Genomic DNA, 59,819 nt, shown 5'->3' with positions numbered 1-59,819 from the left:
AATTAACTAAGTACAAACTACATGAGAATGGAGAAAGCGATATAATAGGAAGAGCCAAAAAATACTTGGAGACAATCAAATACTGGACAAATTTGTGACCAGTTGACGAGCACATGACTCTTTATTTTACCTTTTTTTCTTTGGTAAAGCTATATGTTTTAATTTACTCATTTTATTGTTGGATTCAAAAGAATAGAAGACTGCCTTCTGTCAAGCAGTTTTTGACTTTTCTGCAATCTTTTATATAGTTTTTCTCTTTATTTTTTCACAATAGATAGATAGGTGTGCGTAGCGTCTGTGATAAAAAGAAAGGCCTCTCGCATGCGCGTGAGCACGTGCGGAGATGCTAGTATCGTATAAATAAGTGTTTGCTCATATTTAAAAAATACATATTTTCATTTAGAATTATAAATTAATCAAAATTTAACATTAAATAATGTTTTTTTTAGGTGAGAGTTTTAGGGGGGTATATTCAATTAGAATTCTCAGAAAGTTTCAGGGAATTAATAATTTCAGGGGTATTCAATTAGGAATTTAAAAGATTTTATAAAAATCTTGGTGTATTCGATTGAGATTCTTAAAGACTTCTTACAATTCCCTATAAATTTAGGTGTATTCAATCATAACTTTTTGAAAGTCTCTAAAAATTTAGGTGTATTGAAAAAGGAATTGGATTTGAGCGGATTTGTGATTTGGTGGATTTTGGAGGATTTCAAGGTGATATGTATAAATACCAAAGAGCTTGGCAAATCTCACCTCAACCCTAGAAACTTTGAGAGATTTTGAGTGTGCTGCTCTCTCCTCCAGAGAGCGTCTTCTCTAGTCTCTCCGAGCGAAGGTACAATCTTTCTTCCTCTGCAACTTCTTCCCATTATTCTTCTGCTTCGATTTTGTCCTTGTTGTGAACGCTGCGAATTTGTTTCTTTTACCATTCATATAACCCTATTAATAATATAATCAATCTGTTGTCCCAATCCTTTTTATAGTCATCTTCTCCATATACCAGAACCCTGCAACCTAACCAATGGTTCTTCGCCATTGCCGGCCCAAACTTTGATGCCCACGATTTCTTCACGGTGAAGTTGACATATTATTAATAGGGTTCCTTGCATAACTAGCCATCTTCTTAATAGGGTTTTCAAATGAAGGGAAAAATCTAACTTCACCGTGAAACCTATTAATAACAATTTGTTGTCCCAATCTTTTTTACTTTCCCTTCTCCAGAAGCTTTAGGGTTAATAATATGCCATGGTACCTCCTCGTATTTTCCCTTCTCAAGAGTCTTTTTTACTTTCATGAACATATTGTTAGCTATGTATTAACTCTTATAATTATTTTAGGATTGTGTTGGAGCTATTGATGGAACACATATACCAGCAATGGTATCAGGACCCGAAGTAGCTAGCTATCGTGATCGTCATGGTAAAATAATCACAAAATGTATTAGCTGCTTGTAACTTTGATTTGGAATTCATATATATTCTTAGCGGATGGGAGGGTTTAGCTCATGACTCCAAACTGTTACATGATGCTGTATCAAGGAGGAACGGACTTAAAGTGCCAGAAGGTTTGTATTAATTCATTGATTTATTTACACTAGGACGTACCATAAATAATAACTTTATGTGTTTTATTTTTAGGTAAATTTTTTCTAGTGGATTGTGGATTTGCAAATCGTCGTCAATTTTTAACTCCGTTTCGAGGTGTTCGATATCATCTCCAAGATTTTGCTGGTGACGATCGTGACCCCGTAAATGCGAATGAGTTGTTCAATCTTCTACATGCTTCCTTGAGAAACGTAGTGGAGAGGATATTTGGTGTATTTAAATCTCGATTTACAATTTTTAAGTCCGCACCTCCATTTCCAATTAAAACACAAGCAAAGTTAGTGTTAGCTTTTGCAGGGTTGCACAACTTTCTTCGCAAAGAGTGCCGTTCTGATGAATTTCCAATCGAACAAGAAGATGATGAATTTGAAGATGAAGAAAATGATGGTGAACTAGGTAATCAAACTCAAGAGCAACAACGACAGATTGCTAATGCATGGAGAGCTGGCATAGCTACAAATATGTGGACAGATGCTATGAGTGATAGCATTCAAAGATGAGAAATATAATTAATTATTTTTACGGATTGGAGTATGCAATTTGTGTTTGAAAAACTTTGATAGCTAGTTTATTTTGTAAGCCTTAACTTTCAAGATTTTGGATGCCAATGTTTAATTTCACTTTGATAGCTACTTGAAAACATTGCATTTGAACTTGGTATTGCGATTTGGTATTAGTAAGATGAAACTGATTTTGGCTTGTAAAGGGAAGGAAATTGTTGATCAAATTCTCTACAATTCTCTAACCTCATGTAAAAAATTCTCTCATAATTCATGTGAGTTCTCTGGAAGTTATAATTAATTCACTCAAAATCTCTGGGAATTCTTTTTTTCTTTCTCTCAAACTCTCTCAAATTCCATAGATTTAAACTCTCTGAGACTCTCTCAAAATCCTAATTGAATACACCCCCCTTAGCCTTTTAAGTACATAATAAAGTGTGATCTTAAAAAAAAAAGGATAATAAAACATTACAAAAAATGAAAAGAAGAAGAAGAAGTAATAATGGGGTTAAGAGAGGAAAAATAAAAGAGTATAAAAAGTAATAAAAACAACGGTGGGGACCATTTCAAAGAAGATGTGCAGGTTGCTACTATAGAGAAAAGATGATGGGACCATCTTAATTGAAATTGTGGGAATTAGATCCTTAACGGATCTCCTCACTGGGGATCCGAGGGATCAATGAATACCAATTGTTCATCAAATATTGTGTGATCACAATTACATGCTTTTTATATTTTCAAAAGTAAATCAGCATCGTTTTACGTGAAAAATATAAAAAGACAAAAATTGTGGCCGCATGATTTTTGATGAACAGTTTGTATTCATTGATACCCAGTGGGGGGATCTAGAGAGGATCTAATTCTGAAATCGTGCAATTAAAGTTAGGTTTGGAGAACAAAGTTATCTTTCTCTTCATGGAGATTGACTCTGCAACAAAATTTTTTGAAGATTCTAGCATATTCGTACATGCGCGATTAGTCTTCGCCCAGCTCCGCCCAGACTTGCATGTCTTCGCCTAGTCCCGCCTAATCCCGTCTAGCGCGCCGCCTAATGTCCTTTTCAATTTTGTAGTTGAGTATGAGTTAATCATGGTGGTCTATTGCCGTCCAGCGCCTAGAAGGCCGCCTAGGCCCATTTTTAGAACACTGATTTTTGCAGAATCAGTTCAAACAGTCTTCAACTATTTTTGCAGAATCAGTTCAATCCATCATCGACCATTCTTACAGAATTAGTTCAACCCGTCCATTTTTGCAGAATCAGTTCAACCCGTCCTCAACCATTTTTGCAGAATCAGTTTAACCCGTCTTTGACCATTTTTGCAGAATCAGTTCAACCCGTCTTCTACCATTTTTGTAGAATCAGTTCAACCGCGTCAACGTCTGCTACTTTAAGGTCAAGGACTCAGCCGAGAAGTTTGCCATGCTTCAGTTCAGTGTTTGCCTCTTTCACTGGTACTCCTTCAAGGGCTTCTTCATTGCTCCATATGTGCCTTTTGCTTTTCCTTTCCGGTTTGTTGTTTGTGCTCTGTGTAGTTGCCGAAAAAGTGAGGAAGAAAGTAAAGTAAAAAAAAATTAGGAATTTGCGCTTGTAACACGACCCAGACATCGAATCAATGAAAAAAAAGAGAGAAATTGGAATGAAATTGAACTGGATCTAAAAGGTTTCTTGCCAATATGTGAAGAAGAAGGTTATCTTCGATGAATTGTTTTTTATTTGAATATCATATAATATAAAGCAGCAACAAAAAGCTTTGATCCAATTTCAAGACACATTGAACTTGAAAAGGGGAAAAGAAGGGAATTTACCGATCTAAAAAATAGTTAAAACTAGATGGAAACTTTAATTGTCCAACTGAGAATGAAAATGGGATGGTACGCTGGGTAGAGGTCGCAGATTTGCAAGTCATTCATTCATTAAGAAACCATTTACTAGTTTGGTGCATTCGCCCTTCATTCAAATGGTGCCCCACTGAATCATTATTATAGTGATCAAGATATGAATTAACCAATAAACCTTGTTGGAAGTCCAAACTGAAAAAGATTGGCAATAATGTCAATTATAATAATAAATCTTGTTGCAAATGCAATTGCCTTATTCGAATCCTAAAATTTATAAATCCAAACATTTTTGAAAAAAAAAAACTAGATAAATGTGGGACCACATATTTAGATATAAATATCCGATTAGATTGATATTTTTTTCAAATATAATCCAATGTTAGTTCAAATAGAAATTAGCTCAATGAATAATTAAATTGAACCAATATTTCTTGAATAGAGAAAGAGAGAGAAATGAGCAACAGTTGAAGAGATAGAACTGTGGAAGAAACTTTTCCATTATAAAAGGTAATTTTATAACTTGCACTCCAGAGAAAAAAAAAGACAATGATGTCATTTTCACATGTTTTAACTTTTGTCTCTCATTGAAATGTTTAAAAAGTCTTATCTCAATATACAATTAAGTATTAAAAGTATACTTTATGTGTAATTTTTCTTAAAAGGAATCCCTTCTAATAATGTTTAATGCATTTATGAAACTGGATCATCAACTGAAATTATAAATAAATTTATTATTAAATTTGTGGTAATATCCTCTATAAGTTTTCTACTAATTTAATTAAATTAGTACAATGTCCTTGTTCAAATACATTATTTTATATTTTACTTAATAGTGCTCCTAGGGAAGGTTTTCTTTTAGTCTTCACCTTCTTTAGTGATTAAAAAAAGGCCTAAGGGTAAGTATTTTTTTTTTTTTAGAAGTGGACTAGCTGATGGTTTTGGCATGACAGTTTATTTTTTCTAAAAGTAAGTTTTAAGAAGAATTATTTTGGTGGATTACCTATAGGGTCTTCAAATTCACTCCAAAGGTGTGTATTCTTCATCTTCTTTTTTACTTTGTTGTGAAAATATTTGGTGTCGCATCAACCAACCTTGCCTATGATATTGAAAGAGATTTTGTTTCTATTAACTTGTTTATTAACCTTTTATTGCCATTTTGTTAAATGCATGTTAAGTTGAGGCTTTTTAGCAAAAATGGTCATTGAGATTTGAAATCAATATAATTGGTCCTTGAGTTTGTCTACAATCAATAATTTTGACCATTTCTTGAAAAATCTCTATAAAATAAGGGTAAAATGACAAAAATACCCTCAATTTTTGTCAAATCATTTTGGCTTATTGTTTATTATATTACGGGTAATTTTGTCATTTGGATCCTTATTTAACATAATTTTTCACTGAAGGACCAAAATGATTGATGGTGGACAATCTCATGGACCACTTCTATTGATTTCAAATCTCAGAGACCAAAGTGAGGAGTTAGACAATTTTCAATGACCATTTTAACTAAAAAGTCTTAAGTTAATGAACCCTAAAGCTAGAAATCTCATAGTTTTCCTTTAACCACCATATTTTCCACCATTTGCACTGCATCACCAATGTCGCCGCCACCACCACCTTTACCATGGTTGTTGCCACCACCCTGCAATCAACTATTTCCACAACCACATAAACGACAAGTGTCACCATTACCCTTAACAACCCTCTATGACCATTTCCGCCACCACGCCACCCCTACACCATTGTCACTTTCACCGCCACCCACATACCTTCCACTACGTCTACCACCCACCCCACAATCACAAAAACAAGTCAAATTCCAACCAAATGTTATGACACTGCTTTCCACACTCCCAACACTTTTACAAATATCATTTACCAAACGTCTAACTCACTTGTATACTTGTTTGGGCCCAAATTTACATCATCGGCCTGTGCAATCAAGGTCGTTGAGTGAGCATAGCTCTCAACCGTTGGATGGAAAAGTGAAGATAGTTTTGTTGTTGTTAAAAGATAATATTATGGTTTTTATCATAATAATTATCTTTTAATTATCTTGACAGATGCGAATTATATCTCTAAGCAAGTGGTACAGTTCAAATTAAGTTGAGATGTGTGTAGATGTGTGGAATAGTCAAAGTAAAGTGATGTGATGGGATTAGGGTGGTTTTGCAGATAATGCAAAACTACCAGCCATGATTTTTTATGCATGCATGTGATAATTTCATTAAATGCCATGCAAAAGTTGGAAATGGTTTGGATGGATAAAGATGGCATGAAAAAGGGTTTATTTTGATGGTTTCCACGTGGAATGCAAATGACCACCAAATGGCATGTATCCTTGGATTTTGGCGGGTTTTTTACCGAGTCTTGTGGAAGTGAATGGCTAGGCTTGCATGTTAATTATCAACATGCTTTGGTTCCAGAGTCGTTGAGGCCATTATGCATGTTAATTATTTGCATAAAATAAGGAGATAATGATGACATCTAGAAGATAGGCTGTTGCTTACCTTGAGAAGTGTTTGACTGGGACTTTGGCTGATGAGTGTGAATTGAAATCAAATCCTACACTAGTGTGAAGTCGTACCACACATCTGTGTCTATAAATACAAGGTTGCGAACACCATTGAAACCCTTCCAATTCAACACACAACTGCCCTGCCCAAACTCTCTTAACAACTTGAGACTTTTATTTTCTCTTTTCGCTGACACATCTTCCGTTGGCATCAACAGCACTATGAAAGCAACCGATGATATCTTCAGTCGGCATAGATAGCTTTGTCGCCGTAGAATCAGCCGATCTCGCAACATCTTCCGTTGGCATCAACAACACTACGGCGAGGATGACTGGTTACCTATCCAAGTCTCGGTTGAGAAGGGTTTCCGAATCCTTATTGATCGAGGTCATCTCATTAGCCTTCTCGGCGAAGTGAGGTGTTACAGCTTACTGAGCTCGACGCATTGCACGTCGAGTTATTTTATGATTGGATACTCTCAAGTAGGATTTAGAGTTCGGCATTCAGACGGCTGAACCACGTTCACTATTAAGACTCATATCTGCTTTGAGTATTTGTGCCCTTACACTTTTGTGTCGATTCGGCGTGAGTTTACTCTGACGAATACCATCATTGTGACCGAATTCGACGACGACGATTCGTGAACTTTGTAAGAATAGTAGCATTGTCTTCAGGTTCGAGGACCCAAGAGGCCGAGACGTGTTCCTTTCTCGGCCGCAATCGCAAGATGCAGAAGTCAGCCGCGTACCCAACGCAACATCAACAAATTTACTCCTCGGCCGAGCTCGGCCGACGAGTTGGCATGCCCCGCATTCACCGAAGGACGTAGTTAGCTTATAGATTACTCGGCCTGCGCGCCACGTAGGCTTGGTAGTTTTTTAAGGTCAATACTTTACAACTCATTATTTTCTGCAACAACAACAACAACAACAACAAAACCTTTTCTCACTAAGTGGGTCGGCTGTATAAATCCTAGAATGCTATTGCGCTTGGTTATATACCACGCCTTCCATTAGATCTAAGTACCCTATGTCATTTCTTAGAGTCTCTTCCAAAGTCTTCCTAGGTCTTCCTCTACCCTTTCGGCCTTGAACCTTTGTCCCGTAATTGTATCTTCTAACCAAAGCATCAGTAGGTCTTCGCTTCACATGTCCAAACCACCGTAACCGATTTTCTCTCATATTTCCTTTCAATTTCGGCTACTCCTACTTTACCTTGAATATCCTCATTCCTAATATTATCCTTTTTCGTGTGCCCACACATTCAAAGAAGCATTCTCATATCCGTTACACCTATTTTATGTATGTGTTGACGCTTCATCGCCCAACATTCCGTGCTATAAAGCATTGTTGGCCTTATTTCCATCCTATAAAATTTTCCCTTGAGCTTTAGTGGCATACGATGGTCACACAACACGTTAGATGCACTCTTCTACTTCATCCATCTAGCTTGTATGGTTGAGGTCTCCATTCAACTCTCTGTTCTTTTGCAAGATAAATCCTAGGTAGTAAAAGCGATCGCTCTTTGATACTTTATGATCTCCAATCCTTATCCTAACTCATTTGAGCATCCGTTTGCACTGAAGTTGCATTCCATATACTTTATTTTTGACCAACTTAGACCAAGTCCGTTGTATACAAAGCTATCAAATACCAAATAGCCTACCATTACAAGTTAAAACCAAAGCCACCGTATACGGACTCCCTCGTAAAGTTGTGTGTCTTTTGCGATCAAACCAAACCAAACCATCAACTTTTTGAGTGAGGTTTGAATGCTGACCAAACCAATCTTCCCTTCTGCTACTTCTTCAACAACCAACATCAACTGCTTGTTTCACTGACGTACGCACCAACACTGCCACCCATTAATACGCTCCACCTAAATATGCGGTCGACCGCGCCATTTAATCTCCTCAACCAACAATTTTTGAGCACACTCTGCTCCTCGTCCTACCCACCTTCTCTCAGACGCACCCACGCTTTGCTCTGGTCGTCGCACTCTCCGCACTTCTCCTGTAAGTTCGTTCCTCATGTTGTTTGATTAATTAGTTCCAATGTGCTTGTTTGGTTGCTGAGAAAGTTGGAGAGAACGCAAGAGAATGAGAGAAAGAGGGAAAATGTTGTAATTTTTTTTGGGGTTTTGAGAAAAACTGGAGGGAAGGAAAGGTCTGGATGAGATTGGGGTTTCTGGGTTTCCTGGATTGTGGTCCATTGTGAAGGGTTTTCATATAAAAATGTTTTCAGTGGGTAATCAAACAGAGGATTCATATTTGTTCTATGTGAATAATTAGGACGAAACGTTTGTGGGAAACTTATGTTTTAATTCTCTTCCAGCCGGACCAATTCCTTTTCTTTTCGATGTTTTCGTAGCAACACAAACAAGATTTTGCCACTGTTTTTCCTATGAAAATGCAGTTGGATGCTTCTAGTTGATCAAATTTACCGCATTCCTTTGAGCAGGATATTTGATTGTTGATATCTTCTATCAGATGCACCGGTCACTTGGAATTTTTACTTGACCCCATCGAAACTGTAATTTTGTCTTTGGATTTGCGGATGAACACGATATGCTCCTTCAAATGTCCTTCACTCTTTCTCCAAATTTTGTTTCTGCTATGAGCTTACTTGTGAATATGATGTAGAATTCAGTACTGTCTGCGGAATTAAGTTTGGCGATACATGTTATACTGCAATTTGTAAAGAATCCTATTTATATGTCTCTGTCAAAGTTGCAGGTGCAATGTTTGCCTAGTGATAGTTTTCTTGCAAGGGCTGAAGTGAATCATTGTGCTATATGAAGCTAGAAGTTAGATGTTTATTTATTTATTTTTTGGTTAAAAGTTAGATTTCTATTTAATTAACTGTTTCTTTTTTTGCATTTTCAATCCATTACAGCATTGCAATCTGGTTCATCCATGGAGGAGTCAAAGGTAGTTAATCAAGGGTCTGCTACGCGTGATAGCATTGCTATTCGATCTGATCACAAGAGTTACAGTTACAACCAACTAATCTCATCTGCATCAAGGATATCCAGATTGTTATCTACCGGTGAATTGAATGATGTGAGTTTTAGTTTTTACTTTTCCCTTAAATATTTCCCCCCTCCTCTCCTTCCCAACAATATTTTAGCTTATTCTTAGTGTCTTTGGTGTACAGACTTCTTCAGCATCGATTGATGGTGGGAAAGGACAAGAGAACCTTGGAGGGGCTAGAATAGGAATTGTGGCTAAGCCCTCAGCTGAGTTTGTTGCCGGTATACTTGGGACATGGCTAAGTGGAGGTGTTGCAGTTCCACTTGCTCTCAGCTATCCTGAAGTGGAGCTCTTGCATGTCATAAATGACTCAGTAAGTTCCCAAATCTCCATCATTTTGCTTTTCCGTCTCAACGACTTTTGTTTTCCTCAGCACTACTAATTGAATTAGCTTCTTATTAAATATTAACATATTTTTCATAATCTCTAAATTAGAAATCTAAAATTTAAACCTGTTGAAGTGGACATGGATCATGAGCAATAATGTTGTTGTTCATATTCAAACAGAATTATGTCAGCCCAATACCGTACTATTGTTTTCATAGGTTTCTACCATGTTTTGTTTCCAAATTTTCATTAAAGTGTAGATTCAGAAAGCTTGCTGTATAGATTAACTTGTTATGATCTCTGAAAAAACATGTCCTAAGTTGGAAATAGAGAAGGCCTATATATACACTAACTAGTCTTAATCCGTGCCGCCATACCTTATCTTCATCCTGTCTTTTTGTCTTTTATTATGGGCATAAATCTACTGGCCCTTAATCATTATCTACATTTACAGGATGTCTCAATGATACTGAGTACTGAAGAGCACATGCAACTCATGGAAAATGTTGCTGCTAAATGTGCTGCCCAAACTTCTCTTATTCCACCAGTTCCCAGTAGTTCTTCACCAGAAAGTGGAGCTGGTTGTTTACAAGCAGGAGGAATAGATGCAGATGCAATTTTTCACCGGAATATAAAACAATCAAGTAAGAGAGATCTTTTGTCTTTAAGAATACGTAAATTTATCTTCTGTATTGGGATGCTGTCATTTTTATTGTCATGCTGTCATTTTTTGTTGTGCAGGTGAGGATCCTGCATTAGTCATATACACTAGTGGCACAACGGGAAAACCGAAGGGAGTTGTTCACACACACAAAAGCATTAGTGCACAAGTATGCACTTTATCTATCCTTGCAAGCAAAGATTGAGCTATATTTCGTTTCACCAATAGAATGGTTGTCTGGTTAGGCGTAGGATGTCGATTGGTGTTACTTAAGGTTCTAAAATTTTCCCTGATGTTAACTCAATTTCAGGTCCAAACCTTGGCAGAAGCTTGGGGGTATACATTTGCTGATCAATTTTTGAATTGTCTACCTCTACATCATATCCTTCAATTTTTGTGCATTCGCTTGCAAAATTGTAAAGTTTTCAAATGCAGCTTACTTTTAGCTAATGTCTTCAGTGTCTTCCGTTTCTGTTAGAAATTCGATTCGAAATTTTAGTTGTGCATCTAATTGGTATGTGGCTTGGATAAGTGGTCTGAAACATGCTTTAATGGATCCTTAACCTATAAAATACATGTGCATGGGCTTTTCAATGCTGTACTTGCCCCTCTCTATGCAGATTCCACGGTAGTATTTTTGTTTTCTTTGGTTGCTTTGTGAACTGTAGGCTTTTGCCATTGTCTTCTGTGGAGCGTGCATGTTTTTGTGCATGTGTCTTGTTGAGCTATTCATGACAGTTCTGGTTGTAATATCTGTTTGTGCTGTTGAAGGTTGAGTTTATGCCAAAATTTAGCGTGAGGGGTATTTGGCAGAGGTGGCGAGAAGCATATCCAATTAATGGATCTAATGCAGATGATGGCATAACGGTCTTTACTGGAGTAAGTGCACTTTGTATGTCAAGGATTTTAATGCTAAAGAAGCTCACTATCTATGCAACATGAAGATCTATTGCAGGGTGTAACATATTATAATTTCACTGGAATTTAAAACTTTGGGAAATGTCGTCTTATTTTAAACATCAGTTATCTGCTGGCTGTTCATTTGTTTATTGGTTTTATAATCTTCAAGGCATAAATTGAGTGGTAAACTTGGTATGCATCCTTGCATTGCATGTCTCAGCATACTGATTTAGTTGCAAAATAATTATCTTTATTTAGTTGGGCTGCAAGTTATAGCTATTTTTGTGTAGGTTCCAACCATGTATGCTCGATTGATACAAGCTCATGAAGCAATGGATCCAGAGCTAAAAGCCACCTCTGCCAATGCCGCAAAACAGTTGCGTCTAATGGTAAGTAGCCTGAAAGCTGTTTCTTGACCCAGTAACATTTTTGTTTTTAATTTGTAGTATGAAGTAAGATGCTTTTTTTTTTTAAAAAAAAAAAAAAAAAAAAAAAAAAAAATTTTATTGGATCTTTACCGGAAATGCATATGACAGTCTATAACTTAGATATATCAGCTATAGCCCCTGCAGTGAACTACCCTATTGTTGTGCAAAAGGTTCCTTAAATTCAGATTTGGTCGTTCCTCTGTTTATGAGTCTTTGGTGAATGCCCATAACTAAGAACCTTATTTATTTGTCATAGATGTGTGGTTCCTCTGCACTCCCTCTTCCTGTAATGCAACAATGGGAAACCATCACAGGACATCGTCTTTTGGAACGATATGGCATGACAGAGGTAAGTGATATCCAGTTTCATTACTTTCAATTTACTATTATCACTTTTTGAAGAGGCCGATGCAGTTTAATATTTTCCAAAACTGAAAAGATGAGTTAAGCTTATACATATATGGTTTCCGATGTTTTTAGTTTGTCATGGCAATATCAAACCCCTTAAGAGGTGAGCGGAAAGCAGGCACGGTTGGAAAACCATTTCCGGGTGTGGAGGTGAGTGAGCTACAGGTTGCAAAATATACTTCCGGTAGCAGTTTAACTTTTAAAAGCCTTGTGAAGGAAGCTTTTGCTTATGCAGAATTTTTAGTTGCTTGCCCTCGAACTGAAGGGAGCCACTGATAATAGCAAAATCATTAGCATTTAATTGGTGGACTTTTTGTTGCTTATTCACAAAGACTAATTAGTGGTCTTTGAAACAATTAGTAAATTGTTGATAGAATGTGGTGTGATGTCTCACAATTGAGATTGGAGATTATACTATCTTAATAAGAAGTAACTACAAATTATATACATATATATTTATGTTGGACTTTCTCAATATAAATCATCATCTGTTATAGGTAAAGATTGTTGCTGAAGATGAAAGTGGAAGTGATACTACAGGCGTGGGTGAGCTGTGTGTCAAAAGTCCGTCATTATTTAAGGAATATTGGAAGCTTCCTGAGGTAATTTCTGATATCATAAAGTTGATGCTACATGCGATAAAATACCCATACTCCACATGCCCACTCACTCGCACACACCTTGCGCGTATATGTTTGTGAGATGTCCAATAGTATTAACTTCTGATTTAAGAATGTAAAATGGAGTATATACATTATCCATATATGGCATAATTATATTTTGAAGAATCTCAACAAATTTGTCACCGTTATGGTCGTTGTCTAGGTAACAAAGCAATCATTTACAAGTGATGGATACTTCAGAACTGGAGATGCTGGTACAGTGGACGAAGATGGGTACTACATCATATTAGGACGTAAGGATATCTATCAATAACTCGCATTCCTGTGATTTTGATGCTTGTGGTTAACAATGCAGATATGTAAAGGACTTTTCGCTTATGAATTCATTTTTCTTCTTCTCTCCTTTTTTATGACATTTATCAGGTACCAGTGCTGATATCATGAAGGTTGGTGGATACAAGTTATCTGCGTTAGAAATTGAATCAGTTCTTTTACAGGTGGGTTTTTGTACCTCCATTCCTGTTTTGTTATAGACGTGCAACAATTTCTCTCTTTGCGAGTCAATCTATAGAAACAAAAAACAGCAATTAAAGTGCTGAATGAAGTATTGAATCTTTCTAACTAAAACCACCCGTTTTTGTGTAGCACCCAGCTGTGGAGGAGTGTTGTGTGTTGGGTTTACCAGACAGAGACTATGGAGAAGTTGTTTGTGCAATAATTGTGCCAGGGGCGGAAACAAAGAGGAAGCAGAAGGAAGAACTGAAACCTGCTATAAGCTTGGAGGAACTATCCTCTTGGGCCAAAGACAAACTTGCACCATACAAGGTATTATTCATCATCATTCACATTTTGTTTTTCTTCGTCCAATTAGAGCTGTAAGACCACTCTAGTTTTGTCGATAGAAGCCTTCGGCAATTCTACTATGCCTTTTGAAGTTGCTAGGTCAAGTTTCCCCGTGTTCATCCATAGCTTGCTGGTATCGGTGTTTGCCATTGTAGCTATATATACTCCACCTTTATTCCTTTTTGTGATTGTGGGAGGGGATGGAAGGTGGTCAAATTCTTGATGAAAAAGTATATAACGTATCCTTTAAAAACACATATTGCAAGTAATGAAACCATATTCGCACTACAAATAACTACGTTACATGTTTCCAGATACCAACGCGACTGATTCTGTGGGATTCACTACCTCGGAATGCTATGGGAAAGGTATTTTACTTTTTCATTTCCATATTTTCTATAAAAGCATTGCACTTTCGTATTTATTTACTCATGGACTTGTAAGGATCCGATCGCAGGTGAACAAGAAAGAGTTGAAGAAAACTCTGGCTCCTGACCAATCGACTTGATAGGAAACCGGAAAAGGAAAGGAAGAATATCTGTCTGTTCATTCCCTTCTTGTGTATATATCTGAATAAAGAACAAAGGATGAAAATGTACGAGTGATTCAGTAAAACGTAAAGACGGTATGTCATCCTTGAAAAAACATATTACAATTGAAATTCGTTTGTTCATTCAAATTTATAGAACACGGAAAATTGGGCAAGAAAATTATTTTTAAAAAAATAAAATGAGGCGCCACCACCCAAGAAAACAGCACCTATTTTTGTTCTCCGTTTATTTTTTGGTAAAATCTGTACTTTAACTTTAAATAACTAAAAAGTTGACGAAATTAACAAAACTAATCATAAAGACAATATATAATGGGGTGTGATATCTACACATTCTATTTTACTTTTCATATATCTTTTTAATTTTCGGCCTTCAGATCAGATGAATAGAAGAAGATCAACGGACAGAAATTATCAAGAATGTGTGAGAAGTAAAATATGGTGTGTAGATATCACACCCCTATATAATATAATTTGAAAAAGCTGACGAAATTAACCATAAAGACTAGACCTGGCATTCGTGTCGTGTTTTTCGTGTTCGTGTAGTTTTCGTGTCATACTCGATATCTTAACAGGTCGTGTCGTGTAACACCTGTTAAAATAATCGGATAAAATGATCTGACCCGAAATCGACCTGATAATATTAACAGGTAATATGACCCGACCCGTTACCTGTTAAGGAAAATATATTTTAAACCAATAAATAATCAAATGAAAAACATAATACTAAATAAGTATATACATATCATATTGTCACATCCAAAACATAAAAACGCATTTTTCTTTTAAGTATATATTTACATACCCAAAATAAAAGCATAATAAAACAAACATTAGAACATTACAAAATATCAAATGTTCAAAATATTTGCAAAATTAAAGACATTGGAACATTAGAACATTGGAACCTTGCACATTTTCTTCCAATCAAACCCTTCAATTTTCCTCAATCACCATGGGAAACATGTTAAGTAAATTTATCTTAGTAATGATAATAATGAACTCTCATAATAAAAATAAATAATGATTATTTAAAAAAAAAACTTATATAGAATAATAATACAAAACTATATATTTAATATAGAATATATTGTATATATTAATATGGCTATTGTATTTTATAATAAATCTTTTAGTAATTAAATTTTAAAATTATCAAAATAATTTTTTTCTTAACGGGTTATCCATGTATTACCCGCATGTATACCTGTTAAGAACTTGTTATTAACGGGTCATCCGATAATGACTCGATTAGTTATCGTATTGATAAAAAATCCGTTATTTTCATGTCTTTTTCATGTCTTATTACCGTATCGTGTCAGAAACCGCAGGGTCTAATAAACAGGATGCACAACATAATTGAGAACTAGAGCCGGTTAAAGGACAAAAACTAAGCGCGTTACAATTAAGCCTCTTTGTGTTAAATTTATGAAGAGAAACGACATCGGTTAGGAGTCGAAGGCGAGGGTGTTTTTGGTAAATTAACTTTTGCTGGCGGTTGAAGAAAGGTCGGCCGGCCTGAGATTTTAAACTACTGCGAGACTGACTCTTGAGTGGAATCCTCAACAAGGAAGAAGAAGAAGACGACGACGACGTTTTGGGGATCGAGTGGGGGCGAATAGTAGAAGCTTAGGAAAATGGCGAAGGGACTGCAACAACAACAAGGGCAAAACCTGCCATCGGATTTGACCCAAGTCATTGATCAGCTGGAGCGCCACTGCTTGGCTCCCGATGGTTCTCTCGTCTCCAAATCTGCCTACTTCGACCTCCAACTCGTACTCTCTCTCTCCCTCTCTCTTATATATGCACACATTTTCCTGCCTTGTTTGGTTGGTTAGAAAATGTGGCTGCAAACCATAACAAGCAGGTTGTGTGACTGCAAACCCTTTACACAATTTACAATTGATTTGATTTTTTTAAAATGTGGACTGTTTCTGCAGGCAAGGGAGGAAATGTCCCGGGAAAGATTGCGATACTTGGAAGCCATGGTACTTTTTTAATTTTTTGGGTTTGTGCTGATTGCACTGGTTGTTCTTTATCTGGCAGTGATTTTGTAATGTGTGTGTGTCTGTATGGTGGGTTTGGATTTTGATGTAGGCATTGTATAGTGAGGCAATTGCAATGGTGGAGGAGTATCAACAAGCGGTTTCTGTGGCTAACCTTGGAGGCATTCGGGATCTACAATTGGGCTTGAAGAACCCTCCTCAGGTTTCAATTCGACTCGCCCATTGATCCTGCTTTGTTGTTTTTGATTTTGAGATGCATTTTACATCAAGTGTAGTGAAGTCATGATTTAACCTTCTGATCCTAATTCCGAACAAATTTATAGTATTTTGAATGTTAAATAGGAATCTCATTTTAGGTAATTATCTTCTTTCTATAGTTTCTGTATCAAATAGAATCTATAGAAGGATACCATTGAGCTTCCATGCAAAAGACCACAGCCCCCATATGATTTTACAATAGTGATATGGATGTTCGTGCAAAAATATTAACTTTTATTTAACCATTACTCTAAAGATATCGAAAGTAATGGATTTGTATATTTGATTAACATTCAATGACATAAAGCGAACTCAATCTTTGTTAATTGCTCAAATGCGACCTCAGTATTCTATTCTATAATTGAGTTATTAAATTGTCTAAAACGGGTGAACCTGTCTATATCAGTTGTATGAGACATTAGAGCATCGTATGATCGTTTCAGAAGCAGCTCAAAGACTGAGGCTTCCTCTTATCTCCAAAGATGGTGAAATTCACGAGGAAGAAATTGAAAAGTGTAGTACCATGTCACGCAGTTCTCTAGAAAGTACCAGTACCAGTGTTACGGTCAGCTCAAGCTCCAACTCAACAAATTATAATGCTGTGACTAGCACTGCTAGTGGCGCAAACAACAATATTTCTCTTAGTGCAACTGAAACTGTGGAATCTGGGGTTGGTGGTATTCCCAATTGCTTTCTTGGAATAACACCTGCATATTTATGGCAAACACAGCTCCTACAAACACCGTTGTCAATGGTACAAACCTCATTATGGTTCCAGCAATGATTCACTTTCTTTTTTATTTTCCATTTTATTTACTTATGTTTTATTTTCTCCATCCAAACATATCTTTTCTTTATAGAATCTGTTACTTTTACTTGTTTGTACTTCCATAGCAAAAAGATCTAACCTTGTCTTAGTGAAGCTGTCCCTTATTTATTGGAAATTGAGATACATCTACAATGTTTCAACTGCAGGATATGACAGAATACCAGTTGTGTCTTTCCCAAGAGATTGAAGCTCGTTTAAAAGCTAAATGTGATAAGCTAGCTGATGCCTTTATAATGGATGACATTGGTATCTATCTCTCTCTCTCTCTCTCTCTCATGTATGAACTGAAATCCATAGCCGTTGCAAACTTATAATGTATCATTGATCTACTCTGAGGCCATAATCAACTTTTGTGGAAGTCAACAACTGTCATTTGTGTCAAAGTGTTGATCAGAGGCAGTTCAATTTTGTTTCTTATATATTCTGGAGAGAGAATATCCAGATTGACTGCTCTAAAGCGTCAAATGCAAAAATTGGTCTGATGATATTCTCTTTCCGGGAGGGGGCATGGGGTGGTTGAGTTTACTAATATCTAAAGTTAATTGTGAAATTATTATGTGCTTACCCATGCATAATGCTAATGGTTAAAGGCATTATTAATGCCACTGCTTTGTTGCTGCAGACTCGTCATCTGGGCATCAAAATTCAAGTTCTCGGCTTCCAGAAAGGTTTGAGTTACTCTCTCTCTTGATATAGTTTTGGTTGTATGAGAATTCCTTTTCACATGGAGAAAGATGCTTTTTAGCCATGCTTGGAAATCTATTAGACGTTTACAATAGTCTGTTACATAAGCTAGTAGAAGACTGGAGTAGTTGCATTTAAATTTTAAAGAAAATGCTTAACTACTCAGTGGCTCAACATGATTATCGCCTTTTCCTTTTACTAAAGTATTTATAGTTCATTCTCAGCATCAGTATCACCTTCCATATTTCCTGCTCTTTGCTTAAGTGCAGTGCAGTGATAAACCAAAGATTGTGGTGAATCTATAAATTTCTAGAACCACTGTTCTAATATTCTGCTATTAGTGTGACCCATAATTTGTTCCTCTTTTCTAATGACTTTATCAGGGTAAAGTTGATAATTGAGGAGATGGAAAGGGAAGAAACAGCTCTGCGGGAAGATCTATATTCCGCAGATAGAAAATTTGCTGAATATTATAATGTATGAATATAAATGAAAAAACATTGTTTCATGTTCTTGAAGTTTCATACCAGAGCATTTTGTTTTGTGACAGTATAGTTTTTTCATTTATTTATAAAGTTGTGTTTCTGCAAAACCTAGGTCCTGGAGCAGATACTGGGAGTGCTTATCAAGCTGGTCAGAGATTTGAAGTTGCAACATCAACATAAATATGTAAGATTCCAATAATTGTGATGGTTAATGTGTTTTTAATTACACTTAACAATATGCCTTGAGCATTTTTTTTTTCCAAGTGTCCTTTCCTTATGATTCTGTATTCCACGTTGTTGAGCATTCTTGAACCTTTATTACAATTAATGATTGATAGGACGGACTGCAAAAAACATGGCTGTGCAAAAGGTGTGAGACCATGAGTGCAAAATTGAGGTTCGTTACGTGGTTTTTCGCACTGTAATTGTGTATTTCTGGCATTAATGTTGCTTAATGGTCGTTTTCTATATGTTTATGAAGAATGCTCTTTGTGACGCTTCTTGTGCAAACAGACGACATTCATCAATCACCACTGGCTGTACTTATGTTTTCCGTTTATTGGATCAAATAAATGAATAAATTAATTGTATGTCATGACTATAATTTGCTGGAGTGCTTCATTTTATTTCAGGGTCCTAGAGCATGTTCTCCTTCTGGAAACTTATACTAAGGAATCAATACCGGCCCTACATAAAATAAGGTACCTATCGATGATTATTTCAAAGTATGTGTGGCTTACTGGTTCGAGGTTATTTTAATAATTTTATATCTCATTTCTAGGAAGTATCTCCTTGAAGCTACAGAGGAAGCTTCTATTGCATATAATAAAGCGGTATGATATTCTAGTTCATCTCCCTCTCTTATTTACTATGTGGTTTTGCGCTCATGCTTTCATGAGTTGCTTTTATATGTATGTGCCCCAGCACAGACATTTATAATGATTTTGACTATCATTCAAGCCTTCTAGCAGCACTGTAGGCTGCTTATTGTAATATTGTATTTTCCCGAACGTTTTACTTTTAGCTTGATTACTGCAGTGTTTCATGTCTATTGTGCCTGCTTGTCTGTAAGTCATTGTTGTTTTAAATCGACATCCAAAATCTATCAGGCTATAAATTGCTTGAAATTTTTGTAGTGTTAGGCTTTTGGGTTTTCTTGACAAATTTGATGAGATAAGAAAGTTTTCAATCTGCCGTTATTTCTATATCACTTGTTACTGGTTATTTAGAGCAACTCCTATGGGCTCCCTAAATGAGCTCATAGCTAAAATTTAGGAGAAAAAGGAAAAATTAATCTCCAATCACACTCCCGATCACGCTCCTAGTATAGAAAAACCTGTAGGAGCTCCAAAATCTATTGGTTCAGTCATTATCTCTCCCTAAATTAGCTAGCATGGTAGGAGTAGAAATTTTCTAGGGAGCATCTTATATAACTTTCTAGTCTTCTTAGCTAAAATTTGCCTTGAAAATATAGAGCATGGTGGGAGATGCTCTTGACATTGTAGATATTGTGAACATGGGGATGCTCACGACATCTATAGAAAATGCTTAAGTTGCTAATATATAGTTAAGATATGCCGAGCCAAGTGTTCTGACATGTATACAACTTAACCTCATCATTTTGTTACTTTTTTCCTGCATCTCCCCTGCTGGCTTTCTTTATTAATATATGATTCATCTTTCTTTTAACCAGGTTACACGTCTTCGGGAGTATCAGGGTGTTGATCCTCACTTTGATACAATTGCAAGGCAGTACCACGATATTATAAAGGTAACAACAATGCGTACAGTTGTACATTACCTGTTTCCCGTGTGCAACGCTGATATGAACATCCCCTTGCAGAAATTGGAAAATATGCAGTGGACAATCCACCAAGTTGAAATGGACTTGAAGCGACTCCCAGATCACGCAAATGCATAGAATCACCGCACGTTGGTCCTGGTTGGTGTGTCTTCTGAGTTTCCTATTTTCTTGTAATGGGCCCATGCGTCCAACTGATTCATCAGAATCATCACCGGCATGCTGATTGTTTAGCTTGTGACTCTAGTTATAAGCAAGATTGGTCATAGACATTTGAGTAGTGTGTATAACTCTGCACATTAAAAGAATTGTAAACATCTCCCCACCTATGTGTTCTATACAATATGATTTTGCGGATATGATCACGTTTACATACAAGCCAATTTTCACTACTGTCTAAGCGAGTACAAATTAAAATATCATGTCCCCGACTCTCTTAATCGTGATGTATCAAATGTGAAGACATACGAACACAAATAAACATAAACTTCGTTACATGCAAGTCTCTCTTAATTCACACAAACATAAAGCTTGGAGCCGAACAAATAACCTCGTGTTCGTGCTGGTGAAATATTCCATAATTAATGTCAAACATTGTTTGGTAAACTATATAATGTCAAACATTATATTCACGGTAGGGTTAGCATGATCCAAAACCTAATACCCAAAAATAAGACAATTTCTTAATCTTGGGACAGAAATAAGACAATTCCCCACGACATGCACACGCCATGCACAATAATCGAACATAAATATGATTTTTTCTACACCTTGAAGTGACTTAATTGTCTTCGTATATAAATGGGTTATTTCCTCTAATTTTCTGATTTCTCTCTACTCTCTCTCCCTCCTCTCTTCTCTCACTTTCTCCCTCATGCACTCTCTCTCCCCTTCTCACTGTGCACACATAGTGCACAGTCGTCCTGACCAGCACCTTCCAAATTGAAGCCACCACCAATTTCATCTTGTCCTCAAGAGTCAAAAACACCTAGCCTTGTCACGAATCTCATCCCCGATCGTTGCGATCGAAACTCAAGCAGGTCGTGAGTTTTTTTGAACATTTTCTGGCAACACAGCAAACAATCGAGGCTCGAGACCACCACAACTGGACTGGCATCAAGGATGGGAACAAAGCCCAGTCATTAAATGCTGGTGTTTTGTTGGATGAATTTTTCATGATTTGTTACGTACATGACATGCACATGATATGCTCATAGATTTGAGCCAACCTAAAAACTCAGAGATCATAGCTCTCTCTTCGAAATCAGAAAAATGACGTCATCACCTATCTATATACGCTATATACACACCACATGCACATCATATGTACAATACATGCACTTGATATGCACATAACTAGAGATCGAGCAACGAGCTGCTTTTCGCATTAATAAGAAACTTTAATGGCAACCTATTGGTATAGTGGATACAATTAAAACATAATTGCTACGTGTATCAATCATTGCTTAACTGTGCACATGAAAAACATGATACTCATTGTCGTTATTTCATGGACATGCATGATCCTCAACGTCCTCTAAGCTTTTTTCAATTTTTTTTTTTTTTTGCCGAGGCCAACTAGGTTGTGGTCATACTCGCTAAATTTTGAGGCACAACATACGTGCATCATAACTAGTGAACATTTCTGCTTCTCATATTAAGATGTAGCCATACACACCATATGCACATTGCAGAAAAAATTTCACAAATTTTTGCAATTTAACACTTGAACCAGAAATTGTTCCATCCTAGTTTTTTAGCACGTCAAAACATGAAATTTATTCCACAACCCATGGCCCCTAACATGAAACACAAACCCTAATTTAACTTCTAAGTATTAACTCATCTTACAAACAACCCATTTATTTCGTAGATCATTGATGAAGGAACTTGGAACTAAACACCCTACCTTACTATGCCTGCCGAAGCTTCAATCGTGGGAAAGAATGGAACTTTCTGGCCAAAAGAGAAAATATGGTACAAAACCCAGCTCACTCTTCTCACTTTCTCTCGCATCCATTTGTTGAAAATTAGAGGTATGAGGTCAACCTAAAACCCAACTCACTCTTCTCACCTCTCTTTGGACTTCCCTTTCTTAGAAATCAGAGCTCAACATAGAAACCCAGAGCTCATAGAGCTCTCTTGACATCCCTCTCTTCCAAATGAGAAAATTGATGCAATGGACTTTTGATTTTTAGTATTTATATGTTGGTGTTTTAGTAATTTCGGTTTTGTGCATGGTGTGCATGGCCCGTTTGTCCTATTTTTGTCTCGAGATTAAGAAATTGTCCCATTTTGGGGTATTTCCCAATATTTTATTTTGTATATAAGTTTGAAAGGCCTAAAAGGTATGTGTCAACATCGTTTATCAAAAGGATTAGTAATTGAAATGTCCCCTAAAACGGTCATTTGATCTCAGTTTACCCCTTAAAATTGGTTTTGTCTAACTTTACCCTCTGAAACTGACGTTTTCAACTATTTTTGGTCTCATTTCACCCCATTCCATTAAAGAATCCTTAAAATCAAGAGTATTGTTGATATTTTAGATTTTAGGGTTTAGTTAAGTAAAAGCTTATTAAGTACACATCTCTTTATATTTGCCTCCTGAGTTCAATCGATTATTTTTTTGGTTTGGGAAGTATTTTAGGCTAGATAGTTTAATGGTTTTTGTGAGATTATATTTTGTGCAATTGATTTGAGATCATTTCTTTATGGGTGAAACTTTTGGTTAGACCAATTTCGATGAGAAAGATATAATGAAATAGGTTGATCATGTTTTCTTTCTATTTTAAGGAGTAATTTTCAAGTGCAAAGTTTCGAGCCAATACATGGATGTCTTTCAAGTGAAAATGACTTTAAGAAAATGCAACCCTTATTTTGGTTGATATAAGATTTTTCTATTGATTGAATAATTTATTTTACACTGGCCCCAAACTCATGGATTTGAATTAGAGTTGTCAAAAAATGGAACTGAAATTGGTTTAGTGTGTAGGCTAGAGGTAAATAGATTTATAAAAAGTAAATGTCTACCATACCATTGAATTTAAGGGTTCTTTAACGGAATGAGGTGAAGTGAGACTAAAAAAGAGTTAAAAATGTTATTCAAGAGGTAAAGTGAGGTAAAACCAATTTCAGGAGGTAACCTGAGACTAAATGGCAGTTTCAGGGGGCATTTCGATTAATAAGCCTTTTTCGAAATAATCATTTAAATGGACATGTGGGCAAGGAGAAGTTATTCATAGGAGGAGATTTAAATGGACATGTGGGGTAAGGAGACAGGCAACTATGGAGGTTTTCATGGTGGCCATGGTTTTTGTGAGAGAAATAACGATGGGGAAGTCATCTAGGATTTTGCAATGACATACGATCTCTTTTTAGCCAACACTTTCTTTAAGAAGAGAGAAGAGCATGTGATCACCTACAAGAGCAAGTCACCAAAAACACAAATAGATTTCCTTTTAATGAGGAAGGGTGATCGTATAACTTGTAATGATTGCAAAATTATACTGGGAGAGAGCTTGGCAAACCAACATCCCTTGTTGGTGATGATGTACATATAAAAAGAAATAGAAGAAAGAACTAGACCTTGAAGTGTCCAAGGACTAAACGGTGGAATCTAAAAAGAGATATCAAAGAGAAAGTACCCACCCAATGCGTTTGGGATACATACGCTAGCTAAATGTGGGATTCCATGGCTAGTTGTATCCGAAAAATGGCAAAAGGGGTATTAAGAGAGTCCAAGGGGTTCGCTCTACATCAAAAGAAATCTTGGTGGTGGAATGAGGAGGTACATGCAAAAGTTAAGGCTAAGAAGGAATGTTGTAAAGCCTTATACATGGATAGAACCGACAAAAACTGTGAAAAGTATAAAATAGCGAAGAAGGAGGCAAAGAAAGCTGTGAAAGAAACAAAGCTAGCATCATTTGACGATATGGATAAGCGATTGGATACCAAAGAAGGAGAGTTGGATATCTATAAACTAGTTAGAGCTAGGGAAAGGAAGACAAGAGACTTCAACAAAGTAAGGTGCATTAAGGATGAGAATGGAAATGTTCTAGCTACAGAGAACGCAGTTAAAGATAAATGGAGAGGGTATTTTCATAATATGTTCAATGAAGAATATGAAATGAGTACTTCTTTGGGAGTTGAGTAACTTAGAAGAGTGAGAAACTACTCATTCTACTGCCGAATCAACAAGTTAAGTGTGGTTGTAGTTTTGAAAAAGACGAAGAATAGAAAGACATTGGGCCCAGATGATATACCGATCTAAGTGTGAAATGTCTTGGGAGAGACGGGTATAGCATGGCTCATAAACCTTTTCAATAAGATTTTGAAAATGAAGAAAATGCCAAATGAGTGGCGAAAAAGCACTTTGGCGCCTGTCTACAAGACTAAGGGCGACGTACAAAATTGCATGAACTATAGGGGTACTAAGCTAGTCATACAATGAAGCTCTGGGAGATAGTAATTGAGCATAGACTAAGGCAAGAGACATGGGTCTTAGATGATCAATTCGGGTTCATACCAAGGCGCTCAACCATGGAGGCAATCTATCTCTTATGAAGATCGATGGAAAGATATAGAGATATGAAAAAGGATTTGCACATGGTCTTTATAGATTTGGAAAAAGCGTATACTAGGGTCCCAAGAGATATTCTTTGGAGGATTTTAGAGAAGAAAGGACTACGAGTAGCATATATCCAAGCTATAAAGGATATGTACGATAGAGGAAAAACTGCCATAAAAACTCATGAATGACAAACCGAAAGTCTTCCCACAATTGTAGGGTTATATCAAGGCTCATCTCTAAGTCCTTACTTTTTTTCATTGGTAATGAATGAGTTAATGAGACATATCCAAGATGATATTCCTTGACGTATACTTTTTGTAGACGATATAGTGTTGATAGATTAAACTCAAGAAAGAGTAAATGTGAAGCTTAACCTTTGGTTGGAAGTATTGGAATCTAAAGGTCTTCGCATAAGTAGGTCAAAGACAGAGTATATGGAGTGCAAGTTCAGTGGGAATATAGGTTCAAATGATTTAAGGGGTGAGGATTGGAGATAAAAAAGTACCAAAGAACGGACGTTTTAGCTATCTTGGATCTATCTTGCAATAGAACGAGAATTGAATGGAGGTTTTAATCATACAATATCAGTTGGATGGATGAAGTGGAAGAGTGCACTGGGTGTGTTATGCGACCATTGTACACCACTGAAGCTCAAGGGAAAATTTTATAGGACGACAATAAGGCCAACAATGCTTTATGGCATGAAGTGTTGGGCAGTGAAGCATCAACACGTACACCTAATGAGTGTAGCAGAGATGAGAATGCTTTGTTGGATGTGTGGGCATACGAGAAATGACAAGATTAGGAACGAGGATATCAGAGGTAAATTACGAGTAGCCGAAATTGAAGATAACTCGGTTAAGGTGGTTTGGACATGTGAAACGAAGACCTACTGATGCTCTGGTTAGAAGATGTGATTACAAGACATAGACTTAGGACCAAAGGGGTAGAGAAAGACCTAGGAAATCTTGAAAATAGACACTAAGAAAAGACTTGGACTACTTGAATCTAACGGAAGACATGGCATAAAACCGAGCGTAGTGGCGTTCTAGGATTCTTATAGCCAGCCTCACTTCATGATATAAGACTTTGTTGTTGTTCTTGTTGTTTATCAAAATAATCATTTCATACCAATTGTGCATGTTCAGTTTTTGGTTAACAACCAACTGCCAGTGCCCACCACCACTAATCACAAAACATGAAAGACTGATATTTTTAGCCGAGGATTATGACGTGCAAATTTGGTATTTAACGGTTATCTTAAAGACTTAAGTGTGGTTGAGATCACAATAAACTAGGATCCAGGTCTTAAGCACTAACTGGCACATGTTAAATGATGTAAGTTTATCTGGGATATTATGTAATTGGACTTCAATTAAGAATACTTTACTTTTGTTATGTTTGGATAAGGGATTATCAAGTACCAAGAGATTTAGGCCACATTAGTAACCAATACATTTACAAACTACTAAATGCAATTCTTAAACTGTCCCCATAACCTTTCCCACCTTTCGAGCTCGTTTGGTTCACATGAAAATCAACCAGCAAGACGGATTAAGCTGCTTTTACAATTCTTCCTTTTGCTAGCAAGAATAAAAATGTTGTTGGTCGACTAGCCATGGAGCCGACAAACACGCAAAGCACAAAGTTACTAAATCATATAGTGAGAATCAATAACATGAAAAAGAAAATTTTATTTGTATATATATTTACATGAAATGTTTTACAGACTAAATATGAGTTGATATACTATATCACAGTACGTATATGTGGTCAAATAAAAGAAAGTAAAACAACTCTTACATCAGGTATACACATACATGAGTAACATGACCATATCATTGCGACAATAAAGTAGAAACAAACCTATCTGGTTACCAGAGGATCAAGCATCAAATTATTCATGGCATTCTCGTGAGGTTGGTGTTGCAACTCCAATGTTTTCCATGTCCAAAATATTGACTGGTTCAGAGAATTTAGGGTTTCCACGTTAGTCATGGTTATCGTTCAAAAATCCATTTCCAAAGCAATAAAAATTTATAACAAGTATTACAGATGAAATAGGTTTCATATAACTTTTAGGGGTAATATCCTCTTGCAAAGCAGACTAATATGTAGAACTTGTCCAACTCTGACGAATGAATCAGACTGCAAAGCATTCTAATATGTAGAAATTATATCCCGTCTTTGTAAACCCAAAAGAAAGATCATTCAACATATTGTACTACATACCAAAATTGGAACATGGCAGACAATGAGACGCATTAATTTGTAAGAAAAAATAAGTATAACTGGCAATACATCATACTCATAAATCTTTCCTTTCTTTACACCATCCATAAAAAAAATATTATCCTTGCTTTCAGCTAGGATTAAGAAAAAATAGCAGAGGTAATACACTCCATAACCAAATCAATCTATCTAGCACATATTGTGGATGCAAATTTCTGTCATCTCTTTCTTTGCCGAAAATGCATTTGCAAAATAATAACACCTTCGATTAAGGCCAAAAGCCTCACGCGCCCATGATGAATTGGGGGGGGGGGGGCTTTGGCTGAAGAATTCTGATGCCAAAGTTAGAATTATGAAAAGAATGTATTTAGGAGTTTGTGGGTAGCAAAAAGGCTTCGCATTTTAGTGGGATAAAATGGGTATTTATAGGAGGGTGGCTGACCCTTAGGGTGGAGAATGGCTGGCCATAAATGGTGGTATTTGGAGAATAATTGCAAGATATTATGTGAAATAATATCTTGCAATTATCATGGCAATTATTCCTAAATTAAATAGGAAGTTTTGGAAGTTAATTTTGAATAAAATCAATAAGGGAGATTTGAATAAATACCATATTGACCACATTTGACTCTTCCTTGATTGAGCCGTTATTGTCTGTTGCATGCGTGTGGGAATCCCGGTGCGCCTTGAGGGTAATCTTGTCTTTTTTCACCCAAAAGTCCACGTGTCACCTCCATGATTTTTTGGATAATTTTTGGCTCCCCAAATGCGCTCACACCTGCTGTGTTGCTTGTAGGAAATGGCAATAGGTGTAGAGATCTCCAACTTTGATGCAGATTCCCACTTGGGCTTAGAATTAGATTCTTCTAGGAAAGGGAAATAAATCGTCACCAAAGCCTATTTAAGCCTACCTTAAGTAAGGGATTAAATCAACTTTGGAAGGTAATTATTTATCCCTACAAGAAAGAGAGAAAGCTAGAGGATATTTGTTCATTCTCCCGTAACATTCTTCTTCGCATGATGACTGTTGGAGAGCCCAAGGTCATCCGAGCTTCTAAATGAGTAGTTTGCTCTATTTAGCTTGTGTCGGATTTTAGCGACCTTCGTATAAGTTTATCAATTTGCTAGAAATTGAATAAACTGCTTTCTTCGCTTCACTCCATCTTTGTTTGCCTTGAAACTTTGCTTGCTTAAAGTGTCTTGCAAAACTTTTAGTCATAGAACCGTTGGTTGGACACACTGCTTCGAAAAAGGCTGACGATCCCATGGAGTCACTATGATAATGAGTTTTGGCTTCTTGGGGCATCGACCTGTTGAGTTCGTCATCGGCTGCTGCCCCTTGACCATTTGTTGTTTGAGCCTTGTGGTGTGCATCACAACATGATAAAGATCCGTGGAATATGAAAATCATTAACTAATCATATCAAAATGAGTAGTTGTGTGGAAATTCATGGGCAGTTTGCCCTATTCTGTTGAAGAGTAGACCTAGATGGGTGTCGGGGAATTGGTTTATCCTATCGCACTAGAGAGCTTACCCAGATGGGTGTTGGGGAATTGTTTATCCTCTCACACTAGAAAGCAGACCTAAATGGGTATCGGGGAATTGGTTTATCCTTTCGCACTGGAAAGCTTACCCAAATGGGTGTTAGGGGATTGGTTTACCCTCTCAAACTAGAGGGCTTACCCATATAGGTGTTGGGGGATTGGTTTACCCTCTCGCATTGGAGAGCAATTAGTTTACCCTCTCGCACTGGAGAGCATACACAGATGGGTGTCGGGGAATTAGTTTATCCTTTCGCACTGGAGAGCTTACCCAGATGGGTATCGGGGGATTGGTTTACCCTTTCGCACTGGAGAGCTTACCCAGATGTGTGTTAAGGAATTAGTTTATCTTCTTGCATTTTAGAGCAATTAGTTTACCCTCTCACACTAGAGAGCTTACCTAGATAGGTGTTGGGGGATTGGTTTACTCTCTCATATTGGGAAGCAATTAGTTTACCTTCTCACACTGGAGAGCTTACTCAGATGGGTGCCGGGATGATTGGTTTACCCTATCGCATTGGAGAGAAATTAGTTTACTCTCTCGTACTGGAGAGCTTACCCAGATGTGTGTTGGGGAATTAGTTTATCTTCTTGCATTTTAGAGCAATTAGTTTACCCTCTCACACTAGAGAGCTTACCTAGATAGGTGTTGGGGGATTGGTTTACTCTCTCACATTGGGAAGCAATTAGTTTACCCTTTCACATTAGAGAGCTTACCCAGATTAGTGTCGGGGGGTTGGTTTACTCTCTCGCATTAGAGAGTATGGAAGTTTTTGTGTGAGTGCAATTGAGGAAAGTTAGACTACTAGACAATTGAAATAATCTTTAACCTATGAGGTTTTGTTCGGCGATCCGTTTGAGTCTTCAAACTGTTTGTGGAACCCGCGTAAGGGTGTAAGTGGGAAACGCAGTGAGCTCATTCTAGACCTTATCCAAGTATTACGCCATTCTTAGATGTTTCATCGTGTGTTATTCAGAGGCTGCTAGTAAAGCCTCGTATTATACTCTGTTGTTAGATGCTTTAAAGTTTGAAGTGTTGTGGGCTTAATAGGTGCAGATAGGAGCAGTATGACAAGATTGCCATGGTTGGGAGCCGTGGTGCAAATTGACGCAGCTGGGAGTCGTGGTGCAAGATAGACACGACTGGGAGCCATGGTGATAGATCGAGGGCAGCTTGGAACCAATGAGCAGGTAGGGACAACCATGAGTGCGAAGATGAGGTCGGTTTGGGCCAAGTTATGCGCATCATGTGGAATTAGACCATTGGGTCCACAATGCTTGGCTACTGGTGATGTACTACCCTAGTAATGAATCATCTAAAGTGATGAAAACAAGACCTACCCCTGGTTCTAGGTGGTTGGGTTGGTGTGTTTTTCTGGTACCTGTGTGCTCCTGGTGCGCCATTAAGTTGAGTTGAAGCATTTTTGTATCCGCCAGTGTATGTGGGATAGTTCTGTCGGAGCACCTCGTCAATAGCTTCATTTCACTGGAAATCGCACAATCGTTTGGTCAGAAACGTCTCAACTTCTTTTTTAATTTACCTCTAGTAGGGTAGTAGAGCTTCTGGTTGCCCCCAGTCGTGACTTGTTGGTCTAGGCTGCTCTTCCATGTGATCGGCTCATCTATGCCGCGGTTGCGGTGCATATGGTTCGTTCCTAGCAGGCGAACAGGTTACTTGCAGGCTTCTGGTTGAACTTGAGCTGGATTGAGTGATTGCTTCTCTCCGTCTGTCGTTCTGCCTACTCCGATTTGAGGTGGATGATGCTTCTTGTGGGCCTAGCCACAAATGAAAACTTCACATGGAAGGTTGCTTATGTTGATTATCGGAATATGGCCTTAATCGTGAATGTATGCTCGTCCGTGGGTCTAATTGAGAGTGCATGCTCATCCACGTGCTAAGACGAGAGTATATATTATCTCATGGCATAGTCGGGAGTGTACACTACCAGAACGCTTGGTTTGTGGTTGGTCAAATGGTTGCTTACTAGGACGCTGCTGGAGAGGTTCGTCGCTTGCCTTTGTCCTACTTCGGGACACCTTACCTTGGGCACGCTGCAAGAGATGATTCACCAAGGTCGTCTATTACATGAAGGCATTTGTTAACTCTATGACTTGTCGAGACAAGTATTGTTCACCATTTGGGATGGAAGAGTTTAGACGATATGTGTCTTCTTGAGTAGTGGAAGTGCAATAGACTCCAGGTGCGATTTGAGTTGGATATGTCAAATCTGCAAAAAATCAGGGTGAAAATACTCCTAGTTTAATCATCAGTCCAGAAATTTGTAGTTGGGATGGTTGAACTGACCTTAGACTAGTCGGGATCATTACGTGGACCGCGAGAGTAGGTTAGGACGCGGAAGTGAACCAAGCCATGTAAGGGGCGTGTGGGCGAGGTGCGGTCTAGCTTGCTTAGTATTGGGTCTGCTAGTGTTAGGCTACTCCATTTGTCGTAGCCGTAGCTGCTTGGGCTATGCTTTGGGCCTCAATTGCTATGGCAGTGTCGTGGGCTTGCTGGATTTAAGCTACCTCGGGCTGGGTTGGCTGCCTTATGGCACGACCTTGGGCTCGTTAATGCAAGGTGGCAGTTACTGTTGCTTCGTGGCCTTGCTGCCATGGAAGTGTCCCACTAATCACTGCCACGGTGGTTGTCGTGGCTTCCGGGGTGGTGGTACTCCGTGGTGGCAAAGTTACTCCTTTTGTCGTCACGTTGAGCTTTATGGATCGTCGTGGTAGGGCTAGATTGCAATCTCCATCATTTGATCTGGATCCTTGAACATAGAAAGTTTCGTTTGTCATGGTTTCTAAACTTCCCGCCATTTTATTTTTCTTCTACGTCTATTCAAAGAATTAAAAAAAAAAAATCTAGGAATAAGAATGTATGAAAAATTTACGTATGAATGATAAATGAGAAACTTTGAATGTGAGTCTTCTTCGAGCAAGTGAATCAAACTCTTAACGAAAACACCAATTTATGGATGCAAATTTCCGCCATCTCTTCATTTGACAAAAATGCACCTGCATAATAATAACACATTTGATTAAGGCCAAAAGCCTCACTCGCGCATGATGAATGGTGGGGCTTTGGCTGAAGAATCTTTGATGCCAAAGTTAGAATTTTGAAAAGAATGTATGTAGGAGTTTGTCGGTAGCAAAATGACTTTGCATTTTAGTGGGATAAGAGGAGTATTTATAGGAGGGTGGCCGGCCCTTAGGGTGGAGAATGGCCGGCCATATATGGTGGTATTTGGAGAATAATTGCAAGATATTATGTGAAATAATATCTTGCAATTAACATGACAATTATTCCTAAATTAAATAGGAAGTGTTGGGAGTTACCTTTTGAATAAAATCAATAAGGGATTGAAGAGGAGTGATGAGAAGGATTTGAATAAATACCATATTGATCACCCTTGACTCTATTGATTGAGCCGTTATTGTCCGTTGCATGCACGCGGTAATCCCGGTGTGTCTCGAGGGTAATCATGTCTTTTTCACCAAAAAGTCCACGTGTCACCTCCATGATTTTTTTGGATTATTTTTGGCTCCACATATATAGGTACTAATATTGTATTTCAAAAATTATTATTTATTTATTGTTATTTACTTTTTAATTTTGATATTTTGACTTTAGATCCGTCAGTTAGAAAAAGTGCAGATATTGCTCGTTTTGGTGTAGTTGAGAAAATTTTTGAATTACCTTAAAACTTTAGAAACAAACCACGAGAGGAGAAAAAGGTGAAACAACAAAACTGATTCAAGAAGCGATGCAAACTATGGGTAGAGAAACAATTGATATGAAGGTTATTAGAGCGTTTTACGCTAATGGCATACCGTTTAATGTATTGAGGAATCTACAATTCCATGAGATGGTCATTGCCATAAACAATAGACGTAAATGGTACAAGGCTTCTAGATATGAAAGAGCTAGAACTACTCTACTTGATGCATGCAAAACTAGTATTGAAAGTGAGTTGAAACTTGTTAGAGAGACATGACTCGCACATGAGGGATCCATCCTGTCAGATGGATGGTCAAACATGAAGCATAATCCATTCATTAATGTTCTTGTATGTGGATGCTTTTTTTGGAGTAACAAAAAATGGTAAATAGATTGTTGATAATTTGCTTAAAGCAATTGAACAATTGGGGGGGAATCAATGTCCTTCAAGTTGTCATGATAATGCAAAGAATTGTGTTGCGGCACAAGAAATTCGAAAGGTACACAAACATATATTTTGGTCTCCTTGTGTTGTGCATACATTAAATCTCATCTTTAAAGATCTAGCAGAAAATTTGATTGGTTTAGGTGCACTTACAAAAAAGGAAAGTCAATTGTCAAATTCTATTTAAACTATTTTTAGGCTTTGACGGTGGTTATTGAAAGTTGTGAAAATTAGGTTTGCATCTCATTATATTTTGTTGAAGAAACTTGCTATGTACAGAGGCCTTAGCATTACTAACAAGATTTAGGGGGTGTATTTAATTGAGATTTTGAGGGATTTTAATTCTTTTAATGAATCTAGGGGTATTCAATTAGGATTTTAAATGATTCTCTAAAATTCAAAGTGTATTTAATTAGAATTTTAAGATAGTTTATTAAAATCCTCAGAAATCTGGGTGTATTCAATTAGGATTTTAAAGAAGTTTATAACATTACAGGTGTATTCAATTAGAAATCGATTTTAAAGAATTTGAGAAAGTTGAGGAATTAGAGGGAATTGGAGAGATTTCGTAGTGTATTTTAAACATCCACAAATCTCACATGTCCCCATGAGATTTCGAGGGAATTGAATCAAAATTTTATATGGAATCTCTATGAATCAATTAAACTCCATAAAAATCCATTAAAGTCTCTCAAATTCTCAATTGAATACACCCCCCTTAGTGTAGATGAGACGTATAAAGTAGAATAGGTGGGCCCAGTGATGGTGTTGATATATTTCATTGACCCATCAATCTTGTTAGTAATGCAAGTCGATTGGTCATTAATCAAATATGTGACAAATTTGTGAAATTAATAGAGCAAGCCATGATCCTTTCTGCTGTGCCGATTTCATTAACAAATTAGTAATTCTTTAATTTCACAAATTGTGCACACATTTTCTTCCCAATTGTGAGTTCCATCTACAATTACAACAATAATGTTGAATGAATGATTTCTTGTAACAAAACCAGTAACTGAAGTTGTAGTTGACTATAATGAGCTTGGAAATTCTTATTTACTGTTCTTTGTTTCACTGTAATGTATGCATGATGTAGGTATGGGGCAATGATGATGGAGGATTAGCATGCTGCCCAACCTTTATCAATTTAATGAATCATGCAATCTTAGGGTGCATTTACGTAAGGGTAATGGGAATAAAAAAAGGGAATTGAATACCGGTTACAGATTACTTCGGTATTTACTAAATACTGGGGAATCAATAGTGTGGTGGACTTCACCAGAAACAAGGAATGCAATTCCTGAAATTGGAGGAGTGAGATTCCCTAGATAGATGAGGTATTTGAATTCCAGGAGGGTGAGGGAATTAGGAATGCATTTTTCTTCCTATTATGCCCTCATTCACATTATGCATAACTCCTCGCTCATTCACATTATGCACAACTCCATGCATATGTCGAAGAGAAGAAACCAAAATTTGAGCGAGAAAATTTAAATATTAAAGTAAATTCTTAAATTAAAAAAAAATAAAATATACAAAAGCATTTTAGTGTATCTATGAAATAAAAAAGCAATTTAATTTTTTTCTTACTGTTATATATTATATCAAATTTTATTAAAAGAAGTATATAAAATATTTGATTTGGGACAAGGGCATTTTAGTAATTATACTGGTTTATGTTCTGATTCTGTTGAATTAGTAAACAGCTTTATGAAATTAGTGTCATTTCTATTCCGATTCCAGAACATTTAAGTAAACATCTTTAATAAGAATCTGATTCTGACTTCTCCTCATTCCAACTCTTCTTCAATTCAATTCCTTCTGTTAATGCACAAAACCGGAGGGGTCTTGGAACAATGTAAATCCGACCGTGAATCTGCAAGAAAGTAAATAACACAAGATGTATCGTGGTTCACCCCAATGTTTGGGCTACGTCCACACTGATATTGTATTTCTCTAAGAGGATTGTGAGGAAGAAAGCCTCTGTATGTGAGGATGACCTTTGTGAGGGTGATGTCAGGCCTTCTCATTGTGAGGGTAAAGAGTCCCTTTTATAGAATAAGGGCTTCTCACTTATTACATATTTGCCCATTCATTTATTACATAATTACATTTGAGTCCTCCGAGTATTTATACGAGGTCTAAATACGGAGGCCCTAAGTATAGTACAAACAGTAGTCCCCCAAGTCATCAGTCAAGAGAGTCTTTTGGCTAGAGACTTGAAACTCAGTCCATGTGTGGGCCGAAGTAACTAGATGTCGTCTAGGATGGATACTCGATATGAGGCGGTGCTCAATCTGAAATGATGCTCAACTAGAAGTAGCACATGTTGTGAGACTGATTGGCTTGTGGCTTATGTTACCTTGGTTGGCTCGGCTTGTGGCGTTGAAGGTGAGAGAGTCCCTTTTATAGAATAAGGGCTTGCTTCTCAATACATAAGTGATGAGTTAGGAGTGATGCTCGCGGCGAGACGGTTGCTCAGCTGGCGATGATGCTTTCTAATGAAGGTGAGAGAGTCTCTTTTATAAAATAAGGGCTCGCTTCTCAGTACATGAATAATGGGTTAGGAGTGATGCTCGTGGCGATGCGGTTGCTCAGCTGGCGGCGATGCTCTCTAATGAAGGTGAGGGAGTCCCTTTTATAAAATAAGGGCTCGCTCCTCAGTACATGAATAATGGGTGCTCTCTAATGAAAGTGAGGGAGTCCCTTTTATAGAATAAGGGTTCGCTCCTCAGTACATAAATGATAGGCTAAGTCCCCCAAGTATTTTTCATGAGGCCCAATATATGGTACATAATGTAGTCCCCTAAATCTTCAGTCAATAGAGTCTGTTGACTGGAGACTTCAAATTGAATCCATGTATGGGCCGAAGTGGTGGTTGTTCGGAGGCAGTATTTGTATACCATGCACTGAAGCTTTGTAGGTGAAGCTTTAAAGCTGGAGCTTTTATAAATGAAGCTTTTGAAGCTGGAACTCTGTAAATGAAGTTTTCGAAGCTGATTGACATGAGTAATGTTTATGAATGTTTATGTTGATTAACATGAGTGATGCTTATGGATGTTGACATGAGTGATGCTCATGAATGTTGACATGAGTGATGCTCATGAATGTTGACATGAATGATGCTCATGAATGTTTATGTATGATTGACATGAGTGATGCTCATGAACGTTTATGTATGATTGACATGAGTGATGCTCATGTATAATTTTGGAGTACTGGACATACTTTTGATCACCTGGTTGGTGATAATAGCGACAGGTTGCTGAATAATTTTTGTAGTACTGGACGTACTTTTGATCACCTGGTTGGTATAATAGCGGCAGGCTGCCGAATAATTTTTGAGTACTGGATGTACTTTTGATCACCTGGTTGGTGATAATAGCGGCAGGTTGCTGAATAATTTTGCAGTACTGGGTGTACTTTTGATATTGAGGAGTAAGGAAATGGCTTCCATGACAATGAAGTCTTTCTTGCATGGTGTTATAGGGCCTGACTTGTTAGGCTTTGGAATCCACGACCTGTGCATCTCCGAGAACTGAAAGCGAAGAAAGCTTAACGCAAGCGACATAGGTAATCCAGCAACAATCGAGAGCTGAAGGTCTGATTCCACCTAGTGGCCAATTCAACCAACAGAGAAAGCAACCCTAGCCCTTAGCGCAAGCACTAAGTAAGTAAGTGGCAAGCTGCTGAATAATTTTGGAGTACTGGACGTACTTTTGAACACTTGGTTGGTGATAATAGCGGCAGGGTGCCGAATAAATTTGAAGCATAGGGCTTGGCTCTTTTGGGCATATAGGCCTTGGCCCTCCACATAACATTCCAGCCCATTATTTTGGGCTTGCCATTTTTTTTATTACCCTCTGAAGGGGTTATACAGCTGTTTCCGAAAGATAAGAAAAATAAATTACATCATTAAAAAATAAAGGTTTTGACAGTTGCAGATCGTTGGTGCGTACTGCAATTATTGCGTACTGGGTTGTTGTAGAGCTTTTTCCATGTGCGTATTCTAGTGGCTTCTTTAGAAAAATGGGAACATGCATGATGAAAGTTTTCTTTTTCAAAAGTTGATGGCATCTTCTGCTCTGTCATCATGCCAAGTTGGCTCCCTTAATCAACAAAGAGGTTGGGCTGCTGTGCATTAATTGCTCATTTTCCTGTAGCTTTTTCAGAAAAGTGGGAAGATAACATGCACTCCCTCATGATGAAATTTTTATCTTTCTCAGAAGTTTATGTTCTTCTCCTTTCCTCATGTTCGCATCTCCAGCACAAACTTCACATAGAAAGAATTGTGTGTGTGTAAAGTTTGAGCTTTTGGTAACAGCAGTAGTTGTTCAAACCTAATATGAACAATTGGCAAAACTATAGGGGTTACAGGAGCACGAGCAATGAGACTAGCAGCCCCTCCACTTCAATCGTCTGATAGGTGCATCTTCTTGGTATAGTTTTCCTTCAGGAGATTTATGCAACCATGAACCTTCACTTAATATCTCAAGAGCTTCGTTCATGTGCTCTTGATAAATGCCGCCACCCCACGTAATTGGAATGCACTTCCCAAGTCTGAAGAAGTAAGAAAACACTGAATTTTTGAAGCAGATGTCCCTAGTGGCCAATACCCACCTCGCCAAATTCGCATTAGTGCTGGGGAACCTCTTGAAACCTCACAAAAAGGGGTTATCCATGGTGGACATGTGGTTGCTGATAGTGACGAGTGGGACCCCATTAGGTCGAGACCGGACTAGACGGAGAAGGGTGTCAGAATTATGGACGGTGGTGGAGTTGAGGAGGGAGACGACGACTTTTGCCAGACCCCCCACCGTCGTGATCGCTATCTTCTTCAGAATGTTACCCATGTGATCGGACTGGGCAACCCATTCCATGATTCTTCAACCCATGATTTGATTCAGCACTGGTTCAAGGATCGGACGACGAGAAGGAGAACCAAGTCGGCGGCGAACTGGACGGTTGCCGGATGACGTTGAAAACTTGAAGAGTAGAGGCGCGGTAGGTGCTGGTGGCTGATCCGGGTTGACCGTTAGAGCTATCGGATTTGAAGAATTACCACCACCACCACCCGTGTACGATTGCTCCCCGCGAAGCTATTCGAAACAAATAGCCAACTTAGTGTCTATCGCTGTAGCCATGGAAGCATTAGCCGCAACAATGGAAGATTGGACGAGCTGAGGAATAGCTTCCAAGGAAGCTTCAATGGCAGCAAGATGAGCATCCATGGTAGAGAGACGCGAAGTCGTGGTTTGTCGGGGCATACAAGAGGAAGGTCAGAATTGAGAGGATGATACCAATGATAGGTTCAATTTCTTAGAACCTTTTCTCAACCTGCAAATTAGCACAGAAATTGGAATGTGTAGTGATGAAGACGAGAGAGAGAGATAGAGTTTTCAGTCACTCCGTAGGTGTTTGGTTTCTTGGATTTTGCAGATTCACAGTGGAGGTGAAAAAATGAAAGAGAGCCGATACAACTTTTCGTATCGATTCCCACAGACGGCGCCAAATGTTGATGCACAAAACTGAAGGGGTCTTGGAACAACGTAAATCCGGCCGTGAATCTGCAGGAAAGTAAATAACACAAGATGTATCGTGGTTCACCCCAATATATGGTACATCAAGACTGTAAATCTGACGGTTACGTAAACGCGCCATTAGGCTTACTACTCATAATAAGAATATGACAATGCAAACACGTAATCGCCCTCTGCCAATGACAAAGAGCCAACATCTACAACGTTATGTATGTTGAAGTAACTCTTCTTCAATCAATAATAATATATGTTGTTACTCAGATGTTGTTAGATGTTATTACTCATCTTCAATTCAATTCCTTCTATTTTCATATACATAATGTTGCAAATGTTGGCTCTTTGTCATTGGTGAAGATATAGATGAAGATACTCTTGACCTTGATGAGGAAATCTACAGAAGGGTGAATTTGAACATTACATCTATGTTGTTACTCCTCTTCAATTCAATTTCTTCTATTAAAATGCCCTTGTCAATTCCTGCAACGTGTTTACATCTATATCTTCATCAAGGTCAAGAGTTACTCTTGACCTTGATGAAGATATATATGTAAAGATAGAAAGAACTAGGGTACTTACAGGTTACATTGACAATGCCATAATCTATTTGCAGAATCTTTGGAAGGTATTTCTATTATGGTTTATGATTTACAACTCACGATACTAAAAGCTTGGTACGATAATGGTAATAGATTTTGTCAAACTGAAAGTTTGGTATGGTAATTGGTGCGGGGGTTTTGGTACTGTAACCGTACCGAACCTACCCCAAGTTTAGTCCATGACCGGACGATAATGGGCACTTACTTTGATTTGCCTTACTTGAATATAGTCTCAGAATAAGTTGGAGTAATAATGTTGTTTGGATTTCTTTGTGGCAATCAGGATCCATAACCGCTATATGATGTAGGAGTCGTTCTAAATTCACATTTGAGAACTTTGAAAGTTGTCTCGGTGTATGCATGTCTCAAAAATTTGCTTCTTACTTGTGGGACCATGATTTTCTAGGGCAGAACTAAGGCGAGTCAAAATACGGATACCTCAAAAGTTCGGTCATGAACTAAACAGATTCCATCATGGAGCTGCATAGACGGATTAACGATGCCACCATTATCATATTTTGGAGTAATGGGCGGAGTCCGTTGACTTCACTGAAATTGGCATGCTTGTTTCGCAAGATATGGAAACATGACCTTATGAATTCGGCTAGGTTTTCTATATTCTTGGAGATTCCTACAATCTAGGAATTTGGCGTGCACCACAAACAATCACATTCCTAAAATGATGTAGTATCTATTCCTAGATATCCTTTAGAATTTTTCCTGTTTAATACGAATCCTATATCCTAAAAGAACTCTATTTTGACTGGTATAAATACACCCTTCTAGGGTTGATCTATAGTGATGCAATTATCGCGTACTTTATTCTCTTGCCCACTACTTGAGTCTCAAATATTTCTTACTAACTTGACCATCAGAGAGCCTTTGGCGGCACCCCACTGGTCCTTAGGTTACTTATGGTTGTTGTATTACAAGTAAACAAGTTTGTGCCTCTCCACCATCCATAGGTGGCGCGAATTTGTTCCATTCAAACTAGTAGTGGAAGAGGACAAGTTTGGAGTTGTCATGTGGTGCTTTGCGAGTGACCTTATTTTTAGCTCGTCGGAGCGGACATGAATTGGTTGGAACAGTTTAGTTAGCCATGAACTTGATCATGACTTGTGTGTCATGAACTCATAGGTTGTTGCAACACGTTATATGTTGTTCAGTATGAGTTCAGAGGAAGAACTTGAGGAATTTCGCAGAGAATTCCAACATGTGCTATGAGTGGTAAAACATTGATAATGTTCTACACGCATCTTGGGATCGCGTTATGAATTTTTTATATTTTTTTACAGAAAGCTAACATCTTTATATTTGCAATGATGTATGGCACAAAACCCAATTCATTCCGAGAAGGTACATTGTTGTTGCAATGTGTTGGTTGGGTTGGCTTGCTGTTCAGTCACTTTGCGTGCCAGATTTGAGACCGTTTTGTTTTTTGGAGACATACAAACATTATAAATATGCTTCTTAGATTTCTAGGTGTGTATGGAACTTTACATATAAAAATCTCAAAGGCTTCAAAATATTTGTTTTCCCACAATTGTGCAGTCCTGACGAGAATGCAGCTTTGGTTGTCATTGTTTAAAAAAAAAAATTAGAAGGATTGGATGTGTTAGGAAAAGTTTGAAAATTGACACAACGATCTTCAGCGTCTTGGCTACCATTTCAACTGACCTTGTGTTGAAGTTCATCCATAAAGTTGATGTTTAGCTAAAAGTCATTCAAGCGCACATCATTGGTTTCTAAGGCATAATTACAATACCCCCAAGTATGCCTGGCAATTTTTGACATGAGTTGTTAACCTGACACAAAACGACACGAAATTAACAGGTTTTCAGGTCAACACGACAATGAATCTAATGGTTATTCGGTAACCCATAAGCACTGTTAAGATAATGGGTAACACTTTTAATAATTTTATACCTTTGAAAAAAAATACCATAATTAACAGCAGTAGGATTTAATCCTGAACCGAACTGAGAGTTAAAATATATAAGGTGAACTACCAATTTAGTCCCTGAATTATCTCCTCAGTGAAAATTTAGTCCCCAAACTATTTTTTTTCCTTCAGAAAAATAAGTCCTTGAATTATAAAAATCTACCGATTATATCCTAATATTATATTCGAAACTACTATATTCAATTTTCCGTCAATTTAAGCTGCGTTACTTGCATGTGATACACATTAGAAGGTAGATTGGTAGTTTTTCATAAAGAAATAGTGTATGGAGTTTAGTTTTTCATAAGAAATAGTGTAAATTAACTTTGAAGGGTAAATTAGATGTTAGATTCACAACCTATATAAAATGTTAAGGGCTTATAGGCGAGAAAGTGACAGTATTGCACTCTAAAGTGTGTCAAGTGACTTAAGTTGATGAAAAATTGGATAAAATAGCTTTGAATATAATAGTAGGGATGAAATTAGCAATTTTTAATGAATTTATGGACTTATTTTACCGAAAAAATAATTTAGGAACCTAATGGCCATTGAGATGATAGTTCAGAGACTAAATTAACACTTCACCCAAATATATATATTAAAAATTGAACCCAATGTTTTTTCTAAGACCTAAATGTGACTTTCTCTCTCATTCTCAAAGGCACGAATCAAAGCACCGAACTGAACTCTCGAATTTCAATCTTGAACCTCAACTTCGACCAGCCACGAGTCCACGACCACCTTTTCTAGTCTCCCTCCACCACACCACTATCACTGCACAGGACCTAGTAACCCACCACCAGTCGATCTGTTACTTTTGTCTCTGATTCTCTATCTGGATCGAGCAACAAATGTCGTTTGGAGTATGTAGTACTTAATCACAAATGTGTTTCTATGTTTTGAAGTAATATTTTTGTGGCAATGTGGTATGTGCAAATCTCAAATTTTTTTTTCTTAACTGGTCATAACAGGTTGAGTTATTTTACCTAATAGGTACAATGACCTGACCTGTTAAGAACTTATTAAGATAATAGGCGTGACACGACACGATCTGTCAAGATAACATGTATTACATGAAAACGACACAAACACAACAAAACGACCTGTTTGCCAGGCCTACCCCCAAGGCTTCACGATCACTTGTCCCAATTGAAGTGTTTTGGACTTAGATTGATTGCATGACAATCTAATTGTAGACTTCAGGCGAGAGGTCTAAGAGTCAAACTTGTGATGAGGTGTTGGTTCGTGCGGAGCCAAATCTGCCTTTGCTTCCTGGCTTGTAAGTATGATCGTTGCTCCGTTTTGGAGTTGATGTTTGTGCTTTTTCTAGGGGTGACTTGCCCCAGTGAAAATATTCCTGTATATGGACTCGGCTATGCTCGTTAGAGCAAGTATGTAATTGTCGGAATTATTGGCTCCACCAGAATGGTGTCACACTTAGTCCAATGTTCCAAAGTCTAAAAAGAAAAGGAGATGTGTGACCAACACATATCCCATATGTAAAATGTAAAAATTAGTTATGTTGTGTTCTTAGTTGTATCATGATAAAATGATTTACACTTTTCAAAATAATAAGATATTAGAAGAAATAACTAAAAGTATTATAAACCTTCCATTTTTGTGTCCACTAGGAAAACCCAGTCCATGATCATGGACATGAGAAGCAACAAGTATATTAAAAGAACATTCTTTGCGTGATTCACCATATATTTGTCCTCTGGAGCATCAGTCAAAGCTCTGTTTTCAGGATATTTTGGTTTTCATCATCGCTTGTGGCTGAGGTCAATATGAGTTCACTTTCAATGAGAGTATTAACTGTTGGAACTAAATTTTTACACGACTGTGTATGGATGAGATTCATCTAGAGTTGCTTATGATTTTTGGCGAGGGGAGAATGAGGTTGATTGAGGGTGTGGTTAAATCTAGACTTGACTGCCTACATATATTTAGGAAGTAGAATCAAATCATGGGTGTAGTTCTAAGAAAGAAGTACATATTATGTGCGATACATTAGAATGTGACGAATATCCTATGGCAGCATGTACATGAGATGAGTTCTTCATGGACGTGTCTGCGCGTAGACGGCTGCGTGAAGATAAAGTATTAGTATTAGAGAAAAGATGAAAAGTCATAGTTTGGTAGAGAATATCATACTAGAGAACCAGAGAAGGTCCTATGATAAATACCTGAGCTAAAGTAGTTATAGTAATTGAGATTCCTTGTTGGGAAAGTAATCCCAATTAAATTAGGAGACTATTTAGGAGGGAATCTATGATGAGGTATTCAATTATCCAGAATTATGGGTGCATTACCTAATTCCCAAGATTTCACTTGAATTAGGATTTCCTTACTTGGGAGACAAGTAATATAGGTTGCGGAATGTATGTCTGACTACACCTCTGACCAGTCAGTCCATTGGAATAGCTTACTCTGATTCTGACTAGGAATCCTGACTAGTCTGATTGTTTAAACTTCATAGGCTATGTGTTTTCCAGTTCTTTTTGTCACCTATGGTGCCATGGGTAATAAGTTTGAAAAAACATGGTCCAGACTGGTAATCAAAATCTTTGTTTTCGAGAGTTCTTAAAAAGCCTTATGGTTGCGGTTATACTTGGTACACCACGCTTGCACCTGGTTCTACCCGAACATGGAAAGACATGGCCAGCAATTTTGCAAGTATTTCCAGCACGAGGAAATGGCTACCTCAACCCAGCTTAACATGGAGAAGACCCTGTTAGCTTTGTTCATCGTTTTGTGGACCTTACTCTTGATTGTTATGATGCGAAAGATGAGGAAGCTCTCGTGGAGATCTATCTTAGCAATATTATTTTGGATTACAGGCCAAATCCATGATGGGATCCCAAGCAATTAGCATATAAATAAGAGGCCGAACATAAAATATGTGCAAAACACACTACGAGGAGAAAAAGAAAAATGTATTCCAAGCTAACAAAGTTGTCTCGAACTCACTATGATGATAAGCTTTACAAAATGAACATGCAAGAAAGAAAATTATTTTTACCATTGTAAGCCTGGATTAAATGTTGGAAGATAAAGAAGAAATCCTCGCCAAGATATGTTGGTTCATGTAAGCTTTGGTCACTCGCCAGAAAAGGATTCTCAAGAAAATGCTTAGGCATATTTTCGAGGCAGCCCATCAATATAGATTGATCCAAAATCTGATTCAAATCCAATATAGCACCTATAGGTACATAAGAAATGTATTGAATTGATCATTTTTAATGGATAGATCTGATTGCAACTTTGAATATGGAATTCAAATATACTCTGAATCATAGAATTATAATGAAATATAAGATCAACCAACATTTATCAAATTTGAAAAAGAGTCAGAAGAAATGAATCGATTCTCTTATTCGTGCTTAAATTTTGAAGTCAACGAGATGTTTTACGCTAACAAGATAGAAATATAAAAGCAAGCAAAAATGTATTTTTATAAGAAAAAGAAAGATGCGAGCTGGTGGAACTAGCACAATAAGCATGACACGCCCCGATACCAATACGAGAGTGCCTTGATGTTGAGATCGTACGCCTCGATTTTAAGTCCTGAACGGGGCACAAAAACAAAAGGTGAGTGAACCATAGTTTATAATAATAGTAATAATAAGAAGACCAATTTCTTTTTTAATATACTAACCCTCTGTTTGAAAACACATATAATACTACATATAGGTTTTTCTAACAACTCTAAAATGCCAAAAATGTTTGTAACAATAAATCATCTCTAAAAATCTCGTAAATCAAATCAATGATGTACTCAACTAAGGGTATCATGGTCCCCCGCAGGCATAATCATTTCTCGAAGGTGAAGCTGTACGACATTGGGGTTACGCCAGTAAAGAAATATGGTAGGTCCCATCACCCAAATGTGAAGCTGTACGACTCTGGGCTGCGCTGGATAAGAAACATATATATAACACATTGACACTAGTCGTGGCTAGTTAAGCTGTCTGCGCCAGTGAAGTTGGGAGTATGTCATAAATATCCTCAACTGTGTTCTATGGCCACAGACGTACACATACTCAGATTGTGTGTATGTGCTAGAAGAATACCCACTAATTAAGCACATAAAACATAAATCACATTTCTCGTGTCAAATCATCAGGGCTCAAAAACTCAAAGCATCATCTCATAAACCATAATAAATTAATCATGTGAAATCATAAATTCATATTCGTGAATCCATCATATATCGTAAAGCGTAAAAAGTCATGGTTCATAAATCTTTCGTAAACATAAATTCAATAAATCGTAAATAAATCATAAATAATGCATAAAACAAAAAATCATGAAATCATGTTTTTCGTGAATGCAATCCTAGCATTTAAAATCATGCAATTTAAGAAGGGGTTCACTCACAGATACTCTGTCGTCGAAAAGCCGTTCGAACTAGGGAGGACTGGATTGCCACTAACAACACACCTAAGCACATAAAGGGATCAATTAGTAAAAACCTACTAAAATGATTAATTAGGGAAAATGAATGTTGGATTCGGATTCAAGACATCGAAAAACCTAAGGAAGGATCTCAGGTTCCCTAACGCACCGTCACATGCACCGCCACGGGACAGTGGCCCAGAAGGCCATATGCCGAGTTGAGTCGCCGAAAAGTTGGTTGGAAAATTAACCGGCATGGTGGCGAAGCACAATACCTCTTGTGGAGGCGCGTATGCTCCACGCGCTGGTACTACAGCCCCACGCGCCGGGCACTACAGCCCCACGTGCCCTCGAGTACGCCATACTCACATTTTCCATGAAACCTGCAGATTTTGCAAGTGGAAGGGCCAACTTCCAGAGCTCATTCTGAGCTTAATACAATGCCACATTGAGTAATTCTGGATCCTATGTAAAGCTAGGAATGTAGGAAAGATATATATACCTGTTCGAGACTCAATGAAGGTCAAAGTTGGTTAGAAAAATGATTGGAAATTGGCCAAACGGTCACAGTTGTTTCCCAGAAAACGTACAGTGTCCTTCCCCGGGTTTTCCCTATGTCCACACGCGATCAATGCTTAAAACTACCTTAATCACATACTAAAACACGATCTAAAGGGTTCTAGAGGTTTACCTTGGCCAGAGACGGTGAAAACTCACTGGATGAGGGTTGCACAGTGACATTGCATAATGCAGGGAAATAGAGGAACTTGAGGGAGAGGTTTCCTCATTTGATCCTGGTTCGTGGGTCTTATAGAGGATGTGGGGGGTGAGCGGGTTGTCTTGTGGTTTTTGTTGAGTGGTGAAGGCTCGGGAAGAAATATTTACAGAGATGAGAGGAGGATGACACGCCCGATCCTAATATTCCCTAAACACCAGGGTAGGCATATGCTAGCCGACACTCGAAGGTGACGAAGCCATGTTAGGATGCATGAGAACTAAAACAATTAACCGATATAAATAAGACTTGTACATTTTAAATATAATGAATATGGAATTAGGGAACATGTTCAAAGTATACAACTAATTCGAGACACTAGAAAGGAAAATAATATAAAATTGAATGGACAAAAAGATGGGTCCTACACCGAGATGACTCGACGATGTCGATACAGAAGTGCCTTGATGCAAGGATTGTACGTCTCTATTCTAAGTCCTGAGGGGGCGTAAAACAAAACATGAGTGGACCAAGTTGATATATAAATAGTAATAAAACAGTTAATCTTTAACATACTAACCCCCAGGTTTAGAAAACTCGTATAGCATAATAGGTAATAGGTTTTTACGAAAACCCTAGCATGCCATAAAACCTTTCATAAAACATATATCATATATAGTATGTTTAGTAGTGGTGTGTGTCTATATATATGAGGCATTTACAAATATAAAATATTTCACTCACTCGAAGGCAGATAGAACACTTATTCATTCATCTGAATGTTCTACATCACACACCCGTAGGCAGATCATACGCTTGTAGGCAGAACCATCGCCCGTAGGCACCAATTAAACGCCATGCCGTAGCCAATATAAGTATCTTCCGCCAGTAGGCACCTACACACACCCGACTGAAGCCAATCATATATCTCCCGGCCGAAGCTACCAACCTACACCCGACCGTAGCCAATATAAATATATCTTCCGCTAGTAAGCTCCTACAACATCCACTCGAAGGCATATATGTATCAATCGTCCATAGGCTTCTATAGCACCCACTCGAAGGCATATATAGAAGTATCATTCGCTCGTAGGCCGTATCATTCGCCCGTATGCAGTATCATTCGCATGGCTAACCACTAAGTAAGTACATAAGAATATTAACATAATATTTCTAATATATATATATATATATATATATATATATATATATATCTTAATCGGAGTTCAGTAACCAAAATGTCATATCGTAAATCCTATTCGTAGTATATAGTCATCAATCATATATACTACAAAGAACATAAAATCGGTACAACATGGTATTCCAAAATATTCTCAATAAAGCATGAAATATCAAAGCGTAAATCCAATTTACTCATAAACATTTCATAAAACGTAACCATTAAATCATGCTTTTTATGTATGCATTTCTATTAGTAAAATTTATATTTTAGAAGGGGTCCACTTACCTTACACCGTTGGCGAAGAGCCATGCAAACAAGAAAGGACGGAAATGCTATACATAATTGCACTTAAGCACATAAAGATACCAATTAATAGAACACTGTCATAATGATTGAATTTGGAAAAACGGACATCGAAAATGGATCTAGGATATCAAAATTAACCTAGGATGGGTCCCGACCGAAACCCAAAAAAGTCAACAAAAGTCAACATTGATCGATTAACAGTCAAAGTCAACGATCAGCGATGACCGAAAGTCAACGGTCAAAAGGTTTGGGTCAACTGGGTCAGGGTTTTTGGGCCTAGACTTTAGGCTGAATTCATGGCCCAAATGCCTGGTTTCAAATGGGTTTTAGGCTAGGCTCAAAGGGTTTGGGTTTAGGGCTACTAGGTTGAAGGCCCAAAGGCCTGGTTTAAATAAGGTTTTGGTTGTGGGTTGAGTCGAAGGCCTGGGTTGGGCTTCAAATGGGTTTGGCAACCTAGCCCAAGGGTTTTTGGGTTAAAAGACTTTAAGGCCTGGTTCGGGCTTGCAGCACGGCTGGGTTCGACTTGGGTTATGGGCTGAGTAATTGGGTCGAGTTCCATGGCCCAAAGGCTTGGTTCCTTTTGCTTCCGAGTCGGGCCTGACCCGTTTTCCAAGCCGGGTTTAGCCGTTTTTTATTGAGAATAACGCCGGAGCTTCCCAAGCTCCGACCAACCTTGAAACTAACCCCTAACCTACGATCTCCCATCAAATTGAAGCTACGAGGGAGAGGAAGAAAATCATACCACTTTCAAGGCATACTGTGGTTGGAGTTTCGCCTGGGAACCCACGGTCCACACCGGAAATTGGGTTTCTTTTCCTTCCCTCATCGGAAGGTCAAGGAGCTTATCGGGGGAGGGGGTGGTTTGTGGTGTCGTCAAGGGGATGGGTGTTTGTGTGTGTGTGTGTGTGTGTGTGTGTGTGTGTGTATGGGTGTTTGATGCGAAAATTAACTTAACACACAAATTTAACCCTCTTTTGACAATTGTAGTACAAGTATAAGTAGGGATCGTTCTGGACCGGGGATTAGGAGGGTTGCTAATAACCTCTAAACTGACTCAAAAACATAAAACTAAACTTAAAAACACTTAACAAGACTCACAAGACTCAAAGCAAACTTAAAATACTCAAAACAGCTTAAAACAACCAAATAAACTTAAACTAGACACTAGGAATGACTTTGGACGAAAATTGACTTTCACTTGAATCAAAACACTTAAAAACACAAGCTAAAACATATTTGAAACACTTTGAAACAAGAAACTAAAATGGGTGTTTTGATTTGGATGAAGTTGAAACAAACAAACAAGCATGAAAAACTAGACAGATTGTAAAATAATTTTGAGAAATAAGATGATGGATGAGATAGATAGAGGCTTTTTCTCCACACATGATATGTATGGAAATAACTCGATTTCCAGTTACTACTTCATTGAATTATGAACGACAATGCTCCAAATTAATCGTGACATCACTAGTTAACTCTCAGATTTTCCTTGTTTTATTGGATTGGATGACATCATTCGACAACCCAAAACATTCTTCAAAAGTTCCCTACATGACATCATAATAGAGATACAATCAAAGATCATTACGTTTAATAAAAATCATAAGCATTGACAAATCACTTGCAACTATGACATCATGTCGCTTATGCTAGGAATTGAACTTAACGCGATCGTTTATAAGCGACCTTCACTACATGTGAATATAAGTTTGTAACGATTATGTGAAACTTCCTTATATTCTAGCAACGGATTTATGCATGCCAATTAAGTGTCGACCCTTAATTAACAAATACAAATAAGTTATCAATCAAATAGTTAAGCCAATTGCATTCATGATTCAAGAGTTCATAACTGGAATTTATCAAATTATATTGCACACATAATCATGGCTTTGAAATCACCCCTAGCCAAGAGGGGTTTAGCCACTCATATTTACAACAAAACAAAGGAAATGAATTTAAACATTAGAAACAAAAGAAACACCTAAACGCTCCAACGATCCAAGTTGGACAGCAAGCACGTCCAAGCACTTTCCTTCCCTTCCTTTGCTACGGCACAAGGTGTTGGTGAGTGTTTGAAGGTTTGTTTGTATGGAGGAATGGATGTGTTTGGATGAAGGTTGTATTGAAATGGGGATGAATGATCAAGCAAAAACTAAGCTAAATTTATGTTACACACACTTCCTTTTATAGAGGAAGTGCATGGCAATGGAGGGGAACATGGAGTGGTGTAGCAATTGAGTGCAATGATGCATGAAATCTGAAATGATGGAGGGAACAAGGAATGGTGTAGCAATTGAGTGCAATGATTCAATGTAATGATGCATGAAATCTGAAATGATGGAGGGAACAAGGAATGGTGTAGCAATTGAGTGTAATGATTCAATGTAATGATGCATGAATCTGAAATGATGGAGGGAACAAGGAATGGTGTAGCAATTGAGTGCAATGATTCAATGTAATGATGCATGAAATCTGAAATAATGAAGGCGACAAGGATGGTTATGCATGGTATGGGTGGAAAGGTGAGTAAGTGGTGAATCAATGAGTGCAAGGAGGTGAAAGGATATTGTGCACATGGTAGACAAAGGAAAGGAAGTGGAATGATGCAACAAATGAGTCAATGGAGGGAACATGGATGATGATGCACGGTATAGGAATCCAAAGGGAGTGCAATGGTGGTGCACGACAACGATGGAAAGGTGAATGGTGGAGTGACACCCTTTTGTGGCTGAGCTCTTTGTCCTTTTTACATTAATTCTTCTTTCTCTTTAACACATTCCTAGCCTCTTCAGTCTTCAATTTCGTCCATCCACCTTGCTCCATGCATGTGCTATTCATTCCAAGCCCAAAACTGCTTCAAAATGCACCAAAATGCATCTTATTGCTTTATAAGGCCTATGGACCTACAAACACACGAAAATAGCTTAAAATACATAATTAACTAAGAAATAACAACATAAATGCATGAGAACAAGCTAACTCAGTCGCATAAATATGCTCCTATCAAATTCCCCCACACTTAGCTTTTACTAGTCCTCGAGCAAAACAAAACAAACGAAACAAACAAAACATAACCTAGATCTTCCAACATTTGCCTCAGGGATTTTTAATGAAACATGACATGTTAAAAATCATCATTCCCACAGATTTTGGTCATCTTTACACTTGAGCACATACTTAATCATAGTCACCACTTACTTGTTCACAATTAACCAATTAAAACAATGTTTTGAATGTAGTAACATGCCTTAGAGAATTTTCTCAATTCCTTACAAGATACTCTCTATTTTCACACACATTTTCTGACTACACACCCTACACTAGTATATGTGAGAAGATTGATGTAAACACGAAAGACTTGGACTCACATATGTTATAACAAAGAAAGCAATTTTCTGGAGTTATTAAGCATGTTTAGATATGATCTCATGAATGGAATGCTACTACTTAGATGCGAGAACCAGTGACACCATATGCTCATACCAATTTCGAACTCCACAAATTGAAGCACACAACACTCAAGATTGAAGTCAAGGGTTGTAACAGGGCTTGGGGGTAATGGCTAACAAAGAAAGGATAGGGATAACAAACGTTCTTAAAGCGATAGCAAGCAAAGCAATGAAATAGACACTTGGAAATCACTTTAGAATGCAGAATCAACTTTTAAATGCAAAGGGAAGATTCATGCAACATTTAGGGTCGAATTCAATGTTTTGAACCCTTTCTTTAACAAACAACACTTTAGAGCTCTTTTTCATACTTTTTTTCAATTCTTTTTTTTTATTTTTTTTATTTTCTTTTTTCATATATTTTTTTTCTTTTCTACCTGTGCCTTATTAAGGACTTTGGCACACACACACATACAAGAATCACTTCCCCCACACTTGCTTTCTGCAATACATTGATAAAAAAGGAGTTCATTTTAAGTCATGCTTTACTATGCTTCAAGAATAAGGGTATGGATGGTCCTAAAACTAGGCTAGGTAAGGATAGTGTGGGTTAACAAAGAATATAGGCTTAACAAGGTTCAACGGGGTTAAACTTAAACACATAATGAAATAGGATAGGCTTTTTGGCTCTTGGCTCACTAAACAACTTCATCTTGAATATGTGTTATGCAAATCAATAACATGCTTTGAATGAAATAGGCATGAGTTCTAGCATTTTGAACTAAATGATGAAATGTCTTCTAAGTAGCAACCAAGCAAAGAATAATGAGCTCATGCAATGACTTTAGAAAACAACAATGCACATATTATTAACTCTCCAAATAAACGTTTTAGGCTCAAGTCTCACAAGGTTGTAGCGTTACTTTGAGTTCCTTCCTTTAAGCATGTTACAAAAACTGATTTTTCCTTTATGATTGCATGTGAATTCATAAATTATAACCACAACCAAGCATACACCAAAGAGTAAATCAATTTTCATCCATGTTTATAACTCTCTTTAACAGTCATGTAATTAAAAATCAAATCCTCATCATTGTGTTGGAAGGTACCCTAAGACACAAATAAACACACAAAAACAACTTTTTTGGGGTTTTTCAAAACAATTTTTCAAATTTTTATGAGATTTTCGGATTTTTATGTCAAAACACACTATAACACTCCAAAACAGCTTAAAAACACTGAAAAAACATTGTCCTCAATGTTTCAAGCATAAACTCGCACAAAAACAAGCAAACAAACAAACAACGAATAAACATGACAAGTATGGCAAAGTAAAAACCAGACAGAGTAGAGTTTAAGAACGTAAATCTGGTTTTGGAGATAGATGATCTTGTTGACTTTCCACAAATTTGATCTCGAACTGGTTTGGAATTCTGAGCGACGAATATCAGAGTTCCTTGGTTTCAAATCAAACTTTTTCTGCTGGGTTGATTTGATTGTGCAGTCTGCATTCTTCTCTGCTTGTTTCTTCTGCACGGCAGGTAGGCACGAGGTAGAGGTGATGGTCTGTTTCTTTTTTCAATCTTTCCAAGTGCCCACCATTTGCTTTCTTTCTCCTTGTCCCTAGCTGAGGATGAATTAACACATTGTCTCCACATGCTTCGAGGTATCATTTTCACTTCCCTTATCTGTTCCTCAGGCAGATGTGGTAGACGAAGAGGAAGCATAAGATGTTGAAGATGAGTACTCGAGAGCAAGGCTAGGTAAGCAATTAGGAAGGGGTTCCAGGCAGTCGGTTCCAGATCGGAAGATTGATACCAAGTGCTGGCTGATTGCTCTCTTTCTCCTTGTCCCACAGATGAAAACAACGACAAGGAGAAAGACAGGGAGAAAGCATGATATGAGATACTCTTGCTTTCAACCTTTATGATATGAAATACTTTTGCTTTGGATGAGTTGTTTGCAAAGGTACCCCAAGGAATAAGGAACATTGAGTGACTCGAGAGACTTCGTTGGGAAGACATTCTCGGAGATGAAGAAAGGTTATGTATGTCTGCCTTGCAATGGAGGGTGAAGGTTGACATTTATAGGAATTAATAACCGGTATTATTCTTTCACTCTTGTCGGCAACCGTTGGATGATTTAACAGTAAACTTCACGTGCTTTCTACTTCACAAGAAATCTTCGACAGATTGCCCGTAATTTTCGTAAGGCTGAGTGTGCATGTGACAGACGCTGACATGTCTTGAAAAGCAAGTGCCTCTTCAATATCTGGAATCGACGCTTCGACAAACTGCCCGTGATTTCCGCAAAGCTGAGTGTGCATGTGACAGATGCTGACACGTCTGGAAAAGCACTTTGAGTTCTGAGCTCGCCTCTTCGAGTTATGAGCTCCGTCGAGTGCAGAGGTTGCATGTGACAAGTGTAGACAGATCTGGAAAAGAAGATTGGCCCGTGGTTTCTGAGTAAGCCTAGCTTTTGAGAAAGCTAGCGCCTCTTCGATTTTTGAATTGGCCTCTTTGATTTCTGAGCTCGCCTCTTCGATCTCTGAAATCCCGTCGAGTGCTGATTTTTATAGAGGCACGCAGTACATTTCAAAGCATACTTGAATTTCTGCCTGTAGAAACTCCATTCTTGCACTTCTACGATCTTGACTTGTCCGACCTCTTCTTTCTTCAACACCTTTGAAAATGTCTGGCCCCTCCGACCGTCATTTTGACTTGAACCTTGGTGAAGAGGCAGCCATGCCTTCTCCAGACAACATATGACGCCCACCCTTCATATCCCCTACTGGTCCTCTTACCGTTGGGGATTCGGTGATGAAGAATGATATGACCGCTGCGGTGGTGGCCCGGAACCTTGTCACTCCCAAAGATAACAAACTACTTTCCAAACGATCTGATGAGTTGGCTGTTAAGGATTCTTTGGCTTTCAGTGTGCAGTGTGCAGGTTCTGTGTCTAATATGGTCCAACGTCTATTTGCTCGAACCCGTCAAGTTGAATCATTGGCGGCTGAAGTGATGAGTCTCAAACAGGAGATTAGAGGGCTCAAGCATGAGAATAAACAGTTACACAAGCTTGCATACAACTATGCTACAAACATGAAGAGGAAAATTGACCAGATGCAGGAATCTAATGGTCAGATTTTACTTGATCATCAGAGGTTTGTGGGTTTGTTCCAATAGCATTTGCCTTCGTCTTCTGGGGCTGTACTGCGTAGTGAAGCTCCAAATGATCAACCTCCGATACCTATTCCTTCTGTGGCTCCGCCAACTGCTGAGGCTCCGTCGACTATTGAGACTTCTCCTAAGCAACTTTTGTGAAGGCTCCCTCTTGTATTTTTCTGCCTCATGTTCATTTTCAATGAATTTTAATGTAAAAATACCTTGCATATCTGTCAATGTTTCAAAAATAAACCCACACAAAAAACAATTAAACAAGCAACAAATAAAAATGACAATCATGGCAAAATAAAAATGCAGAAAATGGAAGGTTTTTGGAAACGCAAAACTGATTGTGGAGCGATTCAAAGATCTTCCTTTTTTTGAATACATGGGTTGCCTCCCAAGAAGCGCTTGCTTTAACGTCTTCTAGCCGGACGAAACTTCCTTTTAAGCTTGGATAGGGCCCATAGCATGGAATTGATCCTTGAATGGAAGGTGATACTTGATGTGATCCAGCAATGGTTTAAATTCTAGTGTAGGTGCCTGAATCATCAAAATCAACAAGTTAGTATAAAATCAAATCGAAGTTGGAGAAGATGGCTTACTTGCTTGCTCCGACACAAACTCAATTACGAACACCACATCTTTAAAGGTTGTAGGGATATGAGACTTGGCCAGATTTGGTGTTTTGAGAGTTATGACTTGTCCCGTATCATAAAATCCAACTTCTTTGGGATTTTTCGTCTCAAGTGTATTTTCTTTGAAGAATTCTAGACATTCCCCATCCACTTTTGCTCTTGATTCTTTGGAAAGGTTTCGAAGATGCCTTTCTCACCCTTTTCTTCCTTGGATTGCATGATCCTGCAATGAATAAGGACATTTGGTGAAACGGGGTTAAGACGAATTGAATTTAGGCTTACCTTGGTTGTAGTGGACGGCATAAAGGGCATATGGGGTTGCGGCAATAGTGGTTCTTCCCTTGCCGTGGCTTTGTTATTCTCCTCTTCTTCGAGCAGCAGCTGTTCATCCATATTTTGGCTTGGTTTGGATGTCTTGGGTTCACCTCCAACATCCATAGCACTTCCCAAAGTGATAACATCATGGATTTCAAAATCTTCCTTCAAATTTTCAATAGTTGAGTTGGAGAGTTCACTTTGCTCTTGAATTTGTGTCGTGAACTCCATAATCTCTCCAAGTTGATTTTTCAATTCGCTCATCTCCTTAGCTTGATTGAGCATTGTTTCATTTTGATTTTGCTGCCCCTGCACCAAAGAGGTTAGTAATTGAAAATTTTGATCACTATCCATGGACATACTTGAATTTGATTGGAATTGTTGTAGGGGAAGCTGTGGTGGCTGCATAGGTCTTGAATATAACTCTTCTTTTTACTGCCAATATCCATCTTGTTGGAATTGTTGAGGTTCTATGTAATCTGAATAATCTTTCCAATCCGAATTGTAAGCGTTGAAGAACATGTTGTCTCATGATTGGCTATGGCCTTGATAACCCCAAGCATCTTCATTCGCTGCGAATTGAGAATATTGCTGAGTTGGATAACCTTGCCCATAGTACACACCACATGTAAGGACACTTTGCATTGTTGTCCTTTCGGCATATTGTGACAATTGAGAAGTAAGTTCCGCCAATTGAGCTTGAATGGTGGCAAAATCCATGTCTTGCTTCTCTAGTACCTGAAATCGACAAAACTAAATCAACTATCAAAAGTAAAAATAAAAGACACAAACAGAAACAAAGTCAGTAACTAAAACAAAAGACACGAAAAAGAAATAACGAGGGATTAACAACTTTGCTAATCCCCGGCAATGGCGCCAAAAACTTGATGCGAAAATTAACTTAACACACAAATTTAACCCTCTTTTGACAATTGTAGTACAAGTATAAGTAGGGATCGTTTTGGACTGGGGATTAAGAGGGCTTGCTAATAACCTCTAAACTGACTCAAAAACATAAAACTAAACTTAAAAACACTTAACAAGACTCACAAGACTCAAAGCAAACTTAAAATACTCAAAACAGCTTAAAACAACCAAATAAACTTAAACTAGACACTAGGAATGACTTTGGACGAAAATTGACTTTCACTTGAATCAAAACACTTAAAAACACAAGCTAAAACAGATTTGAAACACATTGAAACAAGAAACTAAAAGGAGAGTTTTGATTTGGATGAATGATAGGAGCATATTTATGCGACTTAATTGGCTTGTTCTCGTGCTTTTACGTTGTGTTTCTTTAGTTATTTTAGTGTTTAAAGTCACTTTTGTGTGTTTTCAGGTTTTAAGGTCAATGGATGCAAGATGATGCATTTTGGAGCCTTTTGAAGCAAAATTGAGCTTGAAATGGTGATCACATGCTTGAAGCAAAAGGAATGGATGAATTGAAGACTTGAAGGAAATAGGTTTCCTACTCCAAGAAGGTTTCCTACTTTGGTTTAACCTTTCCTAAATGTTCCTAAGTTTTATCAACTTTGAAGGCATCCTAAGCATTCTAGGACATCAAATACACATCCCTTGCACATTATAGATCCTTGCCGCACCTTGTTCCCCTTCCCTCTTCCTTGCCGTGCAAGGGAGAGTGTTCTTTCCTAAATCTTGCATTTAAACACTTTCCTAATCTACTTTAAAGCCTTGCCACACCTTTTAGCTTATTTCCTTTAAATTTCTGATTTGTTTCCCTAAATTGTAGAAGCTTTAGACTTAATTTCTGTTTACCTAGTTAACCTAGGGTTTTATTTCCTTTATCCCTTTAAATAAACCCCTTGTTGCAGCAAACACATGGCAAAGAAAAGAATGTTGCAGCACACACATGGGAGCACACGGCATGGGCAGAAATTGTGTGTGTTTTGTGGTTGAAATGATGAAGCATGTGTGTGTGTAAATGTAAAGGAGAAACATGGCAGAAAATGTGTGTGTTTTGTGGTTGAAATGATGCAAAGAACATGTATGTGTGCAAGTGTAATGGCAAAGCAAAGAAACATGGCAGCAAACCCACATGCAAAGTGGAAGGAAAACACACGGCATGGGCAGGAAATTGTGTGTGTTTTGTGGTTGAAATGATGAAGCATGTGTGTATAAATGTATAGGGGAAACATGACAACTCACACCCACACAAGCTGCACATGCAAAGGAAATGGAGTGGTCCTCTCTTAAGCCTATAAATACCACTTCCCATATTCATCAAACATAACAGATTTTGATCCCTTACCTTAGCCGCACCTCTCCATCACCATTCTCTAAAAATTCAGCCAAACACCACCCCTAGCCACACCACCCATCAACCCTAAACCTTTCCATACCATTCCCCATCAATTCTACACCATAAAAACCACCCAAAACTTGTTCTAAATCTCTTATGCCTTGACTATTGCAAGGAAGGAAGGAGAAGGAACATCTTGTGCCGTGCCTATGCCCAAGCCTTGGGAGTGTTGGAGCGTTTCTAGGTGTTTTCTATCTTTGATTTCAGTGTTTAATTTAAGTTGTCTTTGTGTAATTGCGAGCATGAGGAACTAAACCCCTCTTAGTTAGGGGGTGATTCGAAACTATGTTCATGCTTACAATATGATTTGATTACATCCAGTTGTGATTCATAAGTTGTGAATTCAATTTACTTATCCGTTCGTATAAAAACTGATTTGTGTATGTTGGTTGAGAGTGCACGCTTAATTTTCATGCATGAATTTGACGCTAGAATATAAGGGAGTTTCACCTAATCGTTATGAACTTATATTCACAAGTAGTGAAGGTTGCTAGTCACAATCACGTTAAGTAAATTCTTGGCATAAGTTTCATGCAAATCATAGTAACGAGTGCCTCGTCAATGCTTATGTTTTTCATAGAACTTAATGATTCTTGCTTGTATCTCTATTATGCAATTCATGTAGGGAACTTGTAGGGAATGTTTTGGGTTGTCGTATGCAATCAGCCAACCCAATAACTTGTGAAAAAACTGAGGGTTAATTAGTGCAATTCACGGTTAATTTGGGGCGTTGAGTATTCATAGTTTATCGAAAAGCAACTGGAAATCGTTTTGTATGCAAGTGTGACATGTGTGGAGAAGAACCTCCTAGCTAGCCTTCCATCCATAAGTTTCATTCAAATTTATTTACAATCTGTTTTGTTTTACAAAGTTTGTTTTGTTTTCAAATTCGTCAAGAACCAATCTCCCATTTATTTCAAAATGTTAGATTAGTCAGTAATCACTTTAGTTTGTGTTTTTAAGTGTCTTGAGTCAAGTCATAACCCAATTTCGTCCAATTTAGTGTTAGGTGTTCAAAACTGCCCAGAAAGTGTTTTTAAGGCAGTTTTGAGTGTTTATTTGCTGTTTTGAATCTTTTTGTTTATCTTAGTATTTTAAAGTATAGTTTTGCATTCTTTGAGTCTAGTTTAGTGTTTTAAACTTTGTTTTTACGTTTTCAAGTCAGTTTCCAAGTGATTTAGCAATCCCTCCTAATCCCCGGCCTAGAACGATCCCTACTTACATTCTTTACTACAATTGACAAAAAGAGGGTTTAATTTGTGTGCTTATATATTTTGCATCAAATTTTTGGCGCCGTTGCCGGGGATTAGCAATTGCTAATCCCTCATTGTTTTTTTTATATTTATTTTGGTGTGTTTTTATTTTAGTTTGCTGATTGGGTTTATTTCTTATTTTCAGGTACTAGTTTATGACTCGTAGTTCTCAACATATTAGTGCAAACATCTCGGAGTTTGACGGCGATTTTGAAAGAACTTTGAGAAGAAAGAAGAGGCATCCAGAACCTAGTGAACCTAGTTCAAGTTCAGAGGCCGAATCTGAATTTGCAGAAAAAGAAGAAGAAGCCATGGACAACCGAACACTCAAGGAGCTCTCCGCTTCGGGAGTATATAATGCCGCACCTTTGTGTATCCAATACCCCACGGCTGCGCAAGGTAAGACCGAAGAGTTCGAGTTAAAGTCAAGTTTGCTCCACCACATTCCAAAATACCATGGGCTGTCCATGGAGGATCCGAACAAGCATTTAAAAGAATTTGAAGTGGTGTGTTTAAGCATGACTCCGGTTAACGTCGACGGAAGTATTTTGAAGATGAAGGATTTTCCATTCTCTTTAATGGATAAAGCCAAAGATTGGTTGTACGAGTTATCTCCCGGAACTGTCACATCTTGGGAGAGTATGAAAAGGGCGTTTTTGGAGAAGTTTTTCCCAACTTCTCGAATCATTCTCCTACGTAAAAAGATTAGTGGTATTCAGCAAGAAGAAGGTGAGTCTTTTCCTACTTATTATGAACGTTTTAAATCACTTGTTGCTTCTTGTCCACATCATCAGATGAAGGAGGAGTTACTTCTACAATACTTTTACGAGGGGCTCCTACCACTTGAACGTCAAATGCTCGATGCCTCGGCGGGTGGAGCATTGGTGGACAAAACACCCATAGCTGCCAAGATCTTGATTGCTAATCGAGCATTGAACGCTCAACAATACGAAGGTGTTGGCCAAAGAGGACCCCCACGGCAACAAGTGCATGAGGTAAGTTCCACATCCGACATTCATTCACAATTAGCTAATCTTACTTCCATTGTGTCTCAGATGGCCGAAGGAATGAGAATGCAAGGGCCAATGGTGTGTGGCGTATGTTCTATCCAAGGACATGCCTCGGAAAAGTGCCCTCAACTCATTGAGAATGGTGGATGGGAGAGCGCTAACGCAATTGGATTTCAAGGCCAAAACCAACCGAGGAACGATCCATATTCAAACACATATAATCCAGGTTCGAGAGACC

At 37.8% G+C, this 59,819-nt stretch overlaps 3 protein-coding genes, 1 long non-coding RNA gene and 1 pseudogene across 8 annotated transcripts; 4 read left to right on the top strand and 1 right to left on the bottom strand.

Annotated features, from left to right (window-relative positions):
• Positions 1-610: 610 nt before the first annotated feature.
• LOC139193509 (uncharacterized) lies at positions 611-2,312 on the top strand. Its single transcript, XR_011577707.1, has 3 exons — positions 611-838; positions 1,341-1,567; positions 1,641-2,312. It is a non-coding gene; the product is annotated as an uncharacterized lncRNA (long non-coding RNA).
• Positions 2,313-8,143: 5,831 nt separating this feature from the next.
• On the top strand, positions 8,144-14,362 carry LOC103405442 (probable CoA ligase CCL8). Its single transcript, XM_029097941.2, has 17 exons — positions 8,144-8,476; positions 9,357-9,523; positions 9,618-9,806; positions 10,275-10,464; positions 10,562-10,650; positions 10,792-10,861; positions 11,057-11,109; positions 11,253-11,360; positions 11,672-11,770; positions 12,066-12,158; positions 12,290-12,367; positions 12,715-12,819; positions 13,043-13,133; positions 13,264-13,337; positions 13,486-13,665; positions 13,998-14,051; positions 14,141-14,362. The coding sequence occupies exons 1-17, from the start codon at positions 8,347-8,349 to the stop codon at positions 14,189-14,191; spliced, it is 1,821 nt and encodes a 606-aa protein (XP_028953774.1). The 5' UTR covers positions 8,144-8,346; the 3' UTR covers positions 14,192-14,362.
• On the top strand, positions 14,173-20,655 carry LOC103405443 (AUGMIN subunit 4). Of its 5 annotated transcripts, none has more exons than XR_011577705.1 (14): positions 14,173-14,308; positions 15,804-16,008; positions 16,174-16,221; positions 16,331-16,441; positions 16,904-17,251; positions 17,473-17,572; positions 17,949-17,994; positions 18,394-18,487; positions 18,608-18,679; positions 18,834-18,892; positions 18,977-19,196; positions 19,277-19,328; positions 20,189-20,266; positions 20,339-20,655. XR_011577705.1 is itself a non-coding variant. In XM_008344445.4 (14 exons), the coding sequence occupies exons 2-14, from the start codon at positions 15,871-15,873 to the stop codon at positions 20,414-20,416; spliced, it is 1,293 nt and encodes a 430-aa protein (XP_008342667.1). In that variant the 5' UTR covers positions 14,173-14,308; positions 15,804-15,870; the 3' UTR covers positions 20,417-20,655. The 5 variants fall into 5 exon arrangements, 4 of the variants coding, with proteins under 4 accessions (XP_008342667.1, XP_070672642.1, XP_070672641.1 ...); XM_008344445.4 differs by having other exon boundaries at positions 19,128-19,196; XM_070816541.1 differs by having other exon boundaries at positions 14,182-14,308; positions 15,556-16,008; positions 19,128-19,196.
• A 3,353-nt stretch (positions 20,656-24,008) lies between these two features.
• On the top strand, positions 24,009-24,449 carry LOC139193418 (uncharacterized). The gene has a single exon (XM_070816428.1). It carries the CDS (start codon positions 24,009-24,011, stop codon positions 24,447-24,449), a length of 441 nt encoding a protein of 146 aa, XP_070672529.1.
• Positions 24,450-37,052: 12,603 nt separating this feature from the next.
• LOC103417304 (N-acylphosphatidylethanolamine synthase-like) lies at positions 37,053-37,698 on the bottom strand (annotated as a pseudogene).
• Positions 37,699-59,819: the final 22,121 nt, after the last annotated feature.

This window comes from Malus domestica, chromosome 17, assembly GCF_042453785.1.
Source record: "Malus domestica chromosome 17, GDT2T_hap1".
In the NCBI taxonomy this organism is placed as follows: Eukaryota; Viridiplantae; Streptophyta; class Magnoliopsida; order Rosales; family Rosaceae; genus Malus; species Malus domestica.
The sequence above is the reverse complement of the archived record's forward strand: the minus strand, read 5'-3'. Positions and strand labels throughout refer to the sequence as shown.

Bases quoted from the DNA above. Each gene is read 5' to 3' on its own strand.
- LOC103405442 (XM_029097941.2), top strand. From the start codon at position 8,347: ATGCGGTCGACCGCGCCATTTAATCTCCTCAACCAACAATTTTTGAGC. The intron at 10,862-11,056 runs ATATCCTTCAAT...CCTATAAAATAC, and splicing joins GAATTGTCTACCTCTACATC to ATGTGCATGGGCTTTTCAAT. The intron at 11,771-12,065 runs GTAAGTAGCCTG...TATTTGTCATAG, and splicing joins CAAAACAGTTGCGTCTAATG to ATGTGTGGTTCCTCTGCACT.
- LOC139193418 (XM_070816428.1), top strand. From the start codon at position 24,009: ATGGCAAAAGGGGTATTAAGAGAGTCCAAGGGGTTCGCTCTACATCAA.
- LOC103405443 (XM_008344445.4), top strand. From the start codon at position 15,871: ATGGCGAAGGGACTGCAACAACAACAAGGGCAAAACCTGCCATCGGAT. The intron at 17,252-17,472 runs GTACAAACCTCA...TTTCAACTGCAG, and splicing joins TACAAACACCGTTGTCAATG to GATATGACAGAATACCAGTT. The intron at 17,573-17,948 runs GTATCTATCTCT...TTGTTGCTGCAG, and splicing joins CTTTATAATGGATGACATTG to ACTCGTCATCTGGGCATCAA.